Here is a 62,097-nt window from a genome sequence, read left to right as displayed (position 1 = left end):
ATTTTTCTATGAGGATATCTATGATTATTCCTTTCTATCATATTTTAACTATAATTTTGATCTTCTGGAAATTCCTAAACCTGCTTTTTGAGCAGGTCTGGTCCGAAGGTTAACTTGTGTGCTAATTAGTTTTTGAATTATATTGTGCTTCGCGGGTTCATGATTCTACATACAGTTGGTTTAAGTTGGAGATCAATGTTAAGTTGGTTTGTCTTATTGCAGAACAGAAACAAAACTATTAATCACAAAGTGCTTAAAAACCAATCTTTATAAGCTTAAACATATGTATTGTTGTTGTGGTTTTATGATCTTTTTCTGCAATGCAAGTTGAGACTAATGAACAACTTTTTTTTTTTGTATATTCTTACGGCCATATCCTCCTCTGTGCGATGTTAAGGGCAGCTAAGTGTCTCAATTTGAACATACCATCTTACTGCGGCCAACCTGCGAAGAAGTTATATCTAGAGGTGATGACTATAAAGGGCAATAGCAAAAAGTTTTGTTCAGTAATCATTTGCTTTAAAAAGTTATTTATTTACTCTTAGTATCAAGTTTATAGACATTCAATTATAGATATTAAATAATATTTTTTTATTGATGTTTATTTTATTAGACTTGTTTAATGATTTTAATTTTTGACTCATACTAAATTTTTGGATTATAAACAATTTACTTGTAATTTTAATGTTATTAAATATCTTTTACTTTATTGTGTATTTATTTTTTATATGAAAACATATCAAATTATGATTATAAATAAATTAATATTAATAATTAAAAATATAATTTTAAAAAAAAATTTATCAACATCTTAACATTTATATCGCTACACTTGATCATTGAAATATTTCAAGTGATATTGACGGTTACTAATCACTAGTAAAATATAATAAAAAATTAAATATATAAGTCTATATTGACGGGCATTAATTGTCAGTATAGATAAGAAAAATTAAAATATACAAATCTATATTAACGGGTACTAGCCATTGATATAGTAAGAACAATTAAAAAGGTAAATCTATATTGACGGACGTTAATCATCGGTATAGGTAATAAAAATTAAAACATACAAGTCTACACTGATAAGTGTTAACCATCGGTAAAATGTACAATGATGAAATACATAATAGATGCTATACAACGAATATACAATTATTGTGGACTTGAACTATAGGATTATTTCTACGAGCTATTTCGACAAATTAAAAATCATTAGTATAGGTCTATATTGATAAGGGATACATCAACGGTTAAAAATTCATTACAATACACATTTTGACTTTCGGTATAAAATTTAATATATTATATTAAAATATTTTTAAATTTACTAATGATTTTTTGAACGTCAGTATATAACAATTTTCTTGCAATGCAAAGACCACTTTCTGTCCCCATCCCCAAACCTCAAAAAGTGAGAATCCAAATTTTGATGAAGCATCAATGATCTGCATCACAAGTTTTTCCAAGAAAAAAAATGGTCTTTGTAATTTAAAAAAGTTATTAATTAAATACTACTTTTTTATGTTAAAAACGTCGTCATTGTTAATTAATAAGGATAAGAAAAAAATAAAAAAAACCAAAAAATTGATTCGAAATCGTAATGTTATATTTGGTTAGGATTAGTTTTTTTCTTATTCAGTTCATATCAAGTTCAGATATTAAATATATATATATATATATATATATTAGATTCGGATCAAATTTTAAATCATGAGGTGAAAAATAAAAAAAAAAATTGAACAGAACCGAATTATATATATTTCTTAGTTTATATATATATTTTAATTTTTATAAAATAAAAATAATAATTTTATATCAATCTATTTAAATATATTAAAATTTTATATTAAAATAATATATAAAAATAAAACATAAATTTTAAAAACCTATAAACTGAATTAATCAAATTGATAAAATTTAATTCGATTCGATTTGATTTGAATTTAAATCAAATTTTAAAAATTTATAATATTATATGTCATAACGTCTAGATCCGGGGATCTATAGCTAGACATTGGCTTTAGGGAGTCGCCACCAATCTTTTTTATCTAGGTGCGATTGGCCACCTAAGGAATCTGTCCTTTCAGGGAACACCTAAGTTTAAGGGTCCCTAGAAGAATAGGTTCAGGTCTGCTAACCAGAACAGGGTTCGGGAGTTCGGTTACGTGTGAGAAAGGTTATAGCACCCTCACAACGCCCATCAAAAGATGGTACCAGCTTAAATTTGTGTTATCCAAAAACCTTAAAATTTCACCAAGTAATTAATTATTGAAAATTATTCTCAATTGACTCTAATACTTTTAGCAGAAAATTGAGAACATTCCCTCACCTCAGGAGTATGCAAGAAAAACTACTGTTTCACTTACAGAGGCTCCGTCGTCGGATTATTTAAAAGAAAAAAAATAAAATCAAAATTAAGATAGAAAGGAAGGAAAGAATGATTTTTTTTTTGTAGGGAAAATTGATAATTTCAACTTTTCCCCAAAAATATTTTTTGGAAATTTTGATTTTCAAGGAAAATTGATACTTTCAACTTTTCCTCAAAAACCCTTTTTTTGAAAATTTATTTCTAAGGAAAATTGATACTTTCAACTTTTCCCCAAAAATATTTTTTTTGAAATTTTGATTTTCAAAGAAAATTGATACTTTCAACTTTTCCCAAAAAATACTTTTTTTTGGAAATTTATTTTTCTTTTAAGGAAAATTGATACTTTCAACTTTTCCCTAAAAATATTTTTTTTGAAATTTATTTCTCTTTTATTTAAAGAAAATAAAATAATAAAAAATAAATAAAAAGAATATTACATAAACCTAATCTAATAAATAAACAAATAAAATAAACAAATAAACAAAGAAATAAAAAAAAAAAAAAAACCTAGAGCGGCTCGGATAGCGGCTCGGCTCGGCTCGGCTCAAGGAAGAGAAAACGGCTCGGGGGAGCGGCTTGGCGGCTTGGATCGGCTCGGCTCGGCTCGAAGGGGGCTGGCACGCGCGGGTCAAAAAGCGGGTCGACGCCCGAGTCGGGTCGGGTTCGGCAAAACGCGCGGATCCTCTAGGTTACTTAAGGCCAAAACGACGTCGTTTTAGGAGGGTATAAAAGGTAATCCCCTTCGTTTTTTCGGCAGAATGCTCCTCCCTCTCTCTCTTCTTCCCTTTTTCTCTCCCTTCTCTCTAAAAATCGAAGAACACCGATGCCGGATTCTGGAAAATTTTGCCGGAATCTGGAAATTTCGTCGGAAGTTGGCCGGAAGATCGCCGGTTTCTGGGATTCTTCGCCGGAAACTGGGTAGGTTGCTGGAAACTTCAATTTTCGCCGGAATTGTTGCCGAAAAATTCAAATTTCGCCGGAATTTTCGTCGGATTCTGGAAATTTCCCAGAAATTTCCAGAAAAAATTTTCGCCAAAAAATCTCTAAAAATTTTTTCTCACTCCTAGAACACTCCTAAACTTTTCCTAGCTTCCTATACGCCTCATTTTCTCTCAAATCAGTAGCTTTGCTTACTGTTTTCTGTGTGTCTTGCATTCTGTTCCAGAGTCCCTTTTATAGGGATTGATCAGGAGTTCCTGATCATTCACAATTCCTCCTTGGACGGGAATTCAATCTTTGAATCCCACTAGACTCTTCTGATTGAATTCCCATTTCCAATGGGATTCTTCAGCCTTCAATCTCAGCCTTCCAAAATCAAAATCAAATAAAATAAAAAACTAGATAATTAGAGAAGATAAATCAGCAGATATTATAGGATAAATAATAATAAAAAAAAATATCAGATATATAATTAGATAAGTAAAAATACAAAAATGAATAAAATAAAAAAGATAAAAAATATATATATATACATAAATAATAAAATACACATAAATATTAACAATAAATAAATAAATAAATATATACATATATTAATACATAATAATAATAATAAATAATACAATACATAAAATACAAAAGAAGAAGAAAAGAGAAAAAAAAATACAAGATAAAATTGAATTGGGCTTACCCATTTGGGCCAGGCCCAATTGATCTGGGCCGGACCCAATTGGGTGTCTACAGCTGCCCCTCTTTGCACATTTTCTGTGAAACAGAAATTGCGCAAAGACGTAGACACCTAATCAAGACTCAACTCAACATTTTTTTATTTTTTTGTTTTTTTTTATTTTTTTTTGTTTTTTTATTTTTTTGTTTTTTGTTTTTTTGTTTTTTTTACCAAAGCTCCTCTAAACAGAGGCACCACGACTTTTGAAAAGTAAATTGCTCCTCTAAACAGAGGTACCACGACTTTGGAAAATAAATTGCTCCTCTAAACAGAGGCAACGAACTTGGAAAAGTAAATCGCTCCTCTAAACAGAGGCAACGAACTTTGAAAAGTAAATTGCTCCTCTAAACAGAGGTACCACGACTTTGGAAAAGTAAATTGCTCCTCTAAACAGAGGCACCACGACTTTGGAAAGTAAATTGCTCCTCTAAACAGAGGCAACGAACTTGGAAAAGTAAATTGCTCCTCTAAATAGAGGCAACGAACTTTGAAAAGTAAATTGCTCCTCTAAACAGAGGTACCACGACTTTGGAAAAGTAAATTGCTCCTCTAAACAGAGGCACCACGACTTTGGAAAGTAAATTGCTCCTCTAAACAGAGGCACCACGACTTTGAAAAAATAAATTGCTCCTCTAAACAGAGGCAACGAACTTTGAAAAGTAAATTGCTCCTCTAAACAGAGGTACCACGACTTTGAAAAAATAAATTGCTCCTCTAAACAGAGGCAACGAACTTTGAAAAGTAAATACTCCTAGACAATCATGTCCGAAGGAGTTGAAAGTTGTGTTTGAAGGGATTTTAGGAGATTATGCCCAAAGGTCTTATAAATCAACCCTAATACCAAGAGACATCCTATTTCAAGGATTAGGAACTTACCTGACAAGTTTCTTCTCAAACTTGCAAAGTCTTTTCATACCTGTCTTTTCCATGTGGGATATTGGAACACCCCTGCTTCTTGAATTTGTACACTATACTTTCCTGAAAGTAGTGTATGCTATGCAATGTGCATGATTTTCAATGCATTCTATGCAAATGTTGGCCAATTAATTCCTGTTCAATGTATGGTACTCAAGTTTCTCAAGCTTTTTTTTTCTTTCTTGGGTGTCAAGCCCTTTGATTCCTCAAGGATCCAATTGCACTGGTCTTCTAAGATCGAACCAGTATAGCTCTCAATTGTCTTTTCCACTCACATTCTTTCCTTGTTCGATTTTTCAATACTTTGGAATAAGCTTCATCAATCGATCATCCCTTGACCATCATTCAATGAATTTCTCAGCACTAGCAAATTTCAAAACAAATTTCATCCACCATTATTGGGTCCTTGTCTCAGCATCAATCATTTTAAAACAAACTCTGTCCACTGATTGTTCTCACCATTCGACCAATTCATCCTTGTACTCATCACTTGGTTGTATTGCTTTTCAAGATTTGCCCCATCATATTCTCTATTTGGTCACATCATACATCCTTCTAAATCATCTCTTTTAGGTTTTTACCATTTCTTCATCATCTTAGATTTCTTTTCAAATGAATGTAAGATTCTTTTAAACACATATTCATTCATTCATTATCATTTCAATTCTTGACAAATATAATGTAATCAAGCATTTTTTCAATTCATTCTAGGGGTGAAACAATAAGAGAACAGAAGGTGAATTATGGTAAAGATAATCAATGGAGATCTATTTTGGTAGAAAATAAATGGGAAAAGAAGTGGATTGGATACATGTCATTGGGATGGATGGTATGTCCAAATGATGAATATTCAGATAATTTTTAACATTAATCTAGGATTCTTTTTCAAAAAATCATTCCATTTACAGTTGAAGTCATCTTGAGTTTAGCAAACTTTGCCCCAGTCTTTGAGAGATCTTCAGATGTCTTTGATCTTTCATTCATGTGAGCCATTTGACTTGATTTTTTTTCTACTAAAATCACCCTTTCAGGTTTTCAATTTGAATCTCTTTTTTTCATTTTCTCATTTTTTCCTTCTTTTTTTCTCATTTTTTTTTTCTTTTTTTTTTTTTTTTTCATCATTTTTTTTCATCCATTGTTGATATCTTTCATACGTCCAACTTTAGACCATGATTTCATTGCTTCCTCATGAGCATACCTTCGCTCAACATATAATCATTCAAGTTGAGTATTCACACTTGATCCAAATGGACTTTTCAAGGTTGTAATGTAGGCCAAGGTGAAGGGTCATAAAAAAAATGGATATAATAGGCTCAAAACATATATTAAAATGGTTCAAGACCAAAGGATCATTTGATGCAGCTTGGCATTTTGGCCCACATCATTTCACTGCTTTTTTTTTTCACACAAAGGATTCTCATTACTTTGCCCCAAGTCATGTGTGGCATTTTTTCTTTTTTTTTATTTTTTTTATTTTTTTTATTTTTGAGACCTTTTGTGAAAATTTTTTCAAAAATTGCCCCCCAGTGTAGAGGGTGATCCTTGGTTGGGGTTTCTCCGAAAAAGAAATCATAATAGGCTCAAAGGGGTAGCAATAAATGGTTTTTCAAATGGTAAAAGAAAGATGGCCATTTTTCATCTCAATTGTGAATACCTTTCTTGAACATCATCTATTGAACAAAGCTCATGAACTTGTATAAAAGATTGCACATCTTCAAGACATATCTATTTCACCTTCAGTAACAGCTTACTTTTTGCTCAAATCATCTCCTCACATCGACGTGGATGAGTTCTCAAAATTAAATCCCAGAATTATTGTTATCATTGTCTAAATATTCATCATCTGAACTCTAAGAAAGGGAGTATAAAGTTATGAAAGGTAACAAAGCATGGAGTAATGGTCAAGTGAAAGAGAAAAATGTAATGAAATGCATTGACTTGCCTTTATTAAAATGATAACAAATGAAGTCATATTGCAAAAAAAAATCTAACATTGTTTGAAAAGAAATCCCAAAATGACAGAAGAAACTTTCAACCAGCCTTATCTCCATTGACATCTTGCCCCTCAATTCATTGTGAATCTCCGGATCCTTTCTGTTCTTGACTTTCGCTCAGTACACTAACATTAGGTGCTGTTGCTTTTCCTTGATCAAAACTTACCATTCCATCATTGATCAACCGTTGCACCTTATACTTTAAAGCAGTGCAATTTTCAGTAGAATGGCCAGTAATTCCATAATGATAGTCACAACGGGCTGTAGGATCATACCACTTTGGATAGGGTGGTTTAAGTGGTTCCACATGGTTGGGGGCAATCAAGTGGCTATTATAGAGTTCTCGATATAACTCTGTATAAGTCATAGGGATTGGATCAAATACAGGTTTTTCTCGAGTAGTCCGTTGTTCTCGTGAGCCACTTGCTGGGTTAGTAGGACGAATTTGGGTTCTTACAGGAACTTGAATGTTAAGGCGGTAAGTGGATGAATAAGATGGTTGTGGGGCTAGCTGGTATGGGTAGGATGATGAATTATTCACAGCAGGATAGTATGGAGAGTAACATTGGGATGGATAGGGTTGATAACCCCTGAATTGTTGTCTATCAAAGCTCACAGCTTGAGCTTCAGCTTCTTTTTTTTCTGATGTCTTCTTGGTTTCTCCTCCTCTCAACTTGCCATTTTTTATGGCACTTTCAATAATTTCTCCAGAGATTACCATGTCAGAAAAATTCTTTGTTGCATTTCCTATCATCTTTTCATAATAGGAAGGCTTTAAAGTGCTAACAAACAGCACTGTGGTCTCTTTCTCTGTCAGTGGAGGTTGTACCTGTGAAGCTATATCCCTCCATCTCTGGGCGTATTCTTTAAAAGACTCATTTGACTTTTTCTCCAGATTTTGCAAAGATAAACGATCAGGAGCCAAATCGATGATGTGTCGATATTGGCTGATGAAGTCATGAGCCATATCGTTCCAGGAGCGAATGTGGGTTTTATCCAACTGAACATACCACCTGGCAGCAGAACCAGTAAGACTATCCTGGAAGATATGCATCAAGAGTTTTTCATCATGTGCATGAGCTGCCATCTTCCTGCAATACATGGTGATGTGGGTTTTAGGGCACTTTGTACCACCATATTTTTCAAATTTTGGTACTTTGAATTTATAGGAGATAACCACATCAGGAACTAGGCAGAGCCCAGCAGCATCAACTGACCCATAAAAACTAAATCCTTCTACAGCCCGTAGCCTCTGCTCTAGCATGCTAATTTTAGAGCTTTCCTCAGCTTCCACCCTTATCTTTTCCTTCTCTTTCTCTTCTAGATCAGGAATTGGTTCTGCTACCTTTTCAGTGAAGACAGGATTTATATAGCTATTATACTGCCCTGAGTTAAAAGCTGATGGCATTCCAGGATATGTTGGATATGCAAAATGTTGTGGTGGGACCTCTTGGGCAGACTGGGCTTGAGGTGGGCCGAAACTTGGAGGGTACAAAGGGTCAGCCACTTTTTGCTAGCTTGTACTTCCTTCAACTCCTTTTCCTTTATTCATATTATTGAGAGCCTCCAGAATTTTGCTAAATTCATTTTCAATCTTCTCTTGAGCTTTTTCTAGTTTTTCAAATCTATGAGAACTTTCCTCCTCCATTTACCTTGCTCTGGATCTTGTGTTGTATGGATGAGCAAGGTTTTCGCTAGATGGAGCTATCCTCGGACCTTGAGTACCATACTTATGATTAGAAATGTTATGTTGTACCTTATGTATGATGCTTTGATACACAAATGAAATGTACATTTTTTGAATGAAATCTAGTATGAAATGAATGCAAATGATTGTGTTGAAACATGATCATGAAAAGAATACAGATACATACAATCAGACAAACAACATAGTTAGTTCCATGGATGAAAGTGATGCTGATGCATAATGTTACATATGATAAAAATAATACACAAAGTTAAACAATCAAAATGATTAGATAACCACCATTTTTTGTGTCCTAATTATAGGGTATATCTATCATTGGGCAGAAAAGGGCTCTATCCTAGGTGTAGGCACTCTTAAGGTTCACTACATGCGGTTTTAAGGTCAAAGTCTAAAGGTCCTCAAATTGTTCCTTACATCTTTGTCCATCACAGACTAGTAAGGCACCCTAATCCTCACTTATTACAGGCTACAAGCGGAAAAGGTTCAATTTGAGTGGGAGTATTTCGCTAGCCATTGCGGAGGCATTAGACCTCACGAAAGCAATAGGTACTTTACTCCCTCCTAGAGGGACGGAGCTCGGGTGTAGAGCTCATGTTATGCACATGCATATGAATGACATAATTAACAAAGTAAATAAACATGAATAAACAATAATACATATATATACAAAAAGGTTCAATTTTATTAGGCTTTTGGATAACACAAATTATTTGCTGGCCTGACTCTCAAGGTCCCCAGTGGAGTCGCCAAGCTGTCATAACGTCTAGATCCGGGGATCTATAGCTAGACATTGGCTTTAGGGAGTCGCCACCAATCTTTTTTATCTAGGTGTGATTGGCCACCTAAGGAATCTGTCCTTTCAGGGAACACCTAAGTTTAAGGGTCCCTAGAAGAATAGGTTCAGGTCTGCTAACCAGAACAGGGTTCGGGAGTTCGGTTACATGTGAGGAAGGTTATAACACCCTCACAACGCCCATCAAAAGATGGTACCAGCTTAAATTTGTGTTATCCAAAAACCTTAAAATTTCACCAAGTAATTAATTATTGAAAATTATTCTCAATTGACTCTAATACTTTTAGCAGAAAATTGAGAACATTCCCTCACCTCAGGAGTATGCAAGAAAAACTACTGTTTCACTTACAGAGGCTCCGTCGTCGGATTATTTAAAAGAAAAAAAATAAAATCAAAATTAAGATAGAAAGGAAGGAAAGAATGATTTTTTTTTTGTAGGGAAAATTGATATTTTCAACTTTTCCCCAAAAATATTTTTTGGAAATTTTGATTTTCAAGGAAAATTGATACTTTCAACTTTTCCCCAAAAATAGTTTTTTTGAAATTTTGATTTTCAAAGAAAATTGATACTTTCAACTTTTCCCCAAAAATACTTTTTTTTGGAAATTTATTTTTCTTTTAAGGAAAAATGATACTTTCAACTTTTCCCTAAAAATATTTTTTTTGAAATTCATTTCTCTTTTATTTAAAGAAAATAAAATAATAAAAAATAAATAAAAAGAATATTACATAAACCTAATCTAATAAATAAACAAATAAAATAAAAAAATAAACAAAGAAATAAAAAAAATTCAAAAAAATTCAAAAAAAAACTGGAGCGGCTCGGATAGCGGCTCGGCTCGGCTCGGCTCGGCTCAAGGAAGAGAAAACGGCTCGGGGGAGCGGCTTGGCGGCTTGGATCGGCTCGGCTCGGCTCGGAGGGGGCTGGCACGCGCGGGTCAAAAAGCGGGTCGACGCCCGAGTCGGGTCGGGTTCGGCAAAACGCGCGGATCCTCTGGGTTACTTAAGGCCAAAACGACGTCGTTTTGGGAGGGTATAAAAGGTAATCCCCTTCGTTTTTTCGGCAGAACGCTCCTCCCTCTCTCTCTTCTTCCCTTTTTCTCTCCCTTCTCTCTAAAAACCGAAGAACACCGATGCCGGATTCTGGAAAATTTCGCCGGAATCTAGAAATTTCGTCGGAAGTTGGCCGGAAGATCGCCGGTTTCTGGGATTCTTCGCCGAAAACTGGGTAGGTCGCCGGAAACTTCAATTTTCGCCGGAATTGTTGCCGAAAAATTCAAATTTCGCCGGAATTTTCGCCGGATTCTGGAAATTTCCCAGAATTTCCAGAAAAAATTTTCGCCAAAAAATCTCTAAAAATTTTTTCTCACTCCCAGAACACTCCTAAACTTTTCCTAGCTTCCTATACGCCTCTTTTTCTCTCAAATCAGTAGCTTTGCTTACTGTTTTCTGTGTGTCTTGCATTCTGTTCCAGAGTCCCTTTTATAGGGATTGATCAGGAGTTCCTGATCAATCACAATTCCTCCTTGGACGGGAATTCAATCTTTGAATCCCACTGGACTCTTCTGATTGAATTCCCATTTCCAATGGGATTCTTCAGCCTTCAATCTCAGCCTTCCAAAATCAAAATCAAATAAAATAAAAAACTAGATAATTAGAGAAGATAAATCAGCAGATATTATAGGATAAATAATAATAAAAAAATATATCAGATATATAATTAGATAAGTAAAAATACAAAAATGAATAAAATAAAAAAGATAAAAAAAATATATATATACATAAATAATAAAATACACATAAATATTAACAATAAATAAATAAATAAATATATACATATATTAATACATAATAATAATAATAAATAATACAATACATAAAATACAAAAAAAGAAGAAAAGAGAAAAAAAAATACAAGATAAAATTGAATTGGGCTTACCCATTTGGGCCAGGCCCAATTGATCTGGGCCGGACCCAATTGGGTGTCTACATTATATAATATTAAAAAATATAAATTAAATCCGATTTGATTTGAGCTATTATTACCCCTGTTAATGTTAATGGATAACAAAACAATAAAATTTTACGTAGTTAACTAATAATTGATAGCAACTACAATATATATATATATATATATATATATATATATATATATATATTTGGAAAAACATCATTGGTGATAAGAAACTATGATGTTTTGTTGATGAAAAATGTCAACCTTGATTAAATATACCACAAAAAAATCTACAAATATCAAATCCTAACAACAATGATGTTTTGTTTATAAAAAATATTATTGTTGTAATAAAAATATTTTCAAAAAAAAATAATCTACAATCACTCCATTTGGTTCCCTAAAAATGTCGTATTTGACATTGAAAAAAAAAAGTACCCAAATAGTACATTAAACTTATAAGAAATGCAATATTTATATTATTTATTTTTAATACTATGTTTGTAAATAAATCAAAATTAAATTTCTTTCTATACCTTGATTTTTAAAGGGTAAAATAGAAAGAAGTAATCTTTTATTCATGACAAATATGGGATAAAAATATATTTCCTTCTAAAATCATAGAAAATCATAGGAAGAAATAAAATTTTGATTTCAAAACTTTTATATATCATTGAAAATATAAAATTACTTTTAAGAATAGATACTCATGAATCAAATATAAAAATCACATTCTTACAAATAAAATTCTAAAAAAAAATCTAAAATTTTTCAACCGAACATTCCGTGAGAGATTTATAATATATATAAGAGTTAAAATTAAGAAGGTGATGTTTTGTAATAATAATAAATAAATAAATGCATCCAAAGTCTCGCGATGATGATCTACATTGCCGGTGTTCCCTATAATTGGTCTTAAGCTTACCAAATATTTTGTTGGTTCCTGCAAAATTAATTAATTAATTAATGCCATATATATACATATAGATACATATATATATAAATATATACATATATACATATATATATTTATATATAGTCTTCATACAAAGCAAAAGCATAAGCTTAATATATACCGAAAAGGGTGCAGAAGTAGCAAGGCATTGAGGACTTTTTTATGCACCTCGCTTGATTATGTTTCTGAATGAATTAAGCAATCTAAAATGCACCTCATGACTGTTGTTTAGTTACAAGAGATCATAGTTGAAATTTTTTTAATAATCATGTAACTCAATTGATAAAATATTAAATTTTTAATTTCGATGATTAAAAATTAAATTTTAACTATTTTAAAGATAAAAAAAAAATTTATCTTTTATTAAACAAACAAAACCAAAAAGTTAAGAGTTCTCGATAATTAAGTACCATATGGAGTTTTTTCAATTTATTTAACATTCAATTTGTCATTTTATAGAAGAATCAAATTAACTGAATTCTTACCCAATAGTCAAAATCAACTTAATCCAAATTTAAACGATAAATTAATTTTCCGATTCAAAATATAAAGCCAATTAAAAAAACGTGACCCATTAGAGAATCCACTGATCTGACATTCTCGTCCTTTTCACACCTACTTATAATTTCAAAACAAATTAACCTTAGTTGGAATTTCTAACATATCTAAAAAAAAAAAACATTTTTTCAAGAAAAGCAGTAAATTTTTTTTTTTTACTCAAATACTACATCAGATCATATTAAAACATCCAAGACCAAAAAATCTAGCAAAATTTCAAGCAATTAAACAAATGGGTCTAAAAGTCATCTATTTGCAGACAAATTAAATAGGAACTCATTTTTTTTATCTAGTTTAAATTTAAAATTTAATCCAATTGATTTATATAATTATTTAAAAAAATATTTAATAAATATGAATTTTAAATATCAAGATCTATAATTTTTTTTTCAAGATTGTAACATTCTTTATGTAAAAAATGTCTAAATTTTTGGGCACATAAAACAAAATTAAAATTCCAAGTGGTTTTTGAAACATTAAAAATAAGATAGTAATAATAAGCTGAGGTAAATATGATCTGATCATCACAGTTGCGCATTAGAATCTAATTCAGTATAAGAAAGTACTTGTAAAAAGACACGTGAAATCCTTGCGAAATCCCGAAGAAGATCTTGACCCTCTTATCCTTGCGAAATCGAAAAGACGAACTTTTTTAGGACGACCTCCAAGATGGTCGGAAAAGATTGTCACTGGTCATGGCTTTTCAAGCCCATATGTAAGGGGCTTCATCAGAAGCTAGTTGAAGCTCAAAACTTTTTCATGGGCCAAGTCTTGTCCCGTCCAACCTAGCTGGATTTAACCCATTTTTCCATTCCAGACAAAGACGAGGTTACCTTCGTTCTGTATTCAAAATGACATCTTATAAATTTTAGTAGAAACAAATAAAAAAATTTAGAGATAAAGGGGTCAAATTTACCATTTTATTAGATTGGGAGCTTCATATTTATCATTATACATTTTTTGATACAATTTTACCATCCTACTATATTTTTAATGCAATTCTAATCAACTATGAATGAAAATAGAATATTTCATCGAAATTAAAGAATATTGTATTAAGAATTTTAAATATTTCTTTAATTTTTATTATATGAGAAATAAAAGATTTTATTTTAAATTCTAAATAAGTATACTAAAAATAAAAATAATTATTTTTTTTCTAAATACCAACAATGCCATATATTTTTTTATTCAAAAAACAATCTTATTTACTCCGATTTTTTTTTAAAAAGCTATTTTTATAATTAGTGACATCATTGGTATTTTATTTTTATTTAATTATTGATATTATCTTTATTTATTAAATAAGTGACATTGTTAATTATTTCTTTATTTGAAGGGATATTTATTATTAAAAAATTTTAAGGGAATAAATAAAAAATTAATTTTTGGCAGAGTTTCCTCTTATGCTGTTCCAACATGGCATGGACTAAATCATCAGTTTAGCTTAGCTATGTGCTGATTGCTAAATTCATACCTTGAACCTTTTTTTTTTTTCTTTCAAGCTTGAAATTTGCAGGACCTGCAGGTTGATTAAAGAGCATTACCGGTTATTTCAAGTTGAGGTATGCAAGTAATTTAAGTTGGAGTTCGTTTGTTTTTGAAGTAATTGAGTCATTGAATTTAGTGTGCAATGCATTAGATATGAGACGACAGAAAAGAAAATTTTTTTCTTCATTTTTTTTGTTGTTGCTGCCAATGACAGACTGTAAACCTGGATTGCACACTGGATTCCGAGGTTTCAATTCAGTACCTCAACCAAAAAATTTACAACCGCCTTCTCATCCTTCTTTGTATGAAACCTCTGGTGCAATGTTAAACAATATTGCCAGAAAGAGGACATTAAGGTTCAAGCCCTTACAATTCCTAATAAAAGGGAAAAATTAGCCAGTGGAAATGATAGGGAGAAGAGACGGATGGCATTGTTGGTAATTTTATAAAAAGAAATTAATTATTTTTTTTTTAGAATTTAAAATAGTCTTAATAAAATATTCTATTTTCATTCGTACTAGAATTGCATTAAAAAATTGTACATACAAAAGTAGAATTGAAACACCCAAATCCAGTAGCGGGTTAAATTTGACCTTTACCCGAAAAGTTTATACTAATTTGTTTCGGTGGCAGTTTAGTTTCCTTTCTTTTGGAGCAGATTTTTAAAGCAATGGCGGTTGCTGTTGGTGGAGCAGTAACAGTAACCACAACAGGCGCTGGCGCACGTTTACTGTCAGTCCCGCTCACATTAGCGACTACCAGGACTTCATCATTTGTGACAATGTTGTCATCCTGGAAATTGGGTTTTTGTCCAGTGCGGATAGGGAACAAAGAACCCGCAAGAAAGAAGCTGCTGGCTATCCGAGCTGCAACAACTGAGTTCCAAAGCGTATCCCTTGGTTTCAGGGCTCCTAATTTCCAGGTTTCTTCTTTACAGAAACATAAACTTTTACATGTTAAAAACATTTATCCTTTTTTCCTTTATTTATTTATTACATTCTACTATTTTGTTTCCTTTGGAGGGTAGTTACCAGAGCCTCTAACTGGTAAGACTTGGACTTTGGAAGATTTTGAATCATACCCTGCTTTGTTGGTAATAGCCCTTTTCTTTTATTGCTATATTTTTTTTTTCTGTTTTGGTCTTTGTTTAGGTTATTGTGTTGATTTTTTGCTTTTGTTATTTTCCTTTAAATCATTGTTTTTTGAGTAAACAGATTCTTTATTTTATTCTTTAATAATCTCTTTTCTGGCTTACTTGGAATAAATTGGGCTTATATCAAAGGAAGCTAAAGTAGGTATCTTTTGTGAAGTTTGGAAAAGAGGTATTTTAAGTTTTGGGATATTCAAGTTGTTTTATTGGATTCAGTTGAGGGAATGTTACCATTTTTCAAGGGTTGCATTAGGATCAGATATGAAATCCCTGTTTGTTTTCTTTTAACAGTGTCAGAGAAATTTGTATTAAGTGTGATTTGTATTGAATTTCATATGAAGTTTTATGTTAAGGCACTAAGAGAAAGGTACATGGATTTAATTAATTCATAAATTGGAGTCTCGTGGAATTGAGATAAGGGTTGAAAGGATTGAAAATGGGGTCACTTTCAGGTTGGAATATATACTTTTGGTCTCATTGTTCTTTTTCCTTTTCTTTTTTTTTTTTTTTAAATTTTATAGAGCAATGCCTCAGTATTTGATGTATTGTACTTTATTCGAAGGAGGTTGGTGCCAGATTTAGATCACTATTCTTGTCACAAGATATACGTCATAATTAGACTTAGGTTTTTGACAACGGCAGGCAAAGATACAGAATAATGGTTGAAACTAGTAAGTGATGTGGAATTGCTTATTGTATTAGAAGAGATGATTTATTCCAATTGTATTAGTTTAAATTTAAGATCCAGTGACATCACTGGTTTTGAAGGGAACTGATTTTGGCAGAGAATAGCTGAATAAATTACCACTATCATTGTTATGATATAATTGCATCAAAACCATTGGCATTGGTATTTTTGATTTGGTGTTCGGGATAATTGTGACTAAGCCAACACTTCAAAAATTTTAAATTTCCGCAATGTAAAAGATCAAAATAGCTATTGCAACAAGCACCTGCTCTTTCAGTTTCGGGTGTTGACTTATAGATGGCAGTTTGACAATGATGCCAGTCGATTTATGTTTGGTCATTTCCGCAGGAGAAAGAATTACCATATTTTGGCATTTTGGAACCATCCAGAAGGATAAAAATGTATTTTTGAAGCTTTTTTTTTTTTGTTAAAATCAATGTGAATGTTTGCCTCTGTCTGCTGCGTGGAAAATAGCTGGAGTTGTTTTAGTTCACTGAACGGAGCCAGTCTGTGAACTAGGTGATTAGGTATGCTCCAAAGTTGAAGCGTAACTGCTGATTTTGGCACAAGGCTAAAGCCTAAATATCATGGGCCTTGTAAACAATGCATTTATAAATAGACATCATATGGTGGGTATCCTTAATAGTTCTTCGCCGCTCCACAGTCATACTGTTTCTTGATTCAAGTGTCTTAATGTGCAACCATCAATTCTTCTATTACTGCATTCGCTATAGTTATCACTTTTTACATGGAAGTATAACTATATATTCTCATTTTTTTTTAATCTACTAACTATTAAATGAAGTAGACCTAGTACTTGAGAAAGGGCTACACTTTTCCCTTGAACAAAGCCAATTTCATACAAATAGGAATGGATGTAGTAGGCAAATGTTTGCCCCATTTAAAACTTGAACAAACTAGATTTAACTAGTATCATACTTGTTTTCTCTTACCCCCTTTGTGAAATGTGGCCTTTTCAGGTTTTGAGGTAAAGAAGCAGCAGCGCTTTGACTTGCTAAATTAATGGGATTAAATTCTGAAAATATCATAGTAAACATTATACTTTTATTGAGGTATGTAGTTGAAATATTATGGCATATATACCAAGTTTGAATCAACATAGCAAATGAGCATGGTTAATGGCACAACTTGCAAATAGGTTCATGAAAGTTTGAACCACTTGACAGAACAAAATATTTCTTTAAACATGAATAATAACTGTCTTTTTCAAAAAATTAATAATTATAATAAGAATATGCCATCATGAACTTGTCGATTCTTGAGGATTAATAGCATTTTATTATCTCTATATAGATATATATTTAATCATAATGTGAAAAAAAATAAAAAATAAAACTATGTAAAAAATTAAGAGAAAAACTAAATGTATATTGAAAAACTATTCATAAAGAATTATACAAACATCTTAAGTTTATATACAATGAACTAATGAGTAAACTAGGAAACTAAATCTTCTAAAAATTGATCCTATAATTGAGGGATTGTCTATCTTAACTTTCTGTTATTAATTTTAAGGATACAAATACTTAATTATAGATATACAAATATAAATATACAGATTACAATATTACAATCAATTGTAAATAAGTGTTTTCCCACACTGCCCCTCAAGCTGGTGAATAAGAGTTTTTCATTCCCAGCTTGGAAATAATTTTTTGAAATGTTGCACTACTGAGACCTTTAGTTAACACATTTGCAAGTTGACCATTGGTTGATACATACAGTGTACAAATCAACCCATTGTCTAGTTTCTCTTTCATGAAATGCCGGTCTACTTTAATGTGTTTTGTTTTGTCACGTTGCACAGGATTATGTGCAACATTTATTGTAGACTTATTATCACAGTAGAGTCTTATTGGTCCATTCCACATGATCTATAAGTCTTCTAGGATAATCTTTAACCATAGTAATTCACAAATTCTTTAAGCCATTGCTTTGAACTTTGCCTTAGCACTTGATTTTGTCACCACATTCTGTTTTTTACTCTTCCAATTGACAAGATTACCACCTAGGAAAGTGTAGGAGCCTAAGTTGGATCTTTTATCAATTGTTGAACCTGCATAATCCGCAGCTATATATGCTTCTAGAACTAGCCCTAAATTTCTTTTGAATAAGATACCTTTCCTAGGATTGGCCTTCAAATGATGCAATATATGATAGACAACCTATAGGTGCACTTTTTTAGGACTATGCATAAATTGACTTATCACACTCATAGTATATGTTATATTAGGTCTAGTATGTGAGAGATAAATGAATCTTTCAACTAATCTTTGGTACATATCTTTATCTACAATAGCATCTTCATTAGCTTATCCAAGTTTATGATTAGGATCTATAGGGGTATTTTTAGGTTTACATGTGAGCTTCCCATTTTTCTTCAAAAGATCCATCACATATTTTTGTTGTGAAATGAAAATCTCATGCCGTGAGTGAGCTACTTCAATTCCTAGAAGTACTTCAATCTTCTTAGCTCGTTCATCTCAAATTCTGTAGTCAAACACTGTTTTAGTGATTTTTTTTCTTTTTTATCATTTTCGGTTACAATTACATCATCAACATACACTAATAAAACTATAACTCTCCCTGAATCAGAGTGTTTGATATACAATGTGTGATCTCCTTAACTCTACTTATATCCCATTGCTAGTATCACTTTGGCAAATCTCCCGAACCAAGCCCTATAAGACTATTTAAGGCCATATAAAACCTTTTTCAGCTTGCATACTTTGTTTGCTTCTAGATGACCTCCAAATCTTGGTGGAACCTTCATATATATATATATATATATATTTCTTCTTCCAAATCACCATGTAGAAAAGCATTCTTTACATTAAATTGTTGAAGCTGCCAATGATAACAAAATCCTTACTGTATTCATCTTGGTAATTGAAGTAAAAGTTTCCTGATAATTCACTTCATAAGTTTGAGTGTAGCCCTTAGCCATCAACCTGGCTTTATACCTTTCAACAGTACCATTGCCTTGTATTTTACAGTGAAAATCCATTTACACCTAACTGGATTTTTTTTAGGCAACTGTTCTAGTTCTCATGCTTATTTTTCTTAAGGCCTCAATTTTTATTTTTTTGGCTTGTCTAAATTTCTCACTGGATAATACATTGAATAATGTAGTTGGAATAGAAATAGTATTTGGGGTCACAAGAAAATTTTTGTGGGATGGTGAGAATTTTTCAAATGACACAATTAGAGATTGAGTATAGTGAATGCTTAGTACATTCTCTGTTTTCTTTCCTAATGGCAATAAGTAGATCATAATTACTAGTTATAGTTTTAGGAGATTCATGCTCATTTTGAGAAATAAAGTCAAAGACTGTAGTTACCTCATTTCTAGAGTTAGGATTAGGCTCTTGGACTTGCATTAGTTTAGGATCTGAAACTTTTCTTCTTGAGTACGCCTGCAATTCCTTTATAGAATAAAAAATAATATTATCCTTTGTCACATCTTCTGTGTTTGGAATGGATTCAGACTTAAATTCAATGTTTGACTTGGACTTAGAAGAAACAAGTTTAGACTCAGAAGAATTAATGGGTGAAAATGTTAAAAAGGAGGACAAGTCAAGCAAAAAGAAGTCTTTATCCTTATCTTCCATTAATGAAGTCTCCCCTTAAAGATAAGGTTGAGTAAAAAATGGTTTACTTTCTTCAAAAGTGACATCTGTAAACACAAAATTTTTTGGTAAGAGAATGATAGCACTCATACCCTTTTTGAGTTGATGAATACCCCATAAAAATGTACTTAATTGCTCTAGGATCCAACTTCCTCCTATTATGACTGTGAACATAAACCAATAATATACAACCAAATATCCTAGGTGTGAGGTTGTTTGTGGTGTTAAGTTGGGATAGAATTGTGAGAGTAGTTACATAAGAGTTTTAAATCCTAAAACCCTTGAAGATAGCCTGTTTATAATGTGTGTGACAGTGAGAACAGCTTCTCCTTATAGGATTTGAGAACGCTTGCTTGAAAAAGTAAAGCTCGGATTGTGGCTAGTAAATGGCTATTTTTCCTTTCTACCACTCCATTCTACTGTGGAGTATTAACACAATATGACTTATGGATAATCTCCTCCTTTTGGAAATAAATAGATAAACTCTGGTTAAAATAGTCTTTTGCATTATTAGACCTAAATCTTTTGATTTTCACTTCAAATTGATTTTGGATCATGATTTGGAAGTTTAAAAACACACTATTCACATTCGATTTAGATTTAAGTAAAAATATCTAAGAGACCCTAGTATAATCATTTATAAAAGAAACAAACCACCTTACACAAAAAATATTAGGACTTGTAGAGGGACCCCATATGTCACTATGAATCAAGTAAAAAGGAGTATAACTTCTTTTATTGCTAACTAAAAAAGACACACGTCTTTGCTTTGTAAGTTCACAAACATTATTATGAAAATTTTTGGCATTTAATCCTTTGAACAAAGAAGAAAACATGTTTTTCAAAATTCCAAAAGAAAGATGTCCAAGACGAAAATGATAAAGCCATATTTTGTCTCTATTGGGAGATTTTTCATAAAGAAATGATAAAGGTAAACTATTCTTGATATTACTTGTATTGTTTAATGTTTTAAGAAAGTATAGTTCATCGTTCTCCTTAGCAAGTCCAATCCGCTTCTTTAAACTCTGATATTGAAATTCACAATAAGAGGGATAAAAAGTCACTTTGCAGTTCATGTCTCTGGTAAGTTTTTGTATAGATATTAGATTAGTAGACAATCCAAAAATATGAAGAACATTTTTAAAAACAAATGAGGGATTAATTTGAATATCTCTTAACCCTACCATTGTAGTAAGTGAACCATTTGCAATAACAATTTTCTTATTACTAGGACACAGGGTATATGTACTAAGGTTCTGTGAGGAATGTGTCATATGGTTTGTAGCTCTTGTCGATGACTCAAAAACTCGTAATAGGCTTAATCGAGACATTTAATCCATGAGAACCAGAACCTTTACTTAAACTAGAGACCTTACCCAAAGAACATACTTCTGTAGGTTTTTCAAGAGTTTTTAGTTTCTCAAGCTTTTCTCTATCCAACTCTTTTTGTTCCTGAGACTAATATAGCACTTCAGTGGTTTTACCAGTTGTCACTTCATCAAATTAGGTAGTAGTGGCAGATTCTACTATCTCTGGCATGGTTATCTTTCTCGAGATTGAAACGAGTCTTGATAGTAAAGGTTTAACTAGAGAGGATTCTAGGCAATGAAGGCCAAAGAAGGAAAAAATAAGACTAAAAGATTTAACAAGATTTGGCTATGAAGGCCTGAAATAGAATTTAGCAATGAAGGCTGAAAAAAATTTTCTTCCTAAGAAAAGCCTAAACCTCTGATATCATGTGGAAAAACTAAAAAATAAAACTATGTGAAAAACTACGAGTAAAATTGAATGTATATTGAAAAATTGCTCGTAAAGAATTATACAAGTACCTTAAATTTATATACAACTAATTAGTGGGTAAACTAGGAAACTAAATCTTCCTAAAATTGATTCTAAAATTGAGGGATTGTTCATCCTAATTTTCTATCTTTAACTGTAGGGATATAAATACTTAATTCTAGAAATATAAATATAAATATACAGATTACAAAATTACAATCAGCTGTAAATAAGTGTTTTCACACTCATAAGATCTATATTAACAATGTTATTTTGCAGGTTATGTTTATATGCAACCACTGCCCATTTGTTAAGCACCTAAAGGAGGATATTGTGAAGCTTTCAAATTTCTATATGAAGGTAGCTAAGTGCGCTCCTCTTGCTGGGCTTTGTACTTGGTTTATTTCCTGTTACCAAAAGGAACTTGGAAAGATAACTGACTATAAAAGATTAACATTCCAAAATTTATTGCTTTCTATTGCAGAAAGGGCTTGCTGTTGTTGCAATATCTTCTAATTCTGTAGCCACTCATCCCCCGGTTCCAGTGATCCCCTAATTTGATTATAGAGCTGCTTTGAAGCTGTTGAATGATTTCTCCAAATGAACTGTTGTTCACAGGATGGACCACAATTCATGGCAAAAGAGGCTAAACTACATAATTTTCCTTTCCCTTATCTATATGATGAGGTATGCCAGTGCTATCATTGGTCTTTTCCTTTGTTGTTTTGATTAAAAACAGTATAAATAAGTGGAAACATTATTAGAAATGTCTACATTTTACCACTAAAACTATACTTCTTACATTTTCTTAAATTTTGCAGTTTGTTTTAAATTATTATAGCTTTAAGATAGCTGAATTTGTCACTTATTTCATTATCATTAATTGTTTTATTATTTGTAATTTACTGTTCATGCCATGTGTAGGCATGCATTCATAAACTGTCCTGCCTAAATTGGTCCAGGTTTAGTTTTATCTTCCCTGGGCTTTTTCTGTAGGTTTAAAGACTGGATTTGAAAATCAGACCATGGGATTCTAAGATTATGCAAACTTAACAAGTAACTTTGAATATTATAAGTAGACAATAATTGTTGCAGAAGATAAACAAATTCAGCCCTTGATTAGTTTTAGCATATGGATACTATAGCTTTATTGGAAGTAGTAATGCAAGTGCTTTAGTTTTAACCATGGGATTTGGCCAAAAACTTGACAGTTATTCAACTAAGACAAAATTGAATCAGATGTAATATTGGTTAATTGAGAAAAACTTTGGCTGTTTGGCATCCCTTTACAATATAAATAAAACATGTGAAATGAGATCAAAGGGAATATTTTAGGACTGCAAGAATATGGCTATGAAGATAAGAGAGGAAGCAGACTAAAAAAATACTTTAGAATTTCTGTTCTGTTTCCACAATTATTTGGCATGTTCATCTGTGATTAGCCCACCTGTTCTTTTCCTAGAATATCTGAATATCTTGTTCTTTCTTATTCGAGCCTTAGAAATCTGGCACATTTCTTTGGGTGTAGCTCATTCATCTTTTGGCACCTCAAGCATGTAAATGACATTAGCTTGCTTTGTAATTGATTTTCTCTCCTTAACGGCTTTGTATTGATTAAGTTATATATGTTTGGCTGGAGAATCAAGATGTTGCAAGAGATTTTGGTGCAGTATGTATACCAGAGTTTTTTCTATTTAAAAAAGTAATCGCAATGCGTTTAATGTATACTTTATTTTATGTTCTCACAACATCAAATTGTTAGTTTTTCTCTTGATTACGTTTATAGGCAGCCAGCCTTGAGCCAGGTTGGCAATGATAGGTAGGCAGTCTGCCATGCCATGAAGATTTGAATTAGATATTTGTGATCTATCAAATATGATCCATTTAGAAGACTCTGTGCAATGGGATTAAGTCTTGGGATCATATTAATGAGTCCTTAAAATAATAATAATAATAACTTGCAAAGTTCTCCCTTTGAAACCGGATGACAGAAGGCCATTTGAGCTCGTATATCATGGTCAATTTGATGATTACAGGCCAAGTAACAGTGTTCCTGTTACTGGAAGATTGGCTTGTGTGATTTTAAGCTTAGTATGTAATTAATAATTTGACTTCCCCACTCCGGTTGCATTATTAACAATCTGCTTTTTTAATGATTTCTAAGGACTTGATGTCATGCCCTGAGATCAAGACGTAACACGGCTATATTACCTTAAAGAATATCTCAAAGTAATACGAAACCTTCTTTTTTAAACATTCTAAAATTCTTTAATAAAATAATTTACCAAGTAAAATTCATATCTTTAATCCAACTGATAATACATCTTTATATATCCAAATACAAACCATATAAAATATAAAACTATCTCTTAAGATCTCATTGGCCAACATAGCCTTCGACGACTAAGTAATTTTTCCTATTTCATCTTCTAGCTTCACACAAGGCTAACCAAACTTATCACTTAGTCATCTGTAAAGAAAAGGTAAAAAAAGAATGAGCAAATCACAGCTCAGTAAGTATAGGCTCACACATCTTATCAGATCAAGCATTGTTTTCTTACACATATATAGATCATTCAAAACATTTATCAAATCATAATATCAAAACATTTCAAGATCATCGTTTTGTCAAATATTTTAGAAATTCATAAATCAATGTCAAAATATGTCACTTCATAAATCATTGCAAAATATGCTATCATTCAAATATCATAATCAAACCAAATCATGGATCAATCATTAAAAATCATCGTAAAACATCATCATCATAAATCATCATTATCATTGATTTATCATTAGCTACGGTCACTGCTATAACCCGTGACATTGGCCGTATCGACAATTTCATTCTCATGATCATTGCTAACTATTATAACCCGTTAGCCAAGGCTTATGCTAACTACTATTACTCGTTAGTAGGGTCGTATGATCATGTCTTTGCTAACTACTATTACCCGTTAGCCAAGGTCGTAGAACTAGTTCTGGTGTCGATGATCCCACTTTCCAGGGATGTAAAAACGTAGCCATCACAAAATCATTCTTTACTCATAAATCATTTTCTCATTTCATTCATAAGCATGATCCATCATTTATATAGAGAAACACAAAATAATCATTTGCTTGATCCTATTTTCATACATAAAAAATAAAGAAATAAAACATTATTTCATTTAGAAACATATATATATATATATACATAGATTCGAAAACAAACAAAGTGTGTGAGATTCTACTTACCTCCATTCAATTCCACCACTTAGTTTTTTTCTCAAAATAATTAATGGCCTATCCAAGATCATTTCAACAGATCAGAATTTAATCAACCTTTTTTGAGACCATTTATACAAAAATCAACTAAGTTACACAAAGGGTTAACTTAATTAATTAATACTGGCAGCCTAACCTCTTTTCATTAAAACAGTCATATCTCAATATATCCAAATCGGAATTATGATCTCTTTAATGCGTTAGAAACTAGACTTGATAAGCTTTCTAACCATATACGACAAACCTCGTAATTCCTTGTAGATTAATTATAACAATTTTTGAAATCCATGTCATATACTGCTGCCAAACAACCTGTATACCTTCTAATGAAAATTATATATTTATTCACAGGAAACTCCAAATTCAATTCCGCTTGTTTCATTGGAAAGTAGACTCAATAAGCTTTCCAAACATATATGGCTTAATCTGTAAATCCTTGTATACAAATTAAGAAGAATTTCGTAATTCAACCCTGATGCCGTTGTCTTATAGCTTGCATATCCTTAAGTTAAAATTAGACAACTCTTCATAAAAAACTCGGATTTGACTTTCGTTTATTTCATTAGAAATTAGATTCAACATGCTTTCCAATGATATATAATAATCACAGCAATAATCTATCCATTAATGAAAACTTTATTTTAATTCATTATTACAGATCATAACATTTCATCCAAAAATAAAATTTCTCCTTCAATCTTTAAAAACTCAAATATTTACTTTCAGCCTTCAAACTCCATTCAATAATCATCAATAAATCTTAAGAACATGAAATAAACAAAGCCCAGTAATTTACCCAAATAGATCATCAAGATTAATGAAGGATTTCATGATTTTTCTTGGTTTTTCTCTCAAAATTTCAACTCCAAATAATAGCAATCAACTTGATATTTCTTTTCAAATAAAAAGAGGGCATGTACTCACCTTTAAGGGATTAACTTGATTGTAGCCTCTGATTGTGAATCTCCAACTTGATTTTTCATATTCTCTAACCCTAAGGAAGATGAGGAAGAATAACTCTATTTCCTTTCTATTTCACGATAGTTAGATTTTTTTTTATCTAATACTTCAACTCTTTTTCTTTTACTAAATAATGTCTTAATAAACTGTGGGCTTTAATATTAATCTAGCCCAATTATTATTTGGGCTGAGGTATTACATTTGAGTAGGGAGGGCAAAATCACCCGAACCCGTCGGGTTTCGATCCGACCCGACCCCTTAGGGTCGGTTTTTTTTTTTGAAAATCGGGTATCGGGTCGGGTAGAGTAAAAAAAATTTTTGGGTTCGGGTCGGGGTCGGGTTTTAAGCAAACCCGACCCGATATATATAAAAAAATTATTTTTTAGTTATTTTTTTAATTTTATATTTAATTTTATATTTAATTATATATATTTTTATATATATTTAATTTTATATTTATATTTTAAAAAATATTTTATTAATTTCGAGTCGGATCGGGTCGGATTTGATTTTATACAATATCAGATCGGGTCGGGTTCGTGTATTTAAAATGAAAAAAAATATCGGGTTCGGGTATTGTATATTTAAAATCGGGTCGGGTTCGGGGCGAGCAAAAACCCGCCCCAACCCGACCCGACCCGTTGCCATCCCTACACTTTGGCTTGCTATGGATAGTGTTGTTAGTGGCCAACCAGTACAATAAATCCAGAAACCAAGGTGCACTCTTCTTCAAGTACTTTAATTTTTTTTTTTTTTATTTTACTCTTGAAAGTTTGACTCAAGGGATTACCCACTAAAAGTCATTATTTCCCATTTGCTGATAGTGTTGGATGCAGCATGAATTGGAACCGACAAAAGCGTTCGTAGTCCGCAACAATTTTTTTCAGCCATCTGAAGAACATAATATGTGAGTGTACGTTTGTTCTGGGATGTGGCATTTCATTTTAGTGCAAATAGATAATATTGGAGTGTAACTTATTTCTTGTCATAAATGTTCCATGAACCAACTGGGTCCTTGAATTGGATTTCTGGAAGCACATTGGACATGGGAAGATTTAACATGTAATTTTGATCTGGCATTTAATTTTGTATGTATGAATTGTTTAACATATGGATAAAAAGCTGTTTCACAATCTGCTTTTTTAATGATTTCTAGGGACTTGAGCTTGCTATAGATAGTGTTGTTAGTGGCCAACCAGTATAATAAATCCAGAAGCCATGGTGCACTCTTCCTTGAGTACTTTCATTTGTTTTATTTTACTCTTAGAAAGTTTGACTCAAGGGATTTCCCACTAAAAGTCATTATTTCCCATTTGCTAATAGTGTTCAATGCAACGTGAAGTGGAGCCGACAAAAGCGTTCGTAGTCTGCAACAATTTTTTTCAGCCATCTGAAGAACATAATATGTGAGTGTACATTTGTTCTGAGAAATGGCATTTCATTTTAGTGCAAATAGATAATATTGGAATGTAACTTATTTCTTGTCATAAATGTTCCATGAACCAACTGGGTCCTTAATTTGGATTCCTGGAAGCACATCAGACATGGGAAAATTTAACATGTAATTTTGATCTGGCATTTAATTTTGTATCTATGAATTGTTTTACATATGGATTAAAAGCTGTTACAAAAGCTTACCGGTTACTGTGTCGGACTTATCATTGTTGGCATGCAAAAATCACTTGTAATTAATTAGTTGGCGTCTCACTTGTAATTCTGAGAGACATTGAAAGAAGTGGTTCAAGAATATATAACATTAACCAACAGTCTGAAACTTCAAACAATTTTGTTTGCAAGAAAAGCCCTTTGTCATAGCAGATAACATAGTATTTGTAATCTTTTTCTTTTGGTGCAAAAATTAACCGGTGCATAAGATAGTTTTGACAATTAGTCAGTATTCTGTGCATGGTGCTCTGACACTGATAATTCTTAAATCTTTCTTCACATCCTTTTTCATCCCACCATGGCCCTGAATTTTGCCAATGCTGTATCTTCATTGTTACAAGTTTCATACCATGCAAATAATGCAACATAAAGGTGTAAACACATCCAAGAATGTCAACATGTTGACATACGGTAGCTCAGGCTTTGTGAATTTTCATTTATGATAAGTCTCTAAAATATTAAAAAGCTAATCCTACAGTTTATATGTCTCTGGTGATATTTATGTATCTTCTTGCAACTACATGCTTAGCATTTGCATCAGGAATGCCACAAATTTTGAATGAGTAATTTGGTTGTTGTAGTTTTTAACTAGAGTTGATTTACATATTTTGTTTGGTACATAGTAATGTTGCATATTTCACAATATGGAAGTGTGCTCTGGCTACCATATATATTACTACTGTTAATCTGTCACAACGGATATGTTTGAGATTGATTATGTCTTGTTTGTTACATTACATCACAAGTGTCTTGTAATGTTCATTGAATGATTGATAGGGGCCTATCACGCTCTTAGACAAAACTCGAACCAAAAAGGCATTTATCCCCTACTAATTAAGTTGATTCCTTCTGGTTCATTGGTTCATTCCATGATTTGCTTGCTTGTTTGCATCATGTTTTTGGGATGAGCTGGAATACGTTAAATTTCAGGATTATCAAAGATTTAGGCTTCATATTTTCTGAACAGTTCAATTTCTCACACTAGGCTTTTACTTCAGAAAGAAAAAGGAAATCTGTTTGCTTGCCTGTTGTGATTTGATTTAATTTTATTTTTAACCTTTGAAGTTCTAATGAAATCTTGTATAAACAATAATTGACAGGTTGAAAGGAGAAAAAATGAACAGAAATGTTCAAAGTAGATAAGGAATGTGTGGCTGAACCTAGATGGACTGCCTACTAATTACACCAGAGATTGATATGGCAGCTTAAGCTATCTGTGGACCTAAGATAGCTTAAGGTGACATGACCAGGAGCAATGCCCTCTTTCAAGAACACGGAGCTTTAGATGTTGGGGAGGCTTGTGGGAGATGGTGGTCCTTTTTCATCTCCTTTAATTTCTTGTACTATCTGGGCTTAGCCAACCAAGATTATGTCACTATTCACTGCCGTTGGCTTTTCATTGGCCCAGCTCTCCAAGGACCGCTCAATGGGCTTGAAAGCTACAGCGTTTCGCTATTGGTCCCCTGCTTGAAAACTGCATCTGCTGAACAGTCATGTTGATTGATTTTCTGGTACTGTAGCACTTTTAATTATTGTTTACTTTCCGTGATCTATGCCATTGATGAAAGCCAGCTTATTGGACGGTTGAGGTGACGCTTGATGACATTTTGGTCTTGCAAATATACAGTAGATGACAGTGATAATTTTGAAAGATTTTAAGCTTTAGTATCATATATTATCCTGTCATTTGGAATACCAGCTTGATGGCATATGGATCTTCTTTATGCTGCTGTGTCACCTACAAATCTTAGCAGTTGTAAATGTTCCTACTTTTGGGAAACAGATGTAAAAGAGTTTGGTCCAATTATAAAGTGCCATTATTCCTGTTCCATATTTTGTGGTATTTCTGGGGCTAAGGTTATCAGGACAACCGCCTCACATGTTCGGCAAGAAACTAAGAGTTCATCTGGGTTCATGTAGTTAGGTCTTAGGTACTCCCCTCCTTCCCTTAAGAGATAGCAGAAGAGGGAGTGGTATCCGACGATTGAGTGAAAAGCTAGTTTTTTTTAATGCATTAGAGATTAAGTCTTAGAATGTAAGTATTAAGATTTTAAATTTAAAAACTATTGGTTGTTATTTTTTAAAAATAATTATATGAATTAATTAAATTTTTATTAGATTTGACTTGTCCACCCTTGTATTCTGTCAGAATTCAAGTTTTTCCTCGTGTCTTTTGTAGATGTGTCAGGCTGCCATGTTCTTTCATTCTCGTCAGCTGTGAAGCTTTGTCAGAGCTGACATACATTTTGAGAGAAATATAAGAATACTGTAGATGGAATTCAAATTAATGAAACAGCAGTTGAGTCAATGGTGAAGAAGAGAAGATACAAAAACAAAAACCTGATTTGCTACATATTATCATGCCTATACAAATGACTGTTAAAAAAATACCAATAATGAACTAAAGCACAAGATTGGAGACTGGCAACTAAGAAGGTGAACTAATCAGAGGTTCCGATGATCTAGAAAAACTAGAGCAATGAACCACAGCTTTCGGGTTGCTTGCTATTCCTTTACCGAGAAGATTTTGTTTTTCATAATCCTCATTCTCGTGCCTGATCTCCTTCAACATTGCTGTTACATCTCTCATAGTGGGACGTTCCTCTGGACATGGATTGACACATAGGAGAGCCACTCCAAGAACTTGAAACATCTCTTGGATTTGTGTACCTGATCTTATGAGGAGCAGCTGGTCAAGAATGGTTGTGAAGTCTTTTTTCCTTTCACGAAGTTCTGAGTTAATCCAAGTGATGATGTGGACGCCATCTGGAATACTGTTATCCGTCGGTTCCTTTCCTGTTAAAACTTCTAGGAGCACCACGCCAAAGCTGTACACATCGCTCTTCTCTGTAATCCTCATGCTGTATCCATACTCTGCAAATTGTCATATTGTCGGGAATGGTTTAGCTATGTACAGCAATAGAGCATGGAACTGGGTACATGTCCCCTAAACTTTTCGAAATCTGGAAGCTTGTTGAAGCTGAAAAACATGTTAGAAGGCAAATGCCCGAAAGACATGACTTTTGGCTTACCCCGTTAACTATCTTTTGAACAATATCTCAACCAAAAAAAAATTTGTATCTTCTTAAAAACAAATGAATTATTCTTTCTAATTAATAAAGGTTGCCAAGAAATTTGAAAAAAATGTAGGTTAATAGAAAGAAATCTTGGGAGATATGCCGTATAATTGTTGAACAGCCTGAAATATTTGTACTCACCAGGAGCAATGTATCCATAAGAACCTGCAACTATGCTGGAAGCTCTCGGACTCTCTGAAGCATCAACCAGCTTTGCCAGACCAAAGTCTGCCAGGAAAGCTTCAAACTGTGGTCCTACCAAGATGTTGTTGGCTTTGATATCACGATGAACTATTGGTGGAATGCAATCATGATGAAGATAAGCTAATCCTTGAGCTGCTCCCAGTATGATCTTATATCTTGCATCCCAGTCCAAGAATACCCTCTTCTTATGCAGCAATCCCGCCAAACTTCCATTGCTGATGTAATCAAACATGAGTAATCTAGTTTTTCCATTATCACAACTTCCCAGTAGCCTCACTATATTTTTATGCCTTATAGAGCCAAGAGTCTGAACTTCTGCAGAAAACAAATCCCTTTCTGGAAACTCACCGTTTTTTATCGGCCATAGCTTCTTCACTGCAACAACCTGTTTTGTAGGTGTCTCAACACGATAAACCATACCAGAACAACCCTTTCCGATGATGTTCGAATCAGACAGACTTGTCAAAATATCATTCACAGAAAAGTTAAGCTTTTGGAATGGGGTAAAATGCCAGTCCAAAAAATCATCCTCATTATTGGCTCCATGAACTTTGATAAATAAAAACACAGCAACAATGACTACTACAATAGTTACAGCTACACTGAAAAGAGTGCGCATTATAAGATTACTGGTTGATTTTTTGCCATGGGGACTTCCACTCAAGGGGCACTCGTTTCTGTTAATGCAGAGCCCTTCATTGCCAGAAAATGCAGTGGTGGGGAGATCATGGAACAACTTAGTATCTGGAAGGATACCTGAAAAATTATTGTACGAGACATTCAAAGAAACAAGATTGTCAAGACCTCCTAGTACCCTCAGGCTCCCAGTTAGCTTGTTGTGAGAGAGATCTAAGTTGGCCAGTTTTGAGAGATTTGAAAAGCTTTCTGGAATAGGTCCCGTTAAAGCATTCCAACTCAAGTTCAAGAGTATATCAAGTCCTTGCAAGCGACCAATCTCTTCTGGGATAGAACCAGCAATTTTGTTTCTGCTTATGTCCAACAACTGCAAATCCTTACAGTTTCCTAACGACTTAGGGATCAAACCTGTTATGTAGTTTCCACTGATTACCATTTTGTTTAACGATGTGAGCTTGCCCAAGTTCTGAGGAATGGTGCCTCCTATATTGTTCATTGACAGGTCCAGGACGTTAAGACCAGCAAGAAATTCAAAAGACGCTGGAATTATACCTTGGAGCTTATTTCCACGCAAATCTACCATTTCTAAATGAGTGCAGTTGCCAATATCAGGAGGAATTTCTCCAGTAAATTGATTTTCCGACAACTCAAGAAAGCTCAAACTATGTAAGAGCCCAATTCCTGATGGAATATGACCACTGAAGTTGTTTGATCCCACCCTTAAACGGGTTAAGCTGGTGCAATTACCCAGACTTTGAGGAATTTCACCTGATAGTCTGTTTGATAACAACAACAATTGGCTCAAGTTCTTCAAATTGAACAGAGAACTTGGAACTGAACCAGTAAGGAAGTTATGTGAAAGATCCAAATGTTGAAGTTTCTCACAGTTGGCCAGATCAGTTGGTATACTTCCATGAAGCTGATTCTGCCAGGCAAAGAACTGAGAAAGTTCCTTTAGTTGTCCAATGGCAGTTGGAATCTCGCCTGAAAATCTGTTGTTATCTAATTCAAGTTGCTTTAGGCTGGAAAAGTTGCCAATAAAAGGAGGTATGCTACCAGAAATGTTGTTTCCAGACAAAAGAAGCTCCTCCAACGCAACTAAATTAGCAAGAGATGAAGGAACGTCACCACTTAGATAATTCAATGAGAAATCAATAATAACCAAACATGAACAGTTCCCCAGTGATTTTGGAATTCTCCCACTTAGCTGGTTCTGCCACAGTAACACTCTCTTGAGATTTTTCAGTGAACCCAGTTCTTCAGGAATCTCACCAGAAAGTTGGTTTCCGTAAAGAAACAAGTCCTCTAAGGCTGAAGAATTACCAATTTCTGGTGGGATGCGACCATTAAGATTGCTTGTATAGATTGAAAGAGTTTTGAGATTCTTCAGCTCCCCTAAACTACTTGGAAGTTGCCCTGAAATACCAGTATCCGCAAGACCAAGAAAAGCTAGTTGTTTGCAATTTGATATCTGCATTGGGATTTCACCCCGAATACCTGAGTTCCCACCTGCCCGGAATATCTCCAGAGCCACCAATTGTCCAATTTCTGAAGGAATCTTTCCAGAAAGATGGTTATCAAACAGTTCAAGCAGGTGAAGCTTTGAACAGTTTCCAATTTCCCTTGGAATTCCACCATGTAAAAAATTTGTATTCAGAGACAATGACTGCAAGTCAGCTAACTTTCCAATCTCAGCTGGGATATTCCCTGTGAAAGCATTAAAACTAAGGTTCAGGGTGACCAGTGATGACAAGTTTCCTATTGAAGGCGGGATTTCTCCAGTGAGGTTCCCACGTGAAAGGACAAGGGCAGTAAGATGCTGGAAAGAGATGATCTGGGTGGGAAAACTGGTCTGGAGATTGGTGTTGGATATTGTTATTTCACTAACGAATCCTCCATCACTACATTTTATGTAATCCCATCTGCATGGATTTTGGTCGGATGGATCCCATGAAGAGAAGAAAGCAGCAGAGGAAGAATTGAATGTCGAAAGCCATGAAAGTAAAGAGAGGCCTTCCTGGTTCAAGGCAAAGATGGCTGGAAGCAAAGAGATGTTGAGAAACAAGAGAGTAATAGTGACTGCAATGCTTGACATGATGAGGTTAGATTAGTATTCTACTACTGTTCTATCTCGTCTAGTTATAGATTGCAAAGTCGGTTTCTAATTTTCTTTTGTGCCTTCCTCTTATCATGAAGATTGGGATCTTGAATTGAAATGCCCCCACTTCTATCCATAATTACTGAAAACAATGTGACATCTTTACTTTAACATTAAAAATCCTTTACACGATTTCATAAAAAATATATATACATCACATGCATTTGTTGTTTCGAAGTGACAGAGATAGGAAAGAGGGACAGATCAGTTTATGGTTTCTAATGCAAAGATGCACCAAGACAATATGGATATAAGCAACTTAGATTATAGTAGTTTTTTCATCCCTATATGATTGGGGTTATAAAAGCTTTTTGCCTATTATTAGGCTACTTTACTGTTGTTGGCCATTCTCTCCTGTACTTATGTACATGGAACTTCTAAATTCGGATTTATTTTCATAGTCAACTTTATATGTTGAAAATTGGAAAGCAACAGGCTACGCTGAAGTAGTGTACGGTAGTCCTGAACCAGCATGAGGCTTGCGCAAATGAAAACTATGCAAGTTTATGTTTGGATTTTGTTTTTGGCTAAGATTAAGTAATTTTTTGGTAATACACCATTAAGATTATTTCTAAAGTCTAATTTTCTCCATGAACGATCAAGCACACTCTCCCACATTAATTTAATGCATTTAAAATTTTACTTTTAAAGTACTCCCATACAAAAATTGAACCTCGATGCATAAAAGAAAGAGTTCAATCTTTTACCGGCAGGACTAACCATTGACAATGCTTAAACTCGAATTCAACATCTCAATCTTTTTATCCAAAAAGAGAAAACATCCAATTATGGCAGTAGCATCCAGGACATATATATGATTTTACAAACATAGCATAAAAATATTTGAAGATAATATACTGGACATGAAAAAGATGAGGAAGTTTGTATTTCTAGTACTTATGGCCAAGACAGATATGTAGTTAGTAGAAGAAGAGACTAGCAACAATTTCTCAATGAACTAGAAATTGACTTTGTTAGAAATTCAGAATTAATTGCTGGAAATCCTTTTTCGTTACCGGTATTTTGTATTGTAAATGTTTCTTTCAGTACTACTGAGCGTATATGTATATGTCTGTGACAAAGTGTGATTGATAGTTACTTGTAATTTTCCGAACACTCTCAAACAAAGATTGCTCATCTTTTTTGAGTTAAGTTGCATGACAATCCTGGAGGTGTGTGAAAATGACAAAACAACACCAAAAACAAAAGAAAGAAAGAAAAAGGTGGACACCACAACTTTTTTGCACTCATTTGAGAAATGGTTAAGGCTTCAAAATCAGTTTATTTTGCATTTTATATATATATAAAAAATGAAGTTCTTAGCAACAAAGTAAGCCAATGATCTTGTGAAAGGATTAGACATTGGACATACCCCATTTCCTTTGTCCATGCGTGAACCTTCCCACAAAGGGCAAAACCACTACAATATGATGCCAAAATTTGGCCATTTTGTAAAATCCTATTGCCGTTTTGCCTCTATAATTATATTCTACTTGAAAAAAAAAAATTCTGAAACTTTTTGCATTGACAACCTGTACTGAATTTTTTCATAACTTTTTCATGACTCAATCACAAGCCCCTGTCTCTCTTCTTCTTTTTAGTTCACCAATTCCTTTTGAAGGTTTATGAAAGTCTATAACTTAAGAACTTCATTGTACTTGAAGAAAAAATGATGGCAAATGCTTGCAAAAAAAAAAAGAAAACTTAAAGTTGATGTTTGGTTGGGACATGCAATCAGATAATTAATTTGGCACTATTTATTTGAATTGATCTTATATTCCTAAGCTCAGTTTCAGGGTTCATTAACCTGTCATTCACAAGTTATCAACTTGTTACAATTTGAATACGTTATAAACTTTCACAATAATTACGATTATGTTTTTATATATTCTATTGAATTCGTTTTAGAAAATTCCTTTCTAATTCGATCTAAAAATAAAAAGTTGTGCTCTTATTTTTGTGTTTAGTCGTCTCACTGGACATTTTAAAAAAAAATTATATTCTATGCTCTTATCATTTAAAGTATATGTATTTTAGCATACAATTGGTTAATTTGATGCCATTTGATTATATTTATTTAATAATACTAATTAATATCATTATCAGTTATATATTCAAAATAATATGCATTAATGTAATATCATTTATAAATCCATTTAATTTAGATTCTAAAAATATTAAATTATTAAATAATAACTATTCAACTAATAAATCTTAATAAATTATACAATTATTAAAATACACTAAATATAATATAAAATAATATTATTTAATATAACATATTTAATTATATTAAGTAATAATACTTATTCATATTATTAATTAATAACATATTAAATTTATTTTAGATGGTATTGTTTAATTATTAAATAACGTTATACAATTTTGAATTAAATAATATTATCATATAAAAATATTATATTTTCATTTAATTTTGTTCAATATTTTTATATCGTCTCAAACTTTTTTTTATATTCAAATAAAATTATATGTTAATTTTGAAACATAATTAAAATGTTTTCTTGGTAAAAAATTAAATATTTTTAATTTATTATTATTTGATATTAAATTAATACTTTTTATATATAAATTAATTAATTCATTGATTATTTTGATTAAAAAATATATAATATATGATTAATATGTATGACTATTCACTTATAAATGATATCATAAACATGTTTTCTAAAACAATTAAATCAAGAAATTCTTAACTAGATCCAAGAATTTTTAAATATTTATTTTCTGAAAAAAAAAAGTTGCCAAACATGTTTCTTATTTTTATTTTCAGAAAACTAAAAAAAAAAAAATTAGAAAAAAAAAAAAAACAAACGCCTCTGAGTGGTGCAAAAGAGCTGTTTGGAGTATTTGATAGAAACATGGTGAACGTGACTAAAAGAATGAAAAAAAATACTTTAGATGGTTTCAAATTAACTAGAATCAAGATAATGCAACTTAGAGGGTTTATTTTTAAATTTTTTTATTTTTAATAAGAGAACGAGGTGGGGAAAGATCAAAAGTAGATATAATAATATAATAATATAATACGAATATAATATAAAAATAAAATATTAAGATAATATGATTTAAAGTTTTAATAATATATAAGTTTAATAAAATAAAAAAATATATTTTATATTTTGATGTTTATATAAATTATAATATATAATTTTTACGTAAAATATTACACGAATATATAACTTTTAATATTTTATATAATCGAATATATAAATCATTAAATTTAATTGAAAGAACATTAACTAATTATAAGTAATTTATATAGTACACTAATTTTGGTCTGTCAATTTCATTTATATTGATCGCTATAAAGCATTTTCTGAAGGTTGGAGAAAATTTTTCGTGATAATCAACTCAACACAAATAACTATTGTACTTTCGAGTTGGTTGAGCAAGAAAAATTCGAAGTTCTCATCCATCGAACCTATCAATAGACCGAAGAATATAAGCTTTCTGTTGTCTTAGAACTAGCATCTTATCCATAATATAAATCTTGCTGATGTATGATCACATTACTTCAACTTAGGACTGCCATGTAGCGATTCAAATTTTTTTTTCATGATTTTTATTTTTGTTCAGATTTTTTAATTTTTTGGATTTAAAAAAAATTATAAATATATTTTATAAATTTTATAATTTTTTTTTGCAATTTGGATTTCTCTTTTTTTTTTTTTAATTTTATAAATATTTTTGTATTTTCGATTTCTTTTTTTTTTCTTACTTTTTAATATTTAATTAATTTCATTAAAAATTACAAATAAATAAATAAATAAATTTTTAAAAGATTCTATTTTTTTGTGGTACCCTTTATACCAAACTTTTATTTTTTCTATTTTACCCTTCTTTACTTTACTTTTTTTTAATTATTAAATTTTTTTAAATTTTAATTTTTTTGTGAGACTCACTTGACGCGAAGAGTGTGTCGCATATTTATTTTTTCTTTCATTTTAATTTTCTTTTTTTTTTAATTTTTTATATATTTTTTAGATTTTAATTTTTTGTAAACATACTTTTTCTTTTTCTTTTTTAATATTTAACTATTTTTTTCAAAAACACCAAACATTAAATATTTTTAAATAATTTAATTTTTATATGTGAGACCTATTTATGCCAAACTTTCTTTTTTTGCTTTTATTGTTTACCCTCTTTTACTTTTCATTTTTTCTTTTTAAAAAAATTTAATAAAATTTTTTGAGATTTTATATTTTTTGTGAGATCCTTTTGTTGACCCGAATTTGCCACGTGTTTGTTTGTTTATTTTTTCTTATAATTTTTTTACATATCTTACAAATATTTTTTAGATTTAGATTTTTTTTTTTGTAAAACCTACTTGATATTAAGGGTATGCACATGTAAAGCATTAGATTCGTTCTTTTTATTTTTTTTCTAATCTTTTTTATAGTTACTTTTATGTATTTTTTTTATATTTAATAAATATTTTTAAATTATTTTTTTTCATATAGACCAATTTGATATTATTATTAAATATATATTTTTATTGTTTTTGCTTTTTTTAATTTAATAATTTTAAGAAAAAAAGATATTATTGGAGATGTCGACACATCCATATTTGATTTTTTCAGTTTTTTTAATTTTTAGTTTCTTTTAAATCCAAGATATAAATATTTTTAAAAAATTATTTTTACTAATATCACGTGTCAACTTAAATTTTTTTCTTTTTTAATTTTTATACTTTTCGTCTCTTTTCCTTTTTTTTTTTAGTTTTTTCATCCTTTTTTTTTTAATAAATTAAATCATTCTTTTAAAAAACTCAACGACTTATTTTGTTTTTTTGCCTTTCACTTTTTTTTTTTAATTAGATTTGTATGAAATGAAATTTATAAATAAAATTTTCAAGATAAATGTTAATATAGGTATATATGACAAAACAACACTGTATTAGATGGTTTAGATTCGTTTGGATCCTATTGGTGCATTTTTTAATTTGAGATTTTATCAATTTTTTTTTTTCAAAAATCAAGGTCAAATCAGATACGAGTGTAAGAAGTTTTGTCTTGTTAGGTATATATAAATATATGTTTTATTATTTATTTAATTTTATATTTAATATGTATTATATTAATAAAATTATTATTTAGTATTTTAATTTAAATAATCTATGTGACATCCCAATTCCGGTTTCTTTTCTTTTTTTTTTTTTACCATTTCTTTTATTTTGCTTTTAGGTTTTGATTTTCTTAATTAGATAAATTTTATAAAAAAAAAAATCAATAGAGGTAAAATGACAAAACAATTGGTATATGATGTACTTCAATTTACCTCGATCCAATATGTGCATTGTTTTAAAAAAATTTAAGATTAGGTTGAGATTTTTCTTTTTTAATCGATTTAACTTGGATGAGGGTTTCGAGTATTTCACCTCACCTCGATATATATAAAAAATTAAATTTTATTACTTATTTAATTTTATATTTATATAAATTTATATTAATAAAATTGTTATTTAATATATTAATTTAATAAAAATATTATATTTATACTTAATTAGGATGTGATTTATATTAAAAATAATATTTTTATGAATATTATACTAATTAATAATTTTTAAATTAATTTTGGATCAATTTGGAATGATTGTGAGTTATAGATATGTGTGTCAAGTCAAGTTAGGATTGAGTTTAAAAATAATAACTTGATGTCAGGTCAGAATTTGAGTCGTATTGAATTATTAAAAAGTCAAGTCAGAGTTGGGTGAAAATAAACCCGTCTCAACTAAACCTGTTTGGCTTCTTTTCTTTTTCTTGGGCATTTCTTTTTACCTTTCTATTTTTTTTTGTTTATTTTAATATTTCTTATCTACATTTGGAAAGATAAATGAACAATAAAAGTGTCCATGTGACCTCCCTATTTGGCTTTTTTTTCTTTATCTTTTAAGCCATTCCTTTTTTTTTTTTCCTTTTTCAATAAGATAATTTTTTTAATAAATAAGATCAGTGGAAGTACAAATGGCAAAACATCTATGATCCAACGAGTTTTGAACCATCGATCTAATAAGAATAATTTTTTAAATTGGAATTATTCAAGACAAGACATAATGATTTTTTAAAATAAAAAAGGTTAGAAGGCAGGTTTAGGGTGTACACTCGTCCTGAGGTATATATAAGAATATCTTTTTTATTATTTATTTAATTTTAGATTTATATATATTATATTAATAAAGTTATTATTTAACACTTTAATTTAATAAAACACTACATTAATATATAATTAAAATGTAATTCATATTAAAAAATAATATTTTGATAAATTTTATATTATTAAATTGATTTTTGATCAAGTTAGATCAAATGTGAGCTATATATATATATATCGTGTCGAACTTGAGTATTAAAATAATAACCTGATGTCTGGTCAAAATCGAGATGAGTATAAACCCATTATTATTGGACCTATTGCCATTTTTAAGTAGAGGTTTTCATGTGACACTCCATTTGACTCATTTTCCCTTTTTTCTATTTTCTTTTTGCATTTTTTTATTTTTTAATTCTATTTGGAAAGATAAATTTGAAAGAATAGATTCAGATTTGATTTGTTATATAAGATATGGGAATGAAATGCATGCATTATCTATAAATTATTCAATAATTTTTCACTAATGATGTACTAAATTCATCATAAACATTATTAATTATAAATTGAAGGATAATGTAATAATATATGGACAAGATCATATATCATAAAAAATGCGAAAGACTTACTTGATTTACAGAAGCATAACAAATACGTTGTTGTGAAAGTGTTGCAAAAGTGACATCAACTTGATTCACTAGTCAGAGACAAGATCAGGCATTTAGAAATTGACCACTATCTACAACATAAGTGCTTAAACACTGATGAAAGAGATTTTTCAGAGAGTTTCCTTCTCTTTGTTGGTCTTTCTCTTTTCCTCCCTTGATCTCTATGTAACTCATTACATAATTTAATATAAATAAGACTTATCTCATACTTAGTTTGGATGAACATACTCACTCTTTTAATCATGGCCAAATTTCATGATAAAATATTGAGAGAGGAAGAGACTTCCAATTTTGTTTTATTTCATGATGGTCGAATTTCATCTTTTTTTTTTCTATGGCCTAATGCCATAACTTGGGAAAAAGAAGGTGTTAGTCTTAGTTTTAGTTTGATTCAAAAATCAAACTTTTAAGTACCATGAATAATTTTTATTATAACCGCAATATGTAGTTATTTTCAAAATCTGTCCATTTTGGGTTACCTATTCCAACATCTCCCATTTGCATAAAAAAGATGGCAAACTCTCATGATCAAAAGAAAGTTTTTTCTATTCTTTGTAATGGGTTCATATAAGGATATAAGTAATACGACTAGTATCCTTCGAGAGCTTTGTTGTTATAAGACTGTCAGGTGCATATAGCAGTTCAAAATCACATCTAGTCACTTATATAACTATTATGTATGTATAATAGCTTTTAAATACAAGTAGAGTAAGTCGGTGGCATCCTAAATCCATTTAGTCCCATTTTAAGTTCTTACAATCTTTTTTTTATCGTATTGTATGATATACTTATGCATCCACAATTATATTGACGTCTCAAACACTATTGGTCAACTTATGAATACAATCAGATATGACCTTAAAGTGATCTTACCTTCTTCTAAAATCTCTCAATTTTAATTTAATTGCTATAAAGGTATGTCTTATTAGATCAAATCATTCATGACCATTAGCAATAATCCAAAAAGGCTAACATTAAATTGAAACTTTAAGAAATTGTCAAAAGTCTTTAAATATACTAAATATAAGATCTTTTAATCTTAAGAGTCTTACACAATAAGAAGCAGAGATCTGTTCTTTTATGACCATTATTGATTGAACTATGCACATGTGGTATGAAACACATGTTACAATATTACTTTTTTTTTTTCAAGAAGCTTATGTCTTTATCATTAGATATCAATATTGTATTGGTGATAGTTCAAATGCTCTTAGTATCTAACTTGAGTCCATAACTCTACTTAATTTATCATAATCAATAGATTTCCACCTAACAAATTAAGATAAATAAAGTAAGCTTTGGGATTATTTACTTTCGATCACAAATCTCAGCTGAATTTGTAGCATTTGGGAATTAACATTAGTGAATTGCAATAGTCAACTAGCAATCATGTTCACAAATATATCCTAATGTTACTTAGACTCATCTTTCTTAATTCCTAAATGATTTAAAAATCTCATAAGCCAAACAAGCTCTTGCACTACCGTTGAAAATGCTATAAATTCAGCTGTCATTATAGATAATACTATCAAGTCTTTTTTTTACTGATCTAAGATATAGCCCAATATTTAATAAGAAACATAGCAAAGATAGATTTTTCTTTCATTTAAATCTTATCTCTAATTGGTGTCCATATAGCCAATTACATGCACTCTCCTTTCTTGATAACATAATAAATAATCCACAGTGCCTTTATGATACCTTAATATCTTTTTTATGGTTTTCTAATAGTATTGACCTAGATTGGATTGATACTTGCTTACCATACTCACGACATGACAGATGTTTGGCATTGTATGCATTATAGCATACATAAGGCTTCTGATAACACTAAAGAAAAGAACAATTATCATTTGTTCCTTTACTTTATGGAGTCCTAAGATATATTAGTTGGCTCTAGCCTTCACCTTTTACCATAGGAGTATCAATTAGCTTGCAATTTTGCACACTAAATTGTTTAAGAATTTTCTTAATATATTATTGTTATAAAAGAAAATAATTTCTTGAAATGATCTCTCTTGAATTTTAAATTAAGTATGTAAGTTGTTTCGCACGTGTCATTCATTTTAAATTTAAGGATATATAACCAATTTTCATCATAGTGAAATGCTCTTTATCATTTCTAGCCAACAGTATGTCATTCACATATAGTCAGAAGATCACAAGCTCGTCTATAACTCTTTTGATATACTGTCATAACATTTAAATCTAAAAACCTACCTATTAGACAAAAAAATATAGAGTTGTCACCAATCTTTGTTATCTACATGTGATTGGCTACCTATGTGAATCTATTCTTTTTAAGGTTGTCCTAAGCTAAACTAAGGGTTCCTAAAAAGAATAGGTTTTGGTCTACATTAACAGAACTAAATTTGAGAGTCGATTATTTGTAAGAAAGGTTTTAGCACCCCTATAATGCCCAAACTTGGTACCAAATTAGTCACATATTATCTTGTTTAAACCTTAATTAAAGATGGATTTTTATTAATTTCAATATTTAAATATTGGAAAAAAGTCCTTTGGTTTTTACCAAAAATATTTTTTTCTAACCTTAAGAGTATTCAAGATAAACTCGTTGTTTACTTGAAAAGCTTTTATCATCAGATCTATTAAATATCTTATGAAAATTCAATTCCAATTCCTTCTATTTATTTATAAAATATTAATTACAAAGAATGATACAAGCATATTTACAAGTTTCTAATCATAAAAAATATATTTACACTTTTTAAAAAAATAAAATTTAATTTTTATTTACATCAATTAAATAAATTAAAAAGAAAAATAATAAAACCTATAAAAATAACTAATTAATAAATAAATATAGAAATAAACAAGTAAAAAAAATAACAAAACAAAATTATGTCATAAAAAAATTATTATCACAAATATTATCCGAAACCACATTAAACAACAAATAAATATAACACCATAAAAGAAAGTGTATCCAATCAATGCTTTTGGACCAACTTGAAATAAAACTTACTGCTAAGAAAAATTTTACTTGACTCTATTTGCTTTAATATTATGTGTATAGCTCTATCTTTTTTTACTTGGTGATTCTTCTCTCCCTTTGACTAAGAACTTCTTCTTCAAAATTCAAAATTTTGTGTTGCTTGATGATTGTTGATTATGTTGCTTTTTTCTTTTGCTTGTTAATTCTTTGATTATTGGTGATTAGTGACTTGGAATTGGGCTTTTTATATAAGTTGAATCCTTTTTCAATTTGAAAAATTTTAATACCAGTTGAATTTATCAAGATCCTACCAAAATGTCTTTTCCTTTTTATAGAAACTTGATTCCCAAGGGTTACCAAAATCAAACTCAACCTTTAAATTTCAAGTCTAAATAAAATCAAAAACTCAAATTTTATTTTTATTATTTTTTTTACCAAATAACAGGACATACATAAAAATAAAAACACTTTTAGGCCTTTTTATATGGAATTAAAATCAATGGTATAATTAAAAGTCTAATATCAAATTAAAACTTAAAGCTTAATAATATTGAAAAGACCTTAAACAAAATTGGGTGTCTACACATACACATAGCGATCTTCATTAATCACAATAAAATTATATGAAATTATCACTTGATGAATTCAAATGTACCATTACGTAGAAAATTCTTGAAAACCATAAAATGATCTTAATCATCTACACACTTTTATACTATTGACCTCTATCAATGAAATCTATAAGTCATTCCATATAGATTTTGTCTTCCAGTTCTCCGTTTAGAAAAGCACTTGTCACATTAATTCGATGTAATTCCAAATCTAAACATGTTACAATGGCTAGAATTGCATCATTTGGATATATCAATCAATTCCTATACATTGTTTGATCTTTAGACTCTATCTTTCTTTTTCCATTGCTTTCATCCACTTTTCTTTTACTTGACTTATGATTCTTGTAAAACAAATTCAACAAATACATCAATTTTAGTCATGCTCCCACTTGGATGAGATATTGTTGGTTATAAATCAAGAAAATGCATTAATTGATTTGTAACTTACCAAATTATTTGTATTTTCAATCTCATATAGAGACATTTTCTAACTCATCTCACCCTTATTTAAGAAATTTATATTTAAAAAAATTGGCATTTTGAAATTTAAAATTTAATTATATTCCCACTCGATTGTTTACTTATGAACACATATCTTTTTGAAATGTTTAAAATATCTTACAAATATACTTTTTTTGCATTATGGACCTAACTTACCATGTTAATGGGTGAACTAAAAAACATAAGTAGTACAACCTAAAGTTCTTAGGTTATTGAGATTAGGTTTTCTACTAACCCACGATTCATAAAGAGTAGTTATAATTGACTTGAAAGTTACTCAATTGAAAATATAGATAATTGATAACAATACTTCACTCTAAAAATGATTTGCAAACTCACTTGGACCAATATTGACTTAACTATTTTCAAAAAAGTCTTATTTCTTCTCTTTACAATACCTTTTTGTCATTGGAATGGTTAATTATTTATTAATACCATTTTTATTATATAACTGTCTGAACTAATCAAACGAGTACTCATATCCATTATCAGTTCTCAACGCCTTAACATTTTTATCTAATTGATTTTTCACTAAGTAACTTTGTAAGACACTTTAAAGCTTTAAATTTGTGAAAAATGAAACAAATAAAATTAAAACATGTGTTATCATTAATAAATGTGATGATATATTGATCTCTATTGCATGCCTTTATATACATTAAAACACAGATATTAGAATGTATCAATTGTAATAGTTTTCTTGTCAGTTTCTTTGTTAGACAGTTTACACATAATGGTGATTAAACTTATCATATAGGGCTGTGTAATCTTCTTTTGCTAATTATTCATTCTTTTTTGACCCATATGACCAAGTCTAATATGTCAAACATTCATATTGGTATTGGCATCACAAAACTATTTAATAAACATCTAGATCCATAACGATTTGTTTTCGAAAATAAATTCATATCAATGTTATTAAAATTCATAATAAATCCTGGACAAAGAAGAACAATGACAAAAACTAAATTCTATCAAATATCAAAAGCAAACAAGATATTATGTTGGATATGAGTTTTTTCCTCCATACAAACTTAACTTGCAAATGTCAACACCCTTTACTTCAATCATTTGATTGCTTCTTACATAAAAAACTTTTGCTAATGTCAAATGCTACATGGTTTGTGGCCTTTGATTCTTCTTTATCTCATTTAATTCATAAGTAAATTTACTTTCTTTACCACAGTTAATGCACTTAACTTTAACTTTGTTCTTTTTAGACTAAGCCTTAGGATCATTCTCTTTGCCATTTTAACCATTCTTTGGTCTTTTAGGAGCTTTCTCATTTTCCCACCATATGGCATGCATTAAAGCTTGTAGCTTTCTTTGAACATGAATATGCAGTATACATATCAACATTAGGATCAGATGCTTCTTATATGATCTTCCTTTAATTGATATGATGATAAGCATCATTAAGAGTCTTTATACTCTTATTATGAGTCAGGTGCACCTTAATGTACTTTCAATTATATGACAAAGATCGAATTATAGCTTGAACCTTTTTTTTTATCTGTTAGAGTGTAATCAGACAAACTATGTTATCAAGGCACTCCATAACATTTTTAGCAATATCATGCTACCTAAACTTATACATGATATCATTCTCCATACTAATTAACAATGTAATATGAGCAGTGAAGTTTCTCTATCTAAGTTTTACAAGCCTTTGGTCTTTTCTATGTTAAGACGTATTCTTATATTGAAGCTCCAATAGGATCATGTTTAGAGTTTCAAGAACCTCTTTTTATTCTAACACATATTAGATTTTCATATTCTAGATTCTATAATCATCTTTATTTAATAATAATATACTTAAATAAAAGCCATATTCAAAGAATAATTCAATATAAAAAAACTCATTCACTAATTAATGCTTAGTATTACATACATCTATTTTATCACAGTGTCACAAATAAAATAATGATAATCATTCACAAAAAAATAAAACAAAAAAGTCATTATGTTTGCAATTAAATTTCATTTTTAATATGTTTGATTATCACATATTCTATTTTCTTGTGCAAAATTTATCATTCTAAAGTAATTCATTAATTATACCTTTGAACTCTCATTAATCATAAGGTTATCTTCAATCAATAACATACATTGATTGAAATTCACATAAACAACTATCATATAACATGTACATATTGAACACATAAATAAGTTCCATCATTAAACATACACATTGTTTATTAAACTATGTTTTCAGTTAATATGTATCACTTGTCTAATGACTAGGATAGAATCCTTAAATTTCTATGATAGTTCTACATTTTCGTTAGTCATCATGGAGATCCAAGAATTTCATGTGTGCAACTATGGAGACTTGGGCTGATAAAGAAAGTCGCATTGCTTTTTGCCTCTTTCTCACAAAATCACAAAATTTTTTTATTAAAGTTGTAACATTAGGACATTTCCTCTTGTTAAATATCCAAAAATCTTTGAAAAGATTCTTTGGTCTAAATTTAAAGAGTGTATCTATTCAGCATCACATATATGTTTATATTTTCCTTACATGTATGCTACCTCACAAAATTAGCTCTTTAATTTTGTTATTAATCTTTAATGATATGACACATAATATCATCATTATTTGGATCCATTTGGTATTATGCTAATTCAATTAGTAGCCTTATGGCTTTTTGCAATTTTTCCTGTCCTTATAACAATAGGAGTTTTAACAAAAATAATTATAAATTTTTTATAACAAAATACGAGAAAAATTCATGAATCCATGAGTCAACACAAGTAAAAAAATTGATTAAAACTTATCTCAATTATTTTTGTGTGATCTGACAATTCAAAGTTAAACAAAGACAAAATAATTTAAAATTTTTTTAAAAAAATTGAATTATATTTTTAAAAAAATATAGGGGCATTTGAATGTTTACTTTGGTTTTCAAAAAAAAAATGTGGGGTATTCGAATGCCTTGAGGAGCATTTGAATGCTCTTTATTTGTTTTAGAAAATAAGTTAATTTTTAAAAATTTGCTTAGGGTATTCAGATGCCATGTTGAGCATTCAATTGCTAAAATCCTAAAAGCTGAAAATTCGATCCAAATATTTCAAACAATAATGGCAACTTGCATTTTATATGTTCCAAAACATTCACAACAACTTTCTACTACAAATTACACACTTTTGTGTAATACTTTCATAGATTTTTAAACATATTTTGGTAAGAACTCAAGAATATGTCAATAATTTCAATTTTCAATACAAACATTGAAATAACCAAGAATCAAGCTAACCTAGCTCTAATACCAATAAAAGATAATGTAATAATATATGATAAGATCATATATCATAAATAAAGTACAAGACTTATTTGATTTGCAAAAGCATAGTGAAGACTTTGTTGCGAAAGTGTTCTGGAAACGATGTTGACTTAATTTATTAGTTGGGAATAGGATCACGAATTTAGAAATTGATCACTATTCACAATATAAGTCTTTAAAAACTGATGCAAGAAATTTCTTGGAAAGTTTCCTTCTCTTTGCCGATCATTCTTTTTTTCTTTCATGATCTCATATAACTGATCACATGATCCTACATAAATGAGACTCATCTCATACTTGATTTGAATGAACATATTCATTCTTTTAATCATGATCAAATTCCATGATGACATATTAGAAAAGAAAATACTTCCATTCTTGTCTTATTTCAAGATGGTTGAATGCCATTTTTATTTTTTTTTTTATGGCTGAATGCTATGACTTAGGAAAAAGGACGAGTCGGTTTTGATTTTAGTTTGGCTCGAAAATCAAACTCTTAACTGCCATAGGCAGTTTCTATTATAACTATAATATGTAGATTTTCAAAGTCCACCCATTTGGGGCGGCTATTCCTACATAAATAAAATATTTGAACCTGCACGACTACGATGCTAGTTTACATTATTTCTATACTTCTTGCTTTAGAATACCATTATCTAATATGTAACCTTAGTTGTATTTATTAAACATTTTATGTATTTAGCGTTTTATCTACTGACCTTTCCTTGGGTCCGTTTGGACGTCGAATTGTCATTAATGTGATGCAGTTGGGACTCCAACCACACTAGGCACCCATTCGGGTCTAGCATCTATTCGAACCACATGGGTGTGGCACGTAGAAAGCATTTTCACTGTGCTACCACCTTATCATTGGATTGGACCTTTAAAGGTCCATTTTAGTCCCTGCTTTATCGATACTTAACAAATATATATAAACGAATAGACATTAAATCTATTCATGAATTATTTTTTAAATGCGTTGTTTGTTTTCTCCTTTAAATATAAATAAACTGAACTTGAATATATTTTTATTGTATTTGTGATTTATTCATTTAGTTAACGAATCTTCAAATATTATCTATAATCATTAATTAAATTTAATAAAAAAATCAAATTTATTAATAAACAATTAATATAATGTTCTATTCGTTTACATTATTAATTAGGAGAAAAAGTTAAATTAAATAAAATGATAGCTTGGAGCAAAAGGGTGTATGAAAATAATCCGAGTATATTGCTCAACTTATGCTTTTATGCATAAAAGGACATTTAGATTCGTCGTTTTAGAATCCTTCTAAAACTTTGTATGTTGATTTTTGCTTGATAAAAATTTTATTTTATTTTCTATTTTCCTTACGGTAATAATTTCCCTTTTTTTTTTTTTTTTTTTTCTATCCAAAATCGATGCAAGTAATTCGGATTGCTTGAACTGAATAACTAATAATCATGATTTTTGTTGGATTACTACAAAAGCTATTAAGATAGACTCATGACTGTTTGGCCAAGAGTGTATTTATGGCAAAAGTAGAAGTTAAGTGTTTGGTTTTCAAAGTTTTAAAAAATTTAATTTATGTGAGAAGTAAATTTAAATTAAGTGAAGTTAGAAATTGGAATTTTTCAAAAAGTGTTAATGAAAATTTTTTACATTCTCACTTGTTCTTAAATAATTAATAAAATTATAAGAAGGATTATATTATTTTACATTATTTTTTATTTTGTTTATTTTTTACTGAATTCATTTATTTTTTTTATTATAATTAACACAAACATTTATTTATTTTATTTATTATTTCACTTAAAAACCTATAATTTATTTTAAGTTTTTATCATCTAACTTATTAATAAAAGGAAAAACCAATAGTGCTTGTTGGTCTAAAAATAAAAATGAATAAATATCTTATGTCAAATTAATAATGTAATTCCATGTAATCAAATGGATGACAGTCTTTTACATAAATTTTCCTTTTACAAGCATTGGTGGATTTTACATAATTTAAAATTATTATTGATTAATTATATTGTAGAAATTACGGGTAATATGGTTTTTTTAATAATTAATAAAAATTGTTTGATATTTAATGTAATCAGATAAAAATGATATCTTTGTCAACCACCAACTTTTTAAGTGAAGATTGGTGGCAAACAGTTAAGACCAAAATCTTGAGGTGGTCCCCAAAGGAAGACAATGGGAGGAATATTTTTGGAAATGTAAAAAAACAAACAAATAGCGAGGGGAAAATATTGATTTTTCATTGGGGGTGGGCCTTGGAGTTGATGTCCAATTGCTAAAAAGATTGTGGGAATCAAGTTGGATTATCTGTTAAGGATACTATGGCCCATCAATGGAATAAGTTAGAGTAGGGTGGGCGCAAGTGATGCTCCAACTGCAACCAGTGGCCTGCTTTCATTTTTTTTTTTGGCAACATTTTCATTTGGATTATTGTTTTTCTTGATATCGACCCATCATCCGTGCTGATTAGATTATTATTATTTTTTATTAATTTCATGTCATTTGTAAGGGGTCAGACAATCGAAATGTTGGATGAGACACCATTACTTCATTACAACAGTAAAAAACTAATTGAGTTACAACTTACGATTCTCTTCAACTATTGACATTCGACATATCACTGTTCGGAATCTTGATGTATTTATCAAAATACTCTTTTCTGTGTGATTTTCATCTATCAACTCAATTAATAAAATTTCTAATAAATTCATCAATGTGACATGTGGGACACTTTTAATTTGTCGAAACCATAGTTGAAACATTGGTTAGGATCTAATTTGATAAAGTAATAAAGAAAAAATTATTAAGAGCAACAGTTCAAGGAAAAAGGACAGAAAGTTACAAATTTAAAGATTTCAAATTCAAATAAAGTTTTTTTAAAAAAAGTGTCGATGTATTATCAGGTTGATGATGGAACAGTTTACTGGAAGCTTGGCTGGAAAGCTGACGCGGCTTGCGTATGGCGATAAGGATATAACATATAACATGCAACTAGGTTAATTAGATTGTTAGGAGCCAAATAGAAACCAATTTGGTCCTAAACATATTGATGGGAAAGTTGAGTGCCACTAAAGTTTGGCTGCAGAGCACATGCCAATAGCAGCTTTTGAATTTTAATGCTTATGGCAGGCAATGGCAGGCTTCTGGCTATCCATGCTTGGGAAATTCCAAGCAGTTACATAGTAATGGCAATAATTGAATACTGGGAATGGAAAAGTTGAAACCAATTAAAGATAATCAAAATCGCCCATCAAATGCATGTTCATGGATTTTGGTTGGGACCGAGGAGGAATTGGGAAAGTTTGAGCTATGAAATCAAAGCAATTGCTGCACCATTTGATGCATAATTTCAACATAAACATAACAGTAATGTCGGTTTTTAACCACAGATATAGGTATGTTTTTGTCAATTATGTAGGAGAAATCTAAACCAAATGACAAAGTCAAAAAAGGGATTATAGGAAGAAATGATCAGTTTTGGTGTAATTTTGTCCATGAAACATTAGTATAAGACAAGCCATATGGCTCTTGCAGCTGTGTCCAAATAGTTTCAATAATTGAAATGATAATTTTTTTGTGACATGGACTATTCATTAGATTGTTTGGCTAGCAATTTGCCTTGAATTTACAGCAATTGTGGTCTGAGCTGGTGGATCTCCATTTCAGTTCATTTCTCTTCCTTCTTCTGTGGTCCTGGGGCTTTTATCTCTGGATGAACACAAAACCAGAAGTGAAGAACATATCTATCAGTGACCAATTCAAAAAAAGTAGCAAGTCTGATGCATTCAGTCAAAAGGTAGCTGTTCAAGTCTACATCTGGACTATAAACCTGGCGCTAATCGATGTTAAATATATAGCAACTTGTCATTGTGATCATACTTTGGAAGCAAAATCTTAGCAATGCACACCAAAGCTAACAGTTGTTGAAGATAGTTTAATTTTTTGTTCCTAATAATTAAACGAACTCATATATGTGTGCTGGTTTAGTTGCTACTTTTCTCGGCAATTAGGATGGTTGCATTTGGTGGGAAGTCGTCAAGTGAGGGTTAGGCTCTCCTTTTAAATAGTGTGGTGGGGGTCTCTTGTTCTTCTTGTTCGCTTCTGACAGCTTAGCTTACATTAGTAAGATATCTTCCCTTCTCAGGATGAGAGAGACCGAACCTTTTCAATAAGAGAAACATGTACCATCAATTGAACTTTGATACTTTATCATCAATTAAATTACAAGGAATGTAAATGTAGGGAAGATGATTTCAGGGAATTAAAAAACTGGAAAGATAATGTTATAGCGTTTCATATACAAGGCAAAATACTGGTTAAAATGCAGGAAATGCAACATACAGTATTCGGTAAACTAGCACATTATTAGGAATATAATGTAAAATTTTCAAATTGCCCTTATGTATCCAAAGAAATAATTTATACAAAACAATAATTTTATAATAATATTTATATTATAATATTCATATTTAAGTGATAATTCAATAATAATGATGATAATTTTGAATATAATATCTTGTTTTTTTACTAAAATATTAAACCTTATCATCCATTTCCTTATAATTTTTTCCTACAAATGGATGGTTTTGTCAATGAAAACTAATAACAACAACAATGATACAATCTTTTTAAATCAACTCTGATAAAAGATTAATTACCAATGACCAATAAATGGAAAATTTAAAAAAATTCATTATTTTATCCCTCAACATTTCCAGATTGAATACTCTTTAACTTCTTACTTTGAAATACTTTTAAACACTTCTTACCATCTTAATAGCTAGTTTTAAAGTTTCTAAATCAACTGATAACCAGCTTCCAAAGATGACAGATAATATGCCATGAATTTAACTTAGATTTCACTCAACACTTAACCTAGTATCAATATTGTGACCTTGTTTCTCGGGTTCAACTTGCAAAAAATCTGGAGGAAATTCAATAATGAGCTCTCCGGCTTAAGCTACGATCAGTTTGCTTAATTCCTTTGTATCAAAAAACAAAAAAAAAAAAATTAATTAAGATCATATTAAGAAATGTTTTAAGAGCTCGTATCTCACAATTACTCTATGCTAGCATTACATTCAAACCTGCTGGAGGATATCTATAAATACCTTGTCGGCCCTGCCCTCCTTCTAAATCTAACCACATGCATGAGATAATCAAAATATTAAACATTACCATCCACTTCCTTATAATTTTTCCTACAAATGAATGATTCTATCAATCAAAGCTTATACACATTGAACATTATGCAACAATAGCAATAACACAATCTTTTCAAGTCAATGCCAAGCAAAGCAGTAGCCTCTTTTTGAACATACTGTGTTCTATCAAGATACCAAGTAAAGCAACAACAGCAATGTGTTTTACCAAGATGTAGCAATAGTAATATTTTTCAAACCTAATACACCTAGTAGCAGTACCAAATAGATGATTCAAATTACCAACAAGACAACCATTTTGAAACCTAATACACATTACAATAATGTTGCGCCTGAAGCAATAATCACAACAATAAAGAAGCGATAGACAACAATCAATAATAAAAAACGTAAGAAAAATAAAGCATACCAAGATTTATGTAAAATACCCTCCAGTGTAGAGGGAAAAAATCACGGACCACCAGAAAAATCTTCACTATCAAATAATAGGTATACAAAGTTCTTCTCTAGCTAAAACTAAAGCTAATCAACAACTAGAGAAACAATTGGAGAAATCTCACCAAATAAGTGACTCAACAAATACACCATGGATTTGTTCCTAGAGAGCTTCAAACCCGATTTTCACCGTTTAAAATTTAGAACTCTGAATCATAAACCTTCTGACAAGGTTCTAACTCAATCGGATCACGGATCGACTTCCGTTCAACCAACTCTCCCTTCTCCTTTTTCTCTCTGCTCTTTTTGGCTTTTCTTCTTTCTCTACTTGGTTTTCGACACACTTAAAACAACCCCACCTCTTTTTTATTAAGTAGCTAGAGCTCTGTGTAAAATGAAAAATCAAGGCCCATGGCCTTTACTTGGTCCAAAACCACTTACATGAGGCTGGACCTCATTTTTTTAACAATCTCCCCTTCTAGCCCCATTAGGAGGAGATTCATCACCATAGCAGTTTCATTTGGAACTTACCTTGGCCAGGGAACTCATTCTGGCCAAGTTACTGCAAAGCTTCAGCTTTTCCCTGGGAAGTATCTTAGTCAACATATCTGCTACATTCTTATCAGTATGGACATTTTTCAATAGTATTTGCTATTATTCAATCACTGAACGTAACCAATGATATCTAACATCAATGTGCTTTGTTCTAGCATGGTACATGGTATTCTTACTCAAATCTAAAGTACTTTGGCTATCACAAAATACCACATACTCTTTCTGATTTAACCTCAATTCAAGAAGAAAACGTTTCATCCAAAGTATTTCTTTACATGCTTTGGTTGCTGTAATATACTCAGCCTCTGTAGTTGATAAAGCAACACACTTCTGCAACTTAGATTGCCAAGATACAACACCTCCTGCAAAAGTGAACAAATACCCTGAAGTAAATTTCTTACCATCAAGATCACCTATCATGTCAGCATTCGTAAACCCTTCTAGAACTAGTTGTGAAACTCCATAAGTGAAGCACATTTTTGAGGTATCCCTCAAATATCTAAAAATCTATTTCACTGCTTTCCAGTGAACCTTTTTCGGATTAGAAAGAAATCTGCTCACTACACCAACTGCATGAGCAATATCAGACCTTGTACAAACCATAAGATATATTAAAGAACTTACTGCAGAAGAATAAGAAATACTAGACATAGCTAGTTGCTCTTCCTTAGACACTGGACAAGATTTCTTACTTAGATGAAAATGGTTGGCAAGTGGACTGCTAACTGATTTAGCATGTTGCATGTTGAATATACCAAGCACTCGTTAAACATACTTTCCCTGTGACAACCACAGCTTTCTAGCTTTCCTATCTCAGATAATGTCCATACCAAGGATCTACTTTACTAGACCTAAATCTTTTATATCAAAGGACTTAGACAATTGTTCTTTCAACATGCAAATCATATTAGCATCTTGTCCTACAATCAACATATCATTAACATATAGTAATAGGATAATGAAGTTACCATTAGGGAATTGTTTAACATACATACAAAAATCCGTTGCTGTTCTTTTATAGCTATGACTCACCATAAAAGAATCAAACTTATTGCACCACTGTCGTGGAGCTTGTTTCAAGCCATACAAGCTTTTCTTCAATTTGCAAACTAAGTGCTATTTCCCTTTCACTTCAAAACCCTCAGGCTAATTCATATAAATGTCCTCCTGCAAATCATCATGCAAAAATGTAGTTTTAAAATCAAGTTGCTCAAGTTCAAGATTCAAACTAGCTGCTAATCCCAGTATCACTCGAATAGAACTCATCTTTATAACTGGAGCAAAAATCTCATCAAAATTGATACCTGGTTTCTGAGAAAAACCTTTTACTATTAATCGAGCTTTGTACCTCACTAGTTTGTCACCATCATTTTTCAACTTGAACACACATTTATTCTTTAATGGTCTCTTCCCTGTTGGAAGTTTAACAAGATCATAAGTACCATTCTTTCGCAATGACTCCATCTCTTCTTTCATTGCTTTTAACCAGTGCTCTCTATCCGGAGTAGCCTACAAATCTTGGAAGCTTTCTGGCTCCCATTCACTGGTAACTAAAATAAAATCTAAACTTGGATACCTGGTAGATGGCTTGTGCTCTCTAGTAGATCTCTTGGGCTGAGACTCTACAACACTTGATGCCAAAGGTAGCTCCCCCTACTCAACACTTTCAGGTAAAGAGGATTGTTCTCCCTGCTCAAAACTAATTACATCTGGCTCATCACCAACTGTGGCTAGCTCATTCATATTCCCAAGTTTTGTTTCTTGCTCATTTTCACCATCTGTGGCTCTTTCCTGTGAAATTTCTGTCGGTGTTGAAACATGACACTCAATAGTAATCCGTGTAGTTTTTTCATTTTTTTCAAGGTTTGCTATGGTTTCTTTTTCATGAAAGACCATATCTTTACTTCTGACTATTTTTTTTTTACTGGATCCCATATCTTGTAACCAAATTTCTCATCACCATATCCTAGAAACACACACTGTGTGGCTTTACTATCAAGCTTTAATCTCTGTTCTTTCAACATATGCATGAATACTTTACACCAAAAAACTTTCAAGTGAGAGTATGAAGTATTTTTTTCTGTCCACACTTTTTTTGGAATGTCAAAGCCCAAAAGAACTGATGGTGATCTGTTAAGTAAATAACAAGCCATGTTAACTGCTTCACCCCAAAATGGCTTTGGTAATTTTGCCCTCCTCAATATACATTCGACTTTTTTCACAATGGTATGATTCATTCTTTCAACTATACCATTATGCTGCGGTGTTCCAGGTTCTGTCATCTCATGCTTGATCCCATGCTTTGAATAATATTCTTCAAAGCCTTTAGATGTGTATTCTCCACCATTATCAGTTCGAATACACTTCAAGGGTAACCCTGTCATCCTTTCAACCATGGTATGAAATTTTTGTATACACTACAATACTTGACTTTTGTATTTCAACATATACACCCAAGTCTTGCATCAAGCATCATCAATAAAAGTAACAAAATATCTGCTACCACCTAATGACTCAACCTCAATGGGACCACATACGTCAGAATAAATTAATTTCAATCTATTTTCTTTTCTCTGAGAACTTTTACGAAAAGAAACTCTATGATGCTTACCAAACAAATAATAATCACATGAATCAAGAGACATACCTTTGGTCAAGGGAATAAGAGACTGCCTTGCCAAAACTTGTAACCCCTTTTCACTCATGTGTGCCTGTCTCTTGTGCCACAAGTTTGCTGAAGCATCATTTTCAATGAATTTACCTGGTTATCATTCAATTGCATCCATGTTTTATACATTGTGCAATATAGTTTTCCCGTTGCAACTACCATAAATCTTTTGAGAAGCTTTCACTGTCCATTCTTTTGTCGGCTTTCATATCCCTCCTTATCAAGGACATTAATAGCAAGTAAGTTCATTCTTATATCTGAAATGTGTCTGACATCTCTCAAAGTCAACATGCAGCCTATACTAGTTTGTACAATAATATTACTAATCCCAACAATCTGTGACACACTATTGTTTTCCATTTTGGTATAACCAAAGTCTCTTGCTTTGTAAGTTGTAAACAACTCTCTCTTAGGAACACAATGATATGCCATTCCTGTGTCAACTATCCACTCAATGCCGGGATCACTAACATGATTACAATCACCATGTGTACAAATCAAAGTAACTGAATCACTATCTGAATTCACTGCTGTAACATTACCATTATTTGAGCTCTTATCTTTTTCATTTTTTTGCTCTTGCTTCAAGATTTTACAGTTTCGTTTTGTATGACCTGCCTTACAACAATAGAAACACTTCACTTTACCTCTAGACTTGGATCTATGTTTAAACTTACCACGACCTTTTGAATCCTGACCTCTGTCGATACTTTTATCCCTGTTCTCTGTGACCAGATCTTGATTCCTAGGGTCTACATCTTTTCGTCTTGCTTCTTTATTAAGCATAATGTCCTTTACCATCACTAATGTCACATTATAATCAGGAGCTGAATTAAGAACAGTCACAACTAGGGTATTTCAGCTGTCTGGCAATGAACTTAAAAAAAATAACGTTTTCATTTCATCATCTATCTTAAGCTCTATAGTAGTCATTCGATTAAATATATCTTGAAAATCACTCAAGTGCTCGGTAACAGATCGTCCATCCATATACTGTAAAGTTGCAAGCTTTTTAACAAGCATAACTTTATTCATACCTATTTTTCTCTCATACAATGCTGTCAATTTTTCTCAAACAATGTGAGCATCTGACTCCTACGCTACATGATGGAACACGCTAATATCAACCCATTTTTTTATTGTAGCCAGTGTCTTTCTACCTAGCTTCTTCTAGCTTTCATCTTTCATATCTGCTAGTTTAGTCGAATCACCCAATACTGACTCATACAAATCTTTGCTGTATAGATGATCCTCTATCATAGGCTTCTAAATTGAATAATTCGATGCTATCGATTTTATCATGAAACTTGTATCACTCTTCATGATCTCAAACAAAATTTACTTCTATCCTGGGTTGCTTCTGTATCGATGTTTCAAAATAATCCTTGCTCTGATACCACTTGTTGCACCTGAAGCAATAATCACAATAATACAAAAGCCATAGACAACAATCAATAATAAAAAATATAAAAAAATAAAGCACACCAAGATTTACGTAGAAAACCCTTCAGTGTAGAGGGAAAAAATCACGGACCACCAAAAAAATTTTTACTATCAAGTAATAGGTATACAAAGTTCTTCTTTAGCTAAAACTAGAGCTAATCAACAACTAGAGAAATAATTGGAGAAATCTCACCAAATAAGTGACTCAACAAATACACCCTGAATTTGTTCCTAGAGAGCTTCAAACTCGATTTTCATCGTTCAGAATGTAGAACTCTGAAGCATAAACCTCCTAACAAGGTTCCAACTCAATGGACCACGGATCGACTTCTGTTCAACCAACTCTCCTTTTTCTTTTTTCTCTTTATTTTTTTTAGCTTTTTTTCTTTCTCTACTTGATTTTTGACACACACTTAAAACAACCCCACCTCTTCTTTATTAAGTAGCTAGGGCTCTATGTAAAATGAAAGATCAAGGCCCATGGCCTTTACTTGGTCCAAAACCACTTACATGAGGCTGGACCCCATTTTCCTAACAAATAATTCATAATAAGTCTTACAATCCATAATAGCATGATAAAATCCAAAGTTTTCCAAGATAATAATAATAATAATAAGTAAATTACCCCAAATAAAATCCTAAGTTCTCAATAATAAAATCCTAAATTCAACAAATTAGCCAACTCTAACAAGGCCTTCATCGGTCAAATCTACCTCTCAATCCACATATCATATCATACACTTTCATTTTCCTAGTAACATCATCAGCCATTTATTGAAAACAGTTGGCCAATTTACCAATCTCTTCCTTAACATTTTCACAAATCTCACCATGCTTCTCCATGTTGGTAAGGAATGCATCATGAGCATTGTTAGCAGTTGATCCCCTACATTTCTTGGTCTTGGATTTTTTAATCGCTACTTCAAATTGACTTGGTATTGCATGCCTTTTAGTTCCAGTGGATGATTCACTATTATTTGTTTGAGTGTAGCACATGGACTTTTGGTTGTTGTTAAGATTAAGTTCATCATCATCTAAGTTGAGAGCAATGGATGCAATTTTAGCAGCCTTTATGCTGCAATTATTGAATCCTCTGTGTTTATGTTTTCAACAACATTAACAGGTGATTCTGCTCCTTCTCCAATAGCCCTATTCTTTCTAAAAATAATGGCCAATTTTTAAGATGAGGGAATAACTTAATTTTAAGACCTGTAGCAGCTTGGTGACTACATTCCAAATGCATACATAACATAAGAACTGGCATGCATACATACCTTTAAACATCAATTAACAATTAAATGAATTAATTTCAATAAGAACTGGCATTTATCTTAATCCATCCATTTCAAACATTAGTGTCACATGTCTCATATTTGTTGATATCATGTCTCATATTTGCTGATATCATCCCACCCAAAACTAGAGGCTACATTACTTGACATCTCATCCACTTCTTGGTACTAGGACTTTAATAACCTTATTCTGGAGTTGATTTGTGGAATGCCCTTAATCTGGTAGCATGGGATCCATTCAGCCATCCATTTTTTTTAGCTACTGCTAGTAACCTACCTCGAAGGTGCTATTGTTTTTACCCCAACCTCCTTGGTTGACCAGTTTCATGTAGTAGCAGTCAATTAGAATTGCATCTTTAGTAGGGGTCCACTGATGAGTGGATCTTTTACATCTCTTCACCATTTTTTAAGATGATTCACCCTTAATCTAGATGTTAACATAATACAATAATAGTAGAAAATATAATAATAATACAACTTATAAAAAACTAATACATAAAATATTATAAATTAAACAACATAATACAAATAATATAGTTCAAATTCATTAAAGTTTGAGTTTAGGGTTTATGATACTGCATGCAAACACATTTAAAAGAAATTACATAAATTAATTTAATTTGTAAAAATGAAACAATCATTCCACATTTCTTATGCTAAATTCTCTCTAAGCAGTCTATGCAAAAGATGTCTCTATGAATTGGATAGTGTTTACATGTTGAAGGGCTTCAAATTCAAGAAATCCTTATGACATCTCAGCCTCCAATGGATCAACATAAATTTCCCTCATTTTGTAATTATGTGACAATTCATGAGTAGAAATAATCTTGAATGCTGTTTTCACTAGATACCAAGATCTCTCCCTGAGAATAACCTATCTCATCTTTAGGAATCCAAAACATCTTTCTATAACATTCCCATCATTAGAGTCTCTATAATTAAACAAGTCTTTTTTTGTACGAGGAGTGTTATTCTGTCTCCATTCATTCAAATGATAACATTGCTTTCTGTATGGAGGTAAGAATCTTTTCCCATTGGTATACCCAGCATCACATAAGTAGTAAAAACTTATAGTGAAAAAACTATTTTTAGATTCAGATTATAATATGATGCTAATCATCATATAGTTAATCATTTTATACCTTTAGAGACTTTCAATCCATTTGTTCAAGATATTGCATCTCAAAGAACCCTATAGTCTATTGTCGAACATTTCCAGCAAGGTAAGATATATATGAACTGCAAATCTTGTGAATAGACCCCTAAGACATTTGTTGCAATTTCATTCTTCCTTGTCATGTATCTAGGCTTATCAATGTCTAACATAATAACATTAATATAAGTCATCAATTTTTTATTTGCATTTATAATATTTTAATTATAGACTAGCAAATGTTTTAACTTACTTTAAACCATTTCCCTCTAAAGCTAAATCCTTAAGTATGGGCTTCAATTTTTTTAACAAAATTGCTTGCAACCTCAACACAAAATTTAAAGCTATACCAAATTGCTTGCACATTGTCTCAATACTTTTAACAAATTATCTTTTTATGATCCTATTCTTTGCATGATGGAAATGATGAATAGAAGTATAACCACAAGTTTCCCAACATTTATGTTTTTAGTTGGTGTAAGATTTGCTGCAACATGCAAATCCATGAATCCGACCATAGGATGTAAAAATTTGGGAAATAAAAAAAAAAGGGAATCACTACAAATATTTTTTGTTATGTGTGATTTACCATCTAAAAAGTTTATCTTTTTAATAAAACCAAAAAAATGAATTTAAGGTATATCAAAAAGATATTTTTGGTATTTGAAAATAGAGTTAGGTTCGATAGTACTGTTATGCATAGGAAAGAGTTAGCATCGCTACAACATTTGTTTAAAAACTGTATTAATTAATCATATGTTTTGTTTTGCTATTGGATAAAAATTGTTTCAATTTGAAGTTTAATAATAATTCTCTTCACCTTTTGAGAAAAGAAAATCTATTTTATTAAAAATTTTTATTTAGGAGTATTATGAAAATTTTTAAATTAAAGAATTACCTTAAAAATCTCCAACACATATAGGTAGAATTTAAAGATAATTTTTTCGCCTAAGATTCACCACGACATTCCTTAAAAATAAAAATAACATTCTTTATAGATAATAATTATTGGTGACTCTTCAACATATAAGTAGAGTGCCAAAAATTATTTTCTTTGGAATGTTATTTTAATTTTATTTCAAAATTTCATATTTTTAAAATAACAATTTTCATGAAAATATTTTTATGTGAAAAAAAATGATGATGCTATAATTAACAAACAAATAAATTGTTATATTTAAAAGACATAAATATGTGAGATGAATGTAACCAATGATCTAAAAAATAAATATATGCAAATGAATATTATACAGGTTGATGAGATGCAATTTTGGAATCGAGTCTTTAAATATAAAAAAATCACTTGGACTCCCTAACCTCTATGCAGAGTTTAGGTGCGACTATTTACATTTAAGATCTTATTTTTATTACTTTCTTTTGTTTAATCTTATTATTATTATTATTATTATTATTATTATTATTATTATTATCATCATCATCATCATCATCATCTCCCTTCTTAAATAAAATTAAAGATGAAAAAAATTTTATTTATTTATTTATTTTTGTGAAGGAAAAATTTCTTTAATTTTTCGACATCTAGGCGAAATTCGAGAAAATTAATTTTTCAAAACATTATTTGAATTTTTTCTAACATTTAGGTACGGTT

At 30.9% G+C, this 62,097-nt stretch overlaps 2 protein-coding genes across 2 annotated transcripts; one reads left to right on the top strand and one right to left on the bottom strand.

Moving 5' to 3' along the window:
* Nucleotides 1–14,410: 14,410 nt before the first annotated feature.
* On the top strand, nt 14,411–27,103 carry LOC149520509 (uncharacterized). Its single transcript, XM_089763395.1, has 8 exons — nt 14,411–15,327; nt 15,433–15,498; nt 21,952–22,032; nt 22,157–22,210; nt 22,291–22,359; nt 23,312–23,373; nt 23,655–23,748; nt 27,065–27,103. Exons 1-8 carry the CDS (start codon nt 15,076–15,078, stop codon nt 27,101–27,103), a joined length of 717 nt encoding a protein of 238 aa, XP_089619521.1. The 5' UTR covers nt 14,411–15,075.
* Nucleotides 27,104–29,842: 2,739 nt separating this feature from the next.
* LOC111312215 (uncharacterized) lies at nt 29,843–33,703 on the bottom strand. The gene is made up of 2 exons (XM_022912277.2): nt 30,783–33,703; nt 29,843–30,438 (listed from the first exon to the last, which is right to left on the bottom strand). The coding sequence occupies exons 1-2, from the start codon at nt 33,574–33,576 to the stop codon at nt 29,993–29,995; spliced, it is 3,240 nt and encodes a 1,079-aa protein (XP_022768012.2). The 5' UTR covers nt 33,577–33,703; the 3' UTR covers nt 29,843–29,992.
* Nucleotides 33,704–62,097: the final 28,394 nt, after the last annotated feature.

This window comes from Durio zibethinus, chromosome 1 (genome assembly GCF_047325235.1).
Source record: "Durio zibethinus cultivar Kanyao isolate XHJ-2024 chromosome 1, ASM4732523v1, whole genome shotgun sequence".
In the NCBI taxonomy this organism is placed as follows: Eukaryota; Viridiplantae; Streptophyta; class Magnoliopsida; order Malvales; family Malvaceae; genus Durio; species Durio zibethinus.
Note: the sequence above shows the minus strand (reverse complement) of the source record. Positions and strands in the feature narration are given on the sequence as shown.

Bases quoted from the DNA above. Each gene is read 5' to 3' on its own strand.
- LOC149520509 (XM_089763395.1), top strand. From the start codon at position 15,076: ATGGCGGTTGCTGTTGGTGGAGCAGTAACAGTAACCACAACAGGCGCT. The intron at 15,499-21,951 runs GTAATAGCCCTT...GTTATTTTGCAG, and splicing joins AATCATACCCTGCTTTGTTG to GTTATGTTTATATGCAACCA. The intron at 23,749-27,064 runs GTGATTTTAAGC...TAGGGACTTGAG, and splicing joins TTACTGGAAGATTGGCTTGT to CTTGCTATAGATAGTGTTGT.
- LOC111312215 (XM_022912277.2), bottom strand. From the start codon at position 33,576: ATGTCAAGCATTGCAGTCACTATTACTCTCTTGTTTCTCAACATCTCT. The intron at 30,439-30,782 runs GTGAGTACAAAT...GACAATTTGCAG, and splicing joins TTATGGATACATTGCTCCTG to AGTATGGATACAGCATGAGG.